Source organism: Perissodus microlepis, chromosome 4 (assembly GCF_051167445.1).
Source record: "Perissodus microlepis isolate ML-2025 ecotype Zambia chromosome 4, ASM5116744v1, whole genome shotgun sequence".
Taxonomy (NCBI): domain Eukaryota; kingdom Metazoa; phylum Chordata; class Actinopteri; order Cichliformes; family Cichlidae; genus Perissodus; species Perissodus microlepis.
The window spans coordinates 12,337,008-12,409,096 of record NC_140464.1 but is presented as its reverse complement, the minus strand read 5'-3'; the positions used below and the strand labels follow the sequence as shown (position 1 = coordinate 12,409,096).

Below are 72,089 nucleotides of genomic sequence, written 5' to 3'. Positions count from 1 at the left end.
GCAAGGAGCCATGCTTTAGCTGCCCTGCCTGCACTCCAGACATGCTTGCCGTCTCAGTTGATGGAAACCGCAAGCTTTATCGCTTTCAGTCAAATGCAAGGTACGTTATGCATTGTGTACATAAGTCAAATATGGATTTGTAGAAAAATGTATTTTAATGTTTCTTTTCAAACAACTGTCACTGTGTTCGTTCAGCACTTCAGAGCAGGGGAACTTTGAAGGTGTCTTCATTGAAAAAGATGAGGAAGTTGCTGAGTTTGTGAAATACATCCAGAGACACACAAATCATGTAAGATACACATATATATTAGTGCTGTTAGCGTTAATCTTGTTAAAATGACGTTAATGCCATAACCATATACACATACGTGTGTGTGTGTATACATATATGGATGGGTCGATATTTATTTTATTTTTCTCTTGGTGTTGTCGTAATACTATTTACTTTACTTTATCTTAATGTGTACTTAATTTTGTCACCATGTGTATTTAAAAAAAACAACATGATTTTTATTTTGTATTATCAGTGCTGTCCTGGGGAGATATGAGGTCTTGTGTGACTCAAGGCTAATTCAGCTAATTGTTATGCATTTGTTTTAAAAAGTTTGTCCCTGATAGGGCTTAATCATGCCATGTCTTTTATGTTAAAATCTTTGAGTGTATAGGTCCCGGGGAAAGGGTTGTGCGGATCTTCATCTTGGACTGCAGCAAAGGAGTCGTCCAAAAAGTCCACTGGGAAGTTGGATGAGGAGGGCATGGAAATAGCTGTTTGTCGCCACGGAGTCCTCTTAGCTGCATTGAACATGTTTCGAGGGGAGATCTTTGCTTACCCCCTTTTTCTCCAGAGGAAGTTGGCAGCTAACGTCCCAGGACATATTACGCTCCTTTGCTCCGATGTGGCCTGTAAATATTTCCCCTATTTAACCAAGGTGGCTCAGCAGTGCCCTGAGCTGAGGAACCTCTTGTCAATGCGTCCTTTTCTCTCCGTCATGCATGCAAAGGCTCACACTTGGAAATGCGAGGTATACTGCAGCTTGTAGTTTTGGATTAGTTTGAGACATTTTGTTATAAGGTTGAATGAATTCAGCAGTCATGTATTGTGACCTCCTTTCTATAGATCAAATGGGGAGGTGCGTTTCAGGATGGGGCCGGTTCAACAGTTGGAGAAGAGGTGGAACAAGTAAACAGTTTCCTGTCTAGGGCGGCCATCACAATGAAGTACATGTCTAAAGCAGGTATGTGTCCGTGTCTGAGATTCCACTCAGTCTCCTGCTCATTCATTCTTATTTGTATACTAACTGAAATGCAGGGCGAACAGACATGCTGACCCTCCTGGCTTTGGGGTGGAACAAAAGGAAAGTGGAACAACTGGGCCGCACTTTGAGCCAGAGATATCTAAAGGTGATTTTTTTTTTTTTTCAAAAACCATTTTAATGTGTGTGGTAATGGGGGAAAAAACACCAGTACTCTTTTAATGTCAATATGAATGACATTTATGAATGTATTCTTAGATAATAAGGATCCTTAGAGAACAAGTGGAGAGCCTGAATGCGACCAGAAATGCGCTGGGTGTGGATGACGACACACTGCAGCAATGGGTGGCCGATGTGCAGAAATGGGCTGAAGGTGCGTCTCAATATAATGCACTCATGTACAGAGGCGGAGCCAGACATTTGAAACACCCGGGGCTTAGCCAAAAAGGGTAGTATGCATGTGGGATTTTATTTTATTTATTTTTTTTGGGGGGGGGGGGGGTAGAAATGACTGAAAGATTAATTGGCCCTGTTTTGAGTTTTGTTCAAAAAAGAATGACTTCATATAGGGAAAAATATATATCACATGTGCAGGACACCTTAAACTAGTTTTTTAATTAAGCAGCAAGGAAGAACAAGGTCAGGGCTGTATCAAGACACAGGGACTAAACCCCAATTCAACCAGACCCAGAACTGATCCAGAATTTTGTTTTGCATAGAAATATACTGAACAACATACAAAGCATAATATATAAAATAACATTTACCTGAGTTTTTTCTTTGAAAGAACCCTCTAATGTCCATTCTTATATTTCAGTACATAACTGAAACCGATTTAGTCGGGGAGGGAAACAACTGAAAATATGAAATAAACACACGTAAGCTAAGACTCTCTAAAGAAACAGCATTGTTGTTGTTTGGCTTTTCATTTCGCCAGTTGCTGATTCACTCGAAGAGCAAGTAACGTAATATTGGTCAAGTGATCAGTTTGATATCAATCTTTCGTGATGCACCGTCATATTTACATTATTTGTACGGTACGAATGATTTGCTTTGGTACCTGGTCAAACTTAAGCTCTCCTTAGTATGGCTGGCTCCGTTTCTCCAACAGCGCACTCACAGGAAGCAGCTGCCCCGCCCTCTCGCTCAGTCGCTTAGTGCCTGAGCTCGGATCATACCAATATCAGGGGGGATTCACGCACAGTCATAAATTCCCACAGTGTGCACTATGTGCTTCGAATATTGTGTGTGTACTTTTTGTTTTATACAGTTGTCAGCCAGGCATCTAACTATGAAAAAATTACACTCCAAAAGACCCCGGGCTTCTGACAAAACAACCCGGGCTTAAGCCCAGTAAGCCACCCCCACGCTCCGCCCCTGCTCATGTATAACAATAGGACCCACCATTGCCTCATTAAAGAACTTTAGGTAGAATTAAGATCTTTCTGACAGTGTCAACAAACAATGAAAAATAAGGCTTGTAGAAGCAGAATTTATGGCAGAGTTGTTGCGTTTCATCAAATTGGATAGAACCTGAGTTGAAATGATGTCGTACTAGTTGGTTTTATAAACCTGAACACCAACATACTTGTTATCTCATGATTATCATGAGATAGCAGCACATGAAGGCTCCAGATGTCTTATAATGAATGTCATCAAGTCAGTGATTACAGAGTCCACTGTAGTTTGGTGACTGTTACTCATCCTGTATTCTGATTAATATTCCTCTCACTTAGAAAGTGATCAAACTGATGGCAGCCTTGGAGCGTTGCAGGCACGAATAGAGGAGCTTGTCGTCGTCATCAGAGTGCGAACACAAAGTCTTTACAGACAAAATGGTACGTCCCAGCTTCTTTGAAATGGACCGTTTGATACTTAGTTTGTACAGCTTGTACAGCTACTTTGTAAACAGAATAAAATCAGATCCAGGTTTGTTTAAGCTGGATGTGATTTGTTCTAGCAAACAAATTGATGAGTGTAGATTAAAATGTAACTATATACATTATGTGAAGGTATGAATTTTTTATGATTATTTACAGATAGCAACAAGAGGCGACACAGAATTCGCAAGGTCATCTTAGTTGAGAAGAAACGCTTGGCGGCTGCTGTTGACGACTACAACAAGCTCGCTGAACCAACAAAGCAAATCGTATCCAGTGATGCCCTCATGCAGACCGATATTTGGCCCTGGCAGAGCACAAGTGAACGTAAGCTCTTGATTTCTAAATATCCTTTTTAAACAAACTCCCAGTATCTGAGCAGTAGTTGAATGTTTTGTTCTTGAATCATAATATGCTACTATGTTTTCCCATCTGATGTTGTTAAACTGTAGCTGCTGCTAACCTCCGGACAAAGAGAAAGGTCTTTGAGAAGGTGATGGCTGTGAGGTGCCTGAGAGAGGAGGAGATGATCCTTTGCAGGGAGATGCGGCATCACTGGACAGTGTTGCGAATAGGGATGGGTACCGGTATCCGGTGCCATGATGGCACCGGTTCTGACATAAACGGTAGTAACCAGACCGAAAAGCAGCGCACATTTCGGTGCTTTATTTCGGTGCTTTTTTTTCCTGAGCTGTGATACACTTTAGATTCTAGCCAATCATTTTACGTTTCCGAGGATAGTAGGCGGGTCCAGGTACGTACGTTCTTTTAGAGCAGAGCTACAGATTAAAAATGCCCAAGGAGGACCGGTCAAATGTATGGCTGTACTTCACAGCAAAATATGCAAACTCAGCAGCCTGCAACAAGTGCTTTAAGCTGATACTGTGATACTGTCAAAGGAGGTAACACCTCAAATCCGATGAAACACCTGGCGACGCATAGCGTTTTTTTTAAAAGCCGAGAAATGCGCCGTATTTGATAGCTTGCTGCGAGACCTCACTCCGTGCACATCTACTGCGGGTGGGTTGCCTGTTATCGGACCCGGAGCAACATCCCCCAAAAACCCGAAGAATAGAGTCTTGGCCCCTAGCCCTGCCAGTGTAGCAGAAATGATGACGGATGATGATGGCAGCAGCAGCCGTTCTTCTCTGCGTGAGTAGCGTAATGTTGTTCGTGTGTAATTTACGTTGAGTAGGCTAACCACGTTATTACATTAATGCATGTAAGGTGAACTAGCAAACACCAGCATAGCTACATGCGGCTGTCTTCTTGTTTGATGGCAGATACTCCCTTCACCCTGGCCAAAAAGGCTAAAATGACCAAAGAAAAAGTGGAAAACAGTTAAACATGAGAGGTTTTTGGATAAAGTTTGTGTTTTTTCCATTGTTTAAGCACTGCTTCCAGCCAAGAGTGATACCATATATGCCCCATAGCTGCAGAAAAGGCTAACATTGTTATCTTTTTACAAAAAAACAGCTGAACATGAGAGGTTTTTGGACAAAGTTAGTGTTCTCCATTCTTTAAGCACCGGTTTGAGCACCGTTTAAGCACCGGCACCGTTTCAAAAGTACCGGTTTGGCACCGGTATCGGATAAAACCTAAACGATACCCATCCCTAGTTGCAAATGCGATCTGTGGTGTTAGGGACAATCTCCTCAGACTGTAAGCACTTTATTTATTTATTAATTTTTTGATGAATCGATTGAAAATAAGAGCAGATGCTAAAGTCTTACTGGATCTTTTACCTATATCTAGATTGCTAGCTAACACTGCCTTCTCCCTTTTAAAAAAATGTTTAATTACAGCATCCTAATTCCTTGTGTTTATGAGGTGAGGTTTTTTTTGTTTGTTTGTTTTTTTTACTTTTCTCATATTTATTTGTTTTGTTCTTTTTACAGCCTCCTTTGTTGGCATGTCGGAGGATGCACAGAAGGGACTCTGTAGCCTGGTTTTAAAAAAAACAAAGTGAACTGAAAGCTGAAATGCTCAAAGTAAAGGACGTGTACAAGAGAATCCTCAGCCACCAACCACTCCTGGAAATGGACTCGGAGGAGGAGGAGGACATTCCAGACGATGCCACTGAGAGTGATTTGAGCACTTCTGATGAAGACTGATTGTGTCATCATTGATGTTATGTTTGGTAAAATAAAAAGTTAATCACATCTCTGTTTAATGTGATTTTTCAACAGACATTTTACATTTTGAGAAGAAAAATGGAATTTCCTTGGTGCAGTTGTTTACCCTGAATCATTATTTCCCATCTAATTTAATGACTAGTGTACATGTTCAGATACGATAACATAATTTAATTTATGGGATGCTTTCTGGGCTGCTCAAATTATCACAAAATTTAAAAGCACCAGGCAGCACACTCACAAGTAAATTTTTTGTTCAGTGTTTTGTCGAAGAAATCAACAAGTACAATTGAGATGTTTGCTGTAGTGGTGTGTTTGTTAAGAAGCATGCCAGCACACTGGTGAACTGACAGTCCCAGAATGCACCCGAGCCAGTGACTCGCCCCAGAGCAAATGAAATTGCTTATCTAGAAAGACAACCGTCATCAAAGAAGAAGTAAAAGAGTAGGAAACAAATGGTAAGGGAAGGTACTGTGGGGTAGGAAAGAAAGGCCAGAGCTGTGCAAAATGACCTCCAGCAGGCCACAAATGTGCACGTCTGCTCAAACGGTCAGAAACGGACTCCATGAGGGTGGTATGAGGGCCCGACGTCCACAGGTGGGGTTGTGCTTACAGCCCAACACCGTGCCGGATGTTTGGCATTTGCCAGAGAACACAAAGATTGGCAACTTTGCTCCTCACATATGAAGGCAGGTTCACACTGAGCACTTGTGACAGAGTCTGGAGACGCCGTGGAGAACCTTCTGCTGCCTGCAACATCCTCCAGCATGAGTTTGGCAGTGGGTCAGTTTTGGTGTGGGGTGGCATTTCTTTGGGGAGCTGCACAGCCCTCCATGTGTTCGGCAGAGGTAGCCTGACTGCCATTAGGTACTGAGATGAGATCCTCAGACCCCTTGTGAGACCATATGCTGGTGCGGTTGGCCCCGGGTTCCTCCTAATGCAAGACAATCCTAGACCTCATGTGGCTGGAGTGTGTCAGCAGTTCCTGCAAGACGAAGGCATTGATGCTGTGGACTGGCCCGCCCATTCCCCAGACCTGAATCCAATTGAGGACATCTGGGACATCATGTCTCGCTCCATCCACCAACTGCACCACAAAATGTCCAGGAGTGGGCAGATGCTTTAGTCCTGGAGTCTGGGAGGAGATCCATCAGGAGAGCATCTGCCACTTCATCAGGAGCATACCCAGGTGTTGTAGGGAGGTCATACAGGCATATGGAGGCCACACAGACTAGTGAGCCTCATTTTGACATGTTTTGAGGACATTACATAAAACCAGATTAATGATTCTGTATTGCATTGATCAAGGAACCAACCCAATAGGAGCTAAAGGAATCCTCTTGACATTACTTCACTCAGTAAGTTTATACTATGTTTAATGTGCATTTTCTTCATCAGTTTAGAACATAACATGTTAGCGCTCCCTGGTCCTTTTTGGAGACAGATCCTGAGACAGCAGGCAGCTATGGAGAACTCGTGTCAGCTGTGGTAATTAAGGAATACTTTGATTTAATATTGATTTCATGACAACTATCCTCAGGCACATATTCCTGGATATATATAATGACATAAGTAAACTCCCATTTTAGAATCATTGCCTTCTTTGATCTGACTTATTGCCTCAGACTTTGGCCCTGTGTCCCCAAAAGTATAGAAAATCCATGACACTGAGTAAGAGGCCTTTATCATGTTATAAGTGAGAGAGTTTGGTGTAACAGTGGTTGAACATGCCAAATCAATCCACAACATACTGCTATTCCCCAGCTGTAACCTGCATATGCATCAAACCAAAATCCAGTATCATAGCCACATGATAGACATAAAGATGAGGTTAAAAGGGTTGTATCATTTTGCCAGATAGCTTCATCCCAAAAAAGATAAATATTCTTCAAAAACAAAAGTTTGTGAATATTTGCTGTATTGCCAGGCCTAAACAAACCTGTTAAACTTATCAAATTATTGTCATAGATACGAACCTATTGATTGAAACAGAATAATCCATTGAAGCCTCCATCATCATCCAAGATCACTGTTACTGTTCAGATTATTTTATCTCTGTTTTCCTCTAGAATGTTTTGAAAATCAGCATTTGATCAACAGACTTAACTTTATTTTGATCCTATTGTTTACGTGTGTAATTGCATTTTTATTGAAATTATGACAGGAAAACCCTTAATCAAATTGTATCTTTGATATCTAATACAGGGAGTGCAGAATTATTAGGCAAGTTGTATTTTTGAGGAATAATTTTATTATTGAACAACAACCATGTTCTCAATGAACCCAAAAAACTCATTAATATCAAAGCTGAATGTTTTTGGAAGTAGTTTTTAGTTTGTTTTTAGTTTTAGCTATTTTAGGGGGGTATCTGTGTGTGCAGGTGACTATTACTGTGCATAATTATTAGGCAACTTAACAAAAAACAAATATATACCCATTTCAATTATTTATTTTTACCAGTGAAACCAATATAACATCTCCACATTCACAAACCAATATAGCCACCTTTCTTTGCAAGGACACTCAAAAGCCTGCCATCCATGGATTCTGTCAGTGTTTTGATCTGTTCACCATCAACATTGCGTGCAGCAGCAACCACAGCCTCCCAGACACTGTTCAGAGAGGTGTACTGTTTTCCCTCCTTGTAAATCTCACATTTGATGATGGACCACAGGTTCTCAATGGGGTTCAGATCAGGTGAACAAGGTGGCCTGTCATTAGTTTTTCTTCTTTTATACCCTTTCTTGCCAGCCACGCTGTGGAGTACTTGGACGCGTGTGATGGAGCATTGTCCTGCATGAAAATCATGTTTTTCTTGAAGGATGCAGACTTCTTCCTGTACCACTGCTTGAAGAAGGTGTCTTCCAGAAACTGGCAGTAGGACTGGGAGTTGAGCTTGACTCCATCCTCAACCCGAAAAGGCCCCACAAGCTCATCTTTGATGATACCAGCCCAAACCAGTACTCCACCTCCACCTTGCTGGCGTCTGAGTCGGACTGGAGCTCTCTGCCCTTTACCAATCCAGCCACGAGCCCATCCATCTGGCCCATCAAGACTCACTCTCATTTCATCAGTCCATAAAACCTTAGAAAAATCAGTCTTGAGATATTTCTTGGCCCAGTCTTGACGTTTCAGCTTGTGTGTCTGGTTCAGTGGTGGTCGTCTTTCAGCCTTTCTTACCTTGGCCATGTCTCTGAGTATTGCACACCTTGTGCTCTTGGGCACTCCAGTGATGTTGCAGCTCTGAAATATGGCCAAACTGGTGGCAAGTGGCATCTTGGCAGCTGCACGCTTGACTTTTCTTAGTTCATGGGCAGTTATTTTGCGCCTTGGTTTTTCCACACGCTTCTTGCGACCCTGTTGACTATTTTGAATGAAACGCTTGATTGTTCGATGATCACCTTCAGAAGCTGTGCAATTTTGAGACTGCTGCATCCCTCTGCAAGATATCTCACTATTTTTGACCTTTCTGAGCCTGTCAAGTCCTTCTTTTGACCCATTTTGCCAAAGGAAAGGACGTTGCCTAATAATTATGCACACCTGATATAGGGTGTTGATGTCATTAGACCACACCCCTTCTCATTACAGAGACGCACATCACCTAATATGCCTAATTGGTAGTAGGCTTTCGAGCCTATACAGCTTGGAGTAAGACAACATGCATGAAGAGGATGATGTGGACAAAATACTCATTTGCCTAATAATTCTGCACTCCCTGTAATAATATTAACAATAATGTTACATATGTAATATGTACACAATAATAATGTGCAAACAAACAAGAAAAATAGCAAAAAATGTCAATTTTTTTCTAATATCCTGTATATAAAAACCACATATTACCACAACTCCTAATATGCAATTGTCACTGCATCTAAACATGACATATTACAAAAAGGTAGAAACATATAATATACAATATGTTCTGAAGCTGGTACTGGTGCAGTTAACTTTGCTTTAGGCTCCCATACACAGTAGGTGTTACCTACTATACATGCAGTGCAGTATTACTTTAACTTGTAATGTGTTATAATAAGCAAGTCACTTCTATATTTATGAGGATTTAGACAATAATGTTGGCTGATATGTAAAACTATGAGATGTCGAGTGCAGGGAAGATATTATTGATCGATCAGATTCATGAATGTGTTAGGTACTTAAGCCACAATTAGAGAGTGAAACAGACTGACACTGGTTGAAATGTATAGTAAATATTTTATTTTGAACTTTTATGCTGAACTACAAACTGTGAACAGTGCAATCTCTGCAACCTGTGGTGCCTGGTTTACTGTGTGTAAAACTGCGCAGGTTCCCATGTGTCATCCCACACTTTGCCACTGTCAGGAGAAAAACATAACAAACAACAACGACAACCACACACAAAATAGGACAATTTAGGTTGTGACATATGACAATTTTTTAGGATGAAATATCTTCTATATTCATGTCATGCTTTATACACCTTCATTGTAATATAAATTAATCAAATCAAGTCAGAGAGTAATAATATATGTAGTAGATGTCAAGCAGGACCACAGCAGCAGCCACGATCCATCGGAACCTGCTGGATGAGAGAGCACAGAAACTCCAGGGAAGAATTTTAGTTAGTAACATGCATGAACTGCATTACTGAGACATGTATGTTTACAGATGGTGGTGAGGGAGAGGGGGAGAGTTTTTAGTAAAACGAGACGTGACTGCATCTTCAACCAATACTGAGCCTGCATAACCCTGAAAGAGACAGAGAGGGGGGGGGGGGCACTAACCCCCAGCAGTCTGGTCCTATTACAGCATAACTAAGGGCTGACCTGAACCAGCCCTAACTATAAGCTCTATAAATAAGTAAAGTCTTATGCCTACTCTTAAAAGTGTTGACCATGTCCACCTCCAAAACTCATAATGGACTTTGGAGGTGGACAGCTATCAAGCTCCTCACAGAAGAGAAGTTCGATAGCTAAAAGCTCCCAATTTACTTTAGTCCAAATACATGAGTTCAAATTGAGGTGATAACTATTTATCAACAATATGAATGTCTGTTCCCGTCCAACAAAGTTGTTACTACATACCATGTTGAGCAGGGCTTCCACTTGACTTTAACTTCTTATTTTTCCTGAGAAACATGATATAAACAAACAATTAATTCAGAAAGACATGCAAGTTGCATACAAAAAGGAGCTTATAAACATTTGTGTACTATTGAATGGCTCAATATATTATACAATTAGTTTACAAAAACATAAGAACCACTACAATGCTTGTACTGCCAGCATCGAGTGCATGTCAGCAAAGCAACACTGCTTACATTGTGGCTCACAAGCAAAACTAACTGAAGCAGATGTTACTGAATGGGAAGGAGCACCTCCACATCAATCACTCCTTCTGAGCATGATGTCAGGAGGACTTTAAAGAACGTAAACATCAGGAAGGCAGCACGACCAGGTCGTATCAGGTGGTATGTTCTTATTTAATGTCCTATTTGGAGTGAAATCCTGACTCAGTGGCTGAATTAGTGTAGATTCATCAAATACAAAAGCTTATGGATAGTCAGTCAGGCACAGTTCAAATCCGGGAAGTCCAAAGACGCAAACAAATCTGCACAACAGCAGGCTAAATTACTTACATTTACAACTCTCCTGTCTACTATCTCTTCATATTTGAAAATCTTCTGTGTACGGTGTTTTCGGCATTCTGAAAAATAACAAATGAAATATTTACATGAGGTCTGTAAAACTGGAAAAAATGCAAAAATTAAGAAAAAGAAATCTTAACAAACTTAACGAACCTGTCATGTGTTTCGTACATTTACAATACCATAACGTCTAACCTTTCCTTGTCCTTTTTTTGTTTGGGACATCCGAGGTGTACACCGTAGAAATTGAGGGAGATGCAGGATGTGGAGATGGAGAGGAGGATGCAGGAGAAAGCAGAGATGAAGAGGAGGATGCAAGAGGAAGCAGAGACGGAGAGGAGGATGTAGGAGGAAGCAGCGACAGAGAGGAAGATGCAGGAGGAAGCACAGACGAAGAGGAGGATGCAGGAGGAAGCAGAGATGAAGTGGAGGATGCAGGAGGAAGCAGAGATGGAGAGGAGGATGCAAGAGGAAGCAGAGATGGAGAGGAGGATGCAGGAGGAAGCAGAGATGGAGAGGAGGATGCAGGAGGAAGCAGAGATGAAGAGGAGGATGCAGGAGGCTGACAGAGGGAAGATGTTGGTACAGGCTCTAAATGAAGAATAAATTCCTCGTTTAGAGCCTCTGGGTCTGGGACTGGTCCAGCATCGACACTGTCAGCAGAGGATGGTCCAGCTGCTGGTGTAGAACTTTTAGCAGGAGGTGGAGCTTGTAATTCTGAAAAATTTTAAATATTAAACATTCATTAAAATGGGTTGAAAAAATGTACAGTACACAAGGCTGGACTGGGACAAAAAATCGGCCCGGGCATTTTGACTAGAGACCGGCCCACCAGGATAAAGATTGAAAACGGTCTAAATTCTTTCATCTTTAATTAAATCATCAGCATTGCTGCTTTATCGGGTGTAACAATTAAGTTTAGCATCCATGAAAACAGAATTTATTAAATTTAACGGAGTTACAAGTTAACAGGAAGTTAGCTTGCTAGTTTACACCTAAACATTTCATACCATGTTCTGACAGAGATTTTTGAAACTAATTAAAACGTACAGCTCTGCTACCACTTCCAACATAAATGAAGACGGAAAACTAAACAGCAGTGGCGTTTACAGGGTTACTGAAGTTGGACTACCTGGTATATAATGTTGTGCTACATGATTGTTAGCGACACAGCTATGTTAGCATAACATTAGCACAGTGAAGCTGGAGGATAAACGCCAACTTTTTTTCCACTCGATAAATGTTAACGTGAGGGATTCTGGTGGTCAGGGACAAAGGCAATCGCATAGCAGGATGCTATACACGGGCTAAACTTCAGTCAGGAGAACAACTGAGATTATTCATCCACAATACAAGGTTAGTTATTAATATACTGCAACAACATGGGAATAGAACAGCTGCGAGAGAATTCAACATTAATGAATCAATGTTACGGAAGTGGAGGAAGCGCAATTTTTGGCTTTCCCCATATTTCAAAAGTGCTTCATCTCTTTGCTATGACTGTCACCCGGCAGATGATAATGGTTGTAGTCGCTGCGATGCTTTGTACCTCAGGCTCATCAGAGACAATCGTATCCAGACAATCGTAATTTCAGTGACTGAATTATTGCCGGTCATTCGTACATTTACTTTATTATATAAAATATATAAATTAAATCTCTTTGAAACTTATAGAATCTAATCTTTTGGTTTCGTTTTTTTCATAGCCTTTTATCAAACTGTTGTCTGCTACAGAGTTAAAAGTATTGTACTAGTAGTAATATAGCATCCACCATCTCCTGCTTGCATATTTCTGAAAACATCTTAGTGGTGTGGCAGCCATGGGTTGAGCCAGCCCTGCAAACCCTGTGGATGGACGATGCAGTGGACAGTGGGAGGAAGCATCCTAAAGCTCTCTTTGCAGACCAGCCTGTGCGATTCTCCAATCGCCGACCAGAAAAGACAAACGGCGGGTCTCAGTTGCAGCACCTCATCCATCCATGTCTGATCTTGCATCGGCAGATTCAGCAACACAGCCAGAGACTCCCTGTAATCTATTACAGTTGTTAAAAAAACAGTCCAGGAACAGGTCACTCAGGTTAATCCTGTATAAACAACTGCGCCTGTGCTACTGTGCATGTATGAAGTGGACCGACTTGTGATCAGGCACACATGAGGCCGACCGGCTGAGAATACTGAAATCAAAGGAAATCAAACTCTTCTGTCTGGTGAAATGTTATACTTACCAAATCATGCTCCCTGGCCTTATATCCTTTGCAGGTGGAACTGGACCCAGTTGTGAAAACCAATGATTTCCGTTCCTGATTTTGTCTCGCCAACAAAGAGTCCAGGCTGGTGATGATATAGTTAAGAACAGAAACACACACTTCTTACCAAAGAAATGAATATTATTTTACAGTGTTGCTGAATCACATGGATGAATTTAACACCTGGACACAGTTATAGCGTGATGACTGGCAGGAGGAGATCTCACCCTGTGTTTCTCTGCCTGTGGTAGAGGTGGAACCAGATCAAGTGGAGCTGATTCTTGAACAGCCTCAAGTCAGAGCTGGATTGACCTTCTGTCACCAGGTACTGATGAGCCCGCTGTGGAGAAACATCACTGATGATGTTCATGAATCCCCAGCTGACTCTGGTAACCTTAATACAGCACAGAAAAAATGTCACAATATTCATTTATGTTGTGATTGTTGTGATAATAACAGAAACAGATGCATCTATGTCATTATCTTTGAGCTTTTACACTTAACATAATTATAAAAACATGAGTATAAAAGGTGTTAAAACTCTGATGCCATCTTGGAATACTGCACTTTGTTCATGTCATTACAACATTTCTCTCTTTCTAATCATACATCTAGATGTTATGTCAACACACATTTAATCTACATTATAAGAGTGCCTTTGTGATAAATGTGTCTTTCATTCTTGAATTAACTGGTTAAATATTTAATCTAACTAAACCCTAAAGATGGAGTCAGAAGACAACAGTCACCTGAAGGGGCTGAAAATTGTAAAGACCCTACAGAACAATCAGTAAATGTGAGTAAATCTGTGATTCTGCGAGTAACACACTGGGTTCAATTTGGAGGTTGAACTCTCACTCACCAGGATTGACAGCTGTCTGTGCCACAGTTACACTCATGCAGTGCTAATTTAAAAACTCTCAAATATTTTGGACAATTTATATTTTTCTATCACAAAAAATACACGTCTTCATTGAAGTAAACACACAGAGCAATTAATATATATTTTTAAATATATTTTTTCTTTATTTTAATTAGCAAATTACAAATGAAAAAAACAACCCACCTAACGAGCCCTGGTCAGCCCCTCACTTGAATTTTTGATTTTCAGTTTAAGGCAATTAAATTCAATCCAAAAATTCAACCCCAACAATCAAGTGATTCCCTATGAGCAACGGTGGACAGGAAAAACTCCCTTTTAACAGGAAGAAACCTGTGACAGAACCAGGCTCAGTGTGGGGCAGTCTTCTGTCATGACTGGTTGGGAGGTGAGGGCAAAATAAAACTGAACATAAATGAGAGCACAGTATAGTTATTATGTTATAATAAACCAACCCAGGTGGACAGGTAAACTGCACCGAAGATAGTGCCCGTTATGGCAAGACCTAGACCTAGGTTACTTGCGAAGTTGGCAAAAGCACTCTGTGGTACTTTCTCACGCCTCCTTTCACGCCTCACATTTTCAGTCTCTTCCTTTAGTACACTCAACTCCCATTCAATGTTGTCCATCCTAGCATTAATCATTCTATTTTGCTCTATGAGAAGCTCTAAACGCTGAGCTATTCTCTCCATTGACTCACTTTGGAACTGCTGCAGGGACAAGTGTCAAAAGAAAAAAAAAAATGTTCCCTGAATTATTTAAATGTAAAGGTATTACCTTTGTCAAAGACTCCTGCTTTGCAAAAACAACTCGCTGTTACTGAAGACGCACCAAGGTAAACTGTGTTAAAGCACCTCTATTTAAGGACTCATGTGGCAGAGATGATGACGTCGACTGTGACGTGCGGTCGACCGTCACGTCACAGTCTCCCCTTTGAGAAGATCAAAGGATCAAAGAATAGCTCCGTGTCATTCCGCGCATGCTCAGATCATGCGTATTGAAATGAACGGGATATTTGTTTATTCATTTTAAATACCTTGCTATATAACAAAGGCGACTGCACACTCAAAGGACGAGGAGAGTTCAAAATAGGGCTGTTCGATATAACGACACATATGGATGACGGTATGAAAAAGTCTATCGCTTCATATTACGGCAATATTTTTTCATGTTTTTTATGGCTGTATCCCAATTCAGGGTCTGCAGCCTTAAAGTACGCAGCCTCAATGGTCCTCAAGGGCCGCGTACTCAAAGACCGCTAAGGCCGGAAGTGCGAGGCTTGTGAAATGGGACGGTCTAGCCTCCGTCGCGCTGCCCAGGTTGCCTAGCAACCAGATTCTGCACTCGCCGACCAGAAAAGACAAACGGCGGGTCTCAGTTGCAGCACCTCATCCATCCATGTCTGATCTTGCATCGGCAGATTCAGCAACACAGCCAGAGACTCCCTGTAATCTATTACAGTTGTTAAAAAAACAGTCCAGGAACAGGTCACTCAGGTTAATCCTGTATAAACAACTGCGCCTGTGCTACTGTGCATGTACGAAGTGGACCGACTTGTGATCAGGCACACATGAGGCCGACCGGCTGAGAGTACTGAAATCAAAGGAAATCAAACTCTTCTGTCTGGTGAAATGTTATACTTACCAAATCATGCTCCCTGGCCTTATATCCTTTGCAGGTGGAACTGGACCCAGTTGTGAAAACCAATGATTTCCGTTCCTGATTTTGTCTCGCCAACAAAGAGTCCAGGCTGGTGATGATATATTTAAGAACAGAAACACACACTTCTTTTTTTTTTATTTTATTTATGTTTTATTAGTTTTCTTATTTATACAACATATACAACAAATTCAATTTAATCACCGTGAGGGGGAAAGCAAAACCAAACCGAACAACAACAGAAGAGACAAACGGACCAAAACAAGACCAAACAAAACACAAGAACAAACAAACCAAGAAATACAACGACATTATACAAAATCGGGCCTCCCATTTTGTACATATTTCAACCATTTCAACCAATATTCTTCAAATGAGTCCGCCTGGCACTTTAGCCTAAAAGTTATTCTTTCCATAACAAAAATATTATATATCACATCAATCCATTCATCTATGGTAGGAATATCCTCTTTAATCCAAAGGCGAGTTATGGCCTTTTTGCAAGCTACCGACAGCACACTGAACAAATACTTATCTGGTTTGCATAGATTAAGACTCTCTAGGTTGCCTAGGTACAATAATGCAAAATGAAATTGTATTTTCTTTTGGAAGATTGTTTCCATGACCTTATGTATTTCCTTCCAAAATGGAACCACACGGGGACATTCCCAAAAAATGTGAAAATGATTTGCTGTTGCATGTCCACAATGCCTCCAGCATGTTGTATTCTGAGAATAATTGGATTTTTGGGCTGGGGTAATAAAATAACGAAATACATTCTTCCAGCTGAATTCCCTCCACGAGGGGGAGCTTGTTACTGACCACTGCTGCCTACAAATCCCATCCCATTCCTCTCCTGTTAAGAATAGATTGCTCTCTGTTTCCCATCTTCCTTTAACATATCTTGTATCATGACCCCGTAGATTGATCAGTGAACAATATAATTTGGAAATAATTTTTTGATAGGGTCCATCTCTATATGCATTCTCGAATATATTTATAATCTCTTCATTCCCAGTCGATAACTGAGAATGTTTTAGCTTTTTTTAGAAACACACACTTCTTACCAAAGAAATGAATATTATTTTACAGTGTTGCTGAATCACATGGATGAATTTAACACCTGGACACAGTTATAGCGTGATGACTGGCAGGAGGAGATCTCACCCTGTGTTTCTCTGCCTGTGGTAGAGGTGGAACCAGATCAAGTGGAGCTGATTCTTGAACAGCCTCAAGTCAGAGCTGGATTGACCTCCTGTCACCAGGTACTGATGAGCCCGCTGTGGAGAAACATCACTGATGATGTTCATGAATCCCCAGCTGACTCTGGTAACCTTAATACAGCACAGAAAAAATGTCACAATATTCATTTATGTTGTGATTATTGTGATAATAACAGAAACAGATGCATCTATGTCATTATCTTTGAGCTTTTACACTTAACATAATTATAAAAACATGAGTATAAAAGGTGTTAAAACTCTGATGCCATCTTGGAATACTGCACTTTGTTCATGTCATTACAACATTTCTCTCTTTCTAATCATACATCTAGATGTTATGTCAACACACATTTAATCTACATTATAAGAGTGCCTCTGTGATAAATGTGTCTTTCATTCTTGAATTAACTGGTTAAATATTTAATCTAACTAAACCCTAAAGATGGAGTCAGAAGACAACAGTCACCTGAAGGGGCTGAAAATTGTAAAGACCCTACAGAACAATCAGTAAATGTGAGTAAATCTGTGATTCTGCGAGTAACACACTGGGTTCAGTTTGGAGGTTGAACTCTCACTCACCAGGATTGACAGCTGTCTGTGCCACAGTTAAACTCATGCAGTGCTAATTTAAAAACTCTCAAATATTTTGGACAATTTATATTTTTCTATCACAAAAAATACACGTCTTCATTGAAGTAAACACACAGAGCAATTAATATATATTTTTAAATATAATTTTTCTTTATTTTAATTAGCAAATTACAAATGAAAAAAACAACCCACCTAACGAGCCCTGGTCAGCCCCTCACTTGAATTTTTGATTTTCAGTTTAAGGCAATTAAATTCAATCCAAAAATTCAACCCCAACAATCAAGTGATTCCCTATGAGCAACGGTGGAAAGGAAAAACTCCCTTTTAACAGGAAGAAACCTGTGACAGAACCAGGCTCAGTGTGGGGCAGTCTTCTGTCATGACTGGTTGGGAGGTGAGGGCAAAATAAAGCTGAACATAGATGAGACCACAGTATAGTTATTATGTTATAATAAACCAACCCAGGTGGACAGGTAAACTGCACCGAAAATAGTGCCCGTTATGGCAAGACCTAGACCTAGACCTAGGTTACTTGCGAAGTTGGCAAAAGCACTCTGTGGTACTTTCTCACGCCTCCTTTCACGCCTCACATTCTCAGTCTCTTCCTTTAGTACACTCAACTCCCATTCAATGTTGTCCATCCTAGCATTAATCATTCTATTTTGCTCTATGAGAAGCTCTAAACGCTGAGCTATTCTCTCCATTGACTCACTTTGGAACTGCTGCAGGGACAAGTGTCAAAAGAAAAAAAAATGTTCCCTGAATTATTTAAATGTAAAGGTATTACCTTTGTCAAAGACTCCTGCTTTGCAAAAACAACTCGCTGTTACTGAAGACGCACCAAGGTAAACTGTGTTAAAGCACCTCTATTTAAGGACTCATGTGGCAGAGATGATGACGTCGACTGTGACGTGCGGTCGACCGTCACGTCACAGTCTCCCCTTTGAGAAGATCAAAGGATCAAAGAATAGCTCCGTGTCATTCCGCGCATGCTCAGATCATGCGTATTGAAATGAACGGGATATTTGTTTATTCATTTTAAATACCTTGCTATATAACAAAGGCGACTGCGCACTCAAAGGACGAGGAGAGTTCAAAATAGGGCTGTTCGATATAACGACACATATGGATGACGGTATGAAAAAGTCTATCGCTTCATATTACGGCAATATTTTTTCATGTTTTTTATGGCTGTATCCCAATTCAGGGTCTGCAGCCTTAAAGTACGCAGCCTCAATGGTCCTCAAGGGCCGCGTACTCAAAGACCGCTAAGGCCGGAAGTGCGAGGCTTGTGAAATGGGACGGTCTAGCCTCCGTCGCGCTGCCCAGGTTGCCTAGCAACCATGATAGCTGGAAACGTGTGGTTGACAGAAATTAAGGAGAACATATTTTGTTCGTTTGTTTGTTTCTACATGAGCTTTGTGTGATTTAATAAGTATCTGAGGCTGAGACCACAGGACTGTAAAACATGATTGTTGCATGCTTGCATATTTCTGAAAACATCTTAGTTCCTGATTTTGTCTCGCCAACAAAGAGTCCAGGCTGGTGATGATATATTTAAGAACAGAAACACACACTTCTTACCAAAGAAATGAATATTATTTTACAGTGTTGCTGAATCACATGGATGAATTTAACACCTGGACACAGTTATAGCGTGATGACTGGCAGGAGGAGATCTCACCCTGTGTTTCTCTGCCTGTGGTAGAGGTGGAACCAGATCAAGTGGAGCTGATTCTTGAACAGCCTCAAGTCAGAGCTGGATTGACCTTCTGTCACCAGGTACTGATGAGCCCGCTGTGGAGAAACATCACTGATGATGTTCATGAATCCCCAGCTGACTCTGGTAACCTTAATACAGCACAGAAAAAATGTCACAATATTCATTTATGTTGTGATTATTGTGATAATAACAGAAACAGATGCATCTATGTCATTATCTTTGAGCTTTTACACTTAACATAATTATAAAAACATGAGTATAAAAGGTGTTAAAACTCTGATGCCATCAAATATTAATGCCAGATTCATCTCTCTGTTGTGATGTCAAATATCAATGCCAGATTCTCTTCTTAAATATATCATCACCAGCCTGGACTCTTTGTTGGCGAGACAAAATCAGGAACGGAAATCATTGGTTTTCACAACTGGGTCCAGTTCCACCTGCAAAGGATATAAGGCCAGGGAGCATGATTTGGTAAGTATAACATTTCACCAGACAGAAGAGTTTGATTTCCTTTGATTTCAGTATTCTCAGCCGGTCGGCCTCACGTGTGCCTGATCACAAGTCGGTCCACTTCATACATGCACAGTAGCGCAGGCGCAGTTGTTTATACAGGATTAACCTGAGTGACCTGTTCCTGGACTGTTTTTTTAACAACTGTAATAGATTACAGGGAGTCTCTGGCTGTGTTGCTGAATCTGCCGATGCAAGATCAGACATGGATGGATGAGGTGCTGCAACTGAGACCCGCCGTTTGTCTTTTCTGGTCGGCGAGTGGAGAATCGCACAGGCTTGTCTGCAAAGAGAGCTTTAGGATGCTTCCTCCCACTGTCCACTGCATCGTCCATCCACAGGGTTTGCAGGGCTGGCTCAACCCATGGCTGCTACACCACTAAGATGTTTTCAGAAATATGCAAGCAGGAGATGGTGGATGCTATATTACTACTAGTACAATACTTTTAACTCTGTAGCAGACAACAGTTTGATAAAATGCTATGAAAAAAAAGAAACCAAAAGATTAGATTTTCTATAAGTTTCAAAGAGATTTAATTTATATATTTTATATAATAAAGTAAATGTACGAATGACCGGCAATAATTCAGTCACTGAAATTACGATTGTCTGGATACAATTGTCTCTGATGAGCCTGAGGCACAAAGCATGCTGGCGATGATGATAAAGTTTTCAAACACTGTTTGAATAATCAAAGAGACATTTATAAAGCACAGTCTACAACAGACATACTTACTGTGTGAAAGGGAGCAGAGAAACACGCTATATTGTTGCAATTCTCTTTTGCATAAGCCACACCAGAAACGCTCTGTGCAGATAGCAAAGTCACTGCAAAACTTGTAAGCCCTAGTTCGGCTCCCTAAAAAGATGCTCGAGTTTTTCTTGCGTCCAACAAAATTCTAATATGTTTTATTTTTAATGTTACTAGGGGCTGTGTTGAACAAAGTGATTTAGCACAATTTCAATTCAAAAAAAGTATTAGTCTCTTAAATGACTGGCATCTGACATAGCTAGACCGTCACCGGGGACTCTGTGAGTGGTAAGAGGTTTAAAAACAAACCATCTATACTGTCAACAAACAACTCTTCATCTGCATTTTTTCAGAATAAATTGTTTTCAATCTTGTGCACCTAAGTACACCAATTTAGCGATGAAACTCGAAAAGTGGGATAAATACACACAAATATACACACACAAAAATTATTCTGACTCCTTCTTGACCCGTGGTGTGCGTAAAACAAGGCCGTTTCTCTTAATCTCACTGTAATTTTCTTTTAGGGTTTCTGTTCTTCTGTCTATTGAGCATTTCTGCTAATGAGAAAACCCGCTTCCTTGTTGTAAAAGCATTTCTGCTAATGAGAAAACCTGCTTCCTTGTTGTAAAAGCATTTCTGCTAATGAGAAAACCTGCTTCCTTGTTGTAAAAGCAGCACCTAAGTACACCAATTTAGCGATGAAACTCGAAAAGTGGGATAAAGAATGTGGATGTTTAGGTTTTATGACTGTGGAAGAGGGGCTGAAGGTATAAGAATGTGAGAAATGCTGAGACACGTCGAGATCAGGCGGACACCCTCCCGCGCTCATCTCCCCTACGGATGGTTTATGCTCAAAAGTGTTGCATGGAATAATGAGAATTGTATGGAATAAAATGATGAGAATTTAACAGTATCCATGTAAAATTGTTCAAAGTGACCATTATGTTCATAGATGTTAAAAATACCTGAAAATAAAATGAGTTCAGTGACAGTTAGTGTTTGTTGTAATCAATTTATTAATAACAAAAAAAACTTTCAAACTAATGCAACACATATAACAATGTCACAAAATATTCAAATAAATACATTTCTTAATGCATAACTGATATTGGAACTGATTTTTCAAGAAGTGAAAACAGTCTGTCCATCCTCTCCCTGATCGAATCGATCGATTTGGGACCCTGTGAATCTGAATCGAATCGATTCTAGAAATCCGTGACAATAAGTAAGTAAGTAAAATTTTATTTATATAGCACCTTTCAAGATAAAAATCACAAAGTGCTTCACAGAAGCTAACCAAAAGCAAGTTTAAAAAGATGAGTTTTTAGCTGTTTTTTTAAAAGCGACCACGGAGTCCACAGATCTCAGGCTCAAAGGGAGAGAGTTCCACAATCTGGGGGCCACAGTTACAAAAGCTTTGTTGCCTTTTGTTTTCAGCCTCGTGTGTTGGACAACCAGCAAGCCCTGGTCACATGACCTCAGGGACCTGCTGGGAATGTATGGATGTAAAAGTTCACTTATATATGTTGGTGCTTGTACATGCAGAGCCCTGAAAGTCAAGGTCAAAACCTTAAAGTGGATTCTGAATTTACCGGGGAGCCAGTGCGGCTGAATCAGCAGGGGTGTGACATGGGAGTACTTGGAGGACTTGGTCAGAAGCTTTGCAGCAGCGTTCTTAACAACTCGCAGATGCTCCAAAGAGGCTTTACATCAGGGGTAGGCAACCTTTCTGATGGCGAGTGCCAGGCACGTGCAGAGGGGGGGGCTAGAGGGGCTTGAGCACCCGCCCCTTTCCTGATGGGTGCCCAAAGTGCCCTTTTGTTGAGGCAACTTTTTAAAAAAAATTTTTTTTTTTTTTTTTTTTTTTATGTGTGTGTGCGTGCGGAGTCCTGTCTGTGCCCCTCAACAATAATATTTAACTATTAATCACAGTTTTGCTAAATAAAAGGATCTGGCTTGCATCAGTCACATGATCACATTTAACCAATGATCGCCCTTGACGGCACGCGCTGGTTACGAGCCGGGAACGAGCTCACAAACAGCACGCGCATTTTTTGCGGTCCGGAGCTGTAGGAGAAACACAAGTTAACTCAGAGACACAGACTGATGCGACAAAACCAGTAAGTAGGTGTACAGCGTACACTGTAGTGTATAGCACACAGGAGTATTAGCTTATTATGTACACGTTGGTAAGCTGTCTTGTTGCAACTGACGAACTGAAACAAACGAGCGTGCTGTGTGTGCAACAGCGTGACAAACATTACCTGTCCTTTTATTAACTGCACAAGTAGTGCTGGTCATTGCTGCTGGCTACCTGGCTGTCATGGGTCTGTAGCTCTGTCCACCGTTTTTGGGAACATATTTAGTTTTAAAGTAAGTTACAGGGCTTTTCCTGCCTTTCTGGAGGGATTATATTTCACTAAAAAACGATCTAATATGCATGTCCACATAATTATGCATTATTATAATTATAATATATTAAAAAACACACGCTGTATTTTAAAGAACATACATTAAGAAGCAGATTATATTAGATTTATATTTTAAATAAGACAATTTGGATTTTACAGCAGTAAAATTATTGTATCTCTACAGTTTAAAAATGTAATAAGCTTTCTCCCTGCACAGAGTGGATAGTGAAACAAATGGAATCATCATAAATACATTATTTCATATTTATTACTTCCCCCTCCTCATTGCTTTATTATTGTAGCTCTAGTAATAAATAATAATGTAAGGATTCTGGATCAGCACCGTGATGCCCATAGTATACACAGTATTCTGAAGAAGGTCTAAAATGTCACTGTGTGTGCGTGCATGTGTGTGTTTTATTTAGATGGATTTTTAAAAAAAATATTACTCATGATATAACATTGTCCAGACATGGCTGGTAAGGACATGAGGAGGAAACTGTAGGAGCTGTGTGAGGCTACTAAAGGCAGTGCTATAACATTTTTCTGTCATCATTTTATTATAGATTAAGTGCAAGAGTTGTTAGGTGTGGATAATTAGATTATAGTTTATTGCAATAGCAAGATGTGACAGCAAGTGGAGAGTGATTGCATTTTGTTATTATCTCATGACACTTGTTTAATCAGCTACCATCTCTCCTATGGACTTTTTAATGTCTACAGTCTCTGATCAACACAGCCCTGCCCTCCAGCACTATCCACAGCAACCCCTCAGCAGCAACATTGTACCCATCAGGTAAAACATCGGCTACGTTTGCTTTGCCTTGTTGCCCATATTAGATTCTTGATGAATGTGTGTTGTTGTTATTCAGCCTGGTTCAATGTGCCCCTTTTTAACTTTGAGCACCCGCCCCTTTAAACCTCTCTGCACGGCCCTGGCGAGTGCCATTTAAAATTTCCTCAGAAGCCAGTGTGCCATATGATTGTATTAGCAATAAATTTAATAACGCTCTATATTAACAGTTACACACTATATAGAACAACTTCCATCCATCCATCCAACTTTATAGAATTATATGTGTTCGCAGATGTTGGCAGCTATCAGCGAATAGTTATCAGCTATTTTGAAACCAAAAAAAAAAAAAAAAGACACTTTTTATCCATAACAAGAACTCCACAACAGCAAATACAGAAAATACAAATGCTATTTATGGTCTCCTCACAACAATGATAAGAAAAATAAACTGGGCCAATATGGCATGTTTGTTAATACAGAGATACACATGTTAATGTGATCTCTGGTCTCCCACTCAGAGACACAGGTCTCCCAGTGTCCAGCATTCAGATGGCTACCCCGGGACACTCATGTGATAGAAAATCTGCTCACACAGATATGTAGAGCCAAATACTGTCAATAAGGCCTCTGCTATGTTATGAAGACAGTTAAACTTGTCAGGTAGTGATGTCCAGCAGGTGACAATGCCAGCTCCATGAACACGCACAGCTATGGATTCCAGCTACTTTGATGTTATATGTATGATTTCTATACATTTTACATCAGATAAAAACTTTGGTTGTAAGCTTCAGATAATTATTTAATAACAGCCAGACATTTTTAATGAGAATAAGAAAGTATTTCTTTGTGCCCCCCTTTCCCTGTTAATGCCCCACCTGGCCCCCTGGACAATTTGCTAGACCCGCCCCTGCACAGTTACCAGCTGTCAGCTACTTAGAAAATGATCCTGGTGTCATTTGTCTCTCAGAAACAGTTCATAACTTCCCTTCAACTCATTCATGTCACCTAAAAGGTAAACCTGTTTCTCTATCACCTGTTCAGCTCTGATGATTCAGTAAGGACATCTCCTGGTTTCATCTTCATGTTTCCCTCTCACCAGATATACAATCCATCATAACCAGCAGCTTTTACAGCTGTGGCTCCAGCAAACATCAGCTGATACTAGAAAGTAATATTAAATAAATTCTAACAACAGCTGATCAAGCTTAAACGTGCTGCTGTTGTTTAGTGCGACATCCACTGGTTTCTTCTTTCTGGCGCAAAGTGGGCGATAAACAAACGAGAGAAAAGCCGATCAGCTGATCAATGATCGTTTCATGATTGAAGTAGCAACAGGAGAGGGAGGGGAGAGAATGAGAGGAGAAGAGGCAGCTGTGCAGCGTAACGACAGAATAACTCCAGCTTTGTGTCTTTTTTTCATTCTAGCTGAAGTAAACTGTGTTCCTTTTCACCTTAATCCGACCGTGGCTCAGGGGGTTGGGAAGCGCATCTGTAACCGGAAGGTCGCCGGTTCGATCCCCGTACTCTGTCCTGGTCGTTGTGTCCTTGGGCAAGACACTTTACCCTACCGCCGATGGCGCGATATGGCAGCCTCGCTTCTGTCAGTCTGCCTCCCTCACAGAGAGAATTATGACCTTGTTTTCTGCTTAGCCATCACCTTAGGATTTACATCCCTGATAAGCAGAAGGAACCTCACTATCTGTTTAACGTCTCCCATTACAATGGCCTCACTGTGTTAACTTTCCACATGCATGTAAAGTACTGACAGGAGTGCTCTTACTATAGTAAAGTGAGAAAGAGATATTACTATAACTAATGTGACATGATTAATAGGGGTGCAACGATACTCGTATCGATATTGAACCGTTCGATACAGTGCTTTCGGTTCGGTACGCATATGTATCGAACAATACAAAATTTTTAATTTATTTTATCAACTTTTCTTCTGACGATGCTGTCTGTGTTGAGCGCTCAGTGGATCTGCGCTCGACAGTGAAGCCTAGGCGGAGTAGTCGAACGCAGATTCACTGAGCGCAGGGCAAGCTAGCGAGACAGAAGTTAAGCTCCTTGCAACATGGCAAATTGAACCTCCCCCACCCTCATTCACATCTGGCGTTTGGAACTATTTTGGTTTTCATGTGAAGTATGACCCTGAAGGTAAGCGCGTCATGGACAAAAGTAAAACAGTATGTCGAATGTGCCACGCAATGCTCAATTACATTGATGGGAACTGGTGCGTTAGCGCAGTTAGCTTGTTAACGTGTTAGCCGTCCAGTCCCACGCACGGGCGATCCGCGGTAGCTCGTTAACGTCATTTCAACGAGATTAACACTGACAGCACTAGTCGGAACACAACGAATACAGGGAGTGCAGAATTATTAGGCAAGTTGTATTTTTGAGGAATAATTTTATTATTGAACAACAACCATGTTCTCAATGAACCCAAAAAACTCATTAATATCAAAGCTGAATGTTTTTGGAAGTAGTTTTTAGTTTTAGCTATTTTAGGGGGATATCTGTGTGTGCAGGTGACTATTACTGTGCATAATTATTAGGCAACTTAACAAAAAACAAATATATACCCATTTCAATTATTTATTTTTACCAGTGAAACCGATATAACATCTCCACATTCACAAATATACATTTCTGACATTCAAAAACAAAACAAAAACAAATCAGCGACCAATATAGCCACCTTTCTTTGCAAGGACACTCAAAAGCCTGCCATCCATGGATTCTGTCAGTGTTTTGATCTGTTCACCATCAACATTGCGTGCAGCAGCAACCACAGCCTCCCAGACACTGTTCAGAGAGGTGTACTGTTTTCCCTCCTTGTAAATCTCACATTTGATGATGGACCACAGGTTCTCAATGGGGTTCAGATCAGGTGAACAAGGAGGCTGTGAAGAGAAAAGTTATTAGAAAGGCAAATGAAGTCACACTCAGATATCTAATTTTTTACATGCGCATGGGCGGTCACGGTCCGATCTGCTCTGCTTTCAAAGTGCGCACAACAGATGTGACAGAAAAACCGCCCAGGGCTCTCAGAGCATTCTTTATTTATACCAAGCAAGCATACAAGGAAGTAGGAGTGGTATGTTCAGTATACAAAAACATTTCCATAATAGAAGAAAAACTGTTCGCTTATCTGCTGAAACAGGAGGCAGCTTGGTATGTATAGAAACTTAAACATTTCCTTAAAAGAAGAGTGAGAGAGGGGGGACACCGTTATCTCAGGAGGTAGTATCGCATGTCCCCGCATTCCTCTACACATCTGGTTCCACTTTCCTTTCCTGTGGTGGTTCCAACTCACAAGCTCTCCTATCTTAAATAAAGCTACAACTAAACAGTAATCACAAAACTAAAAAATCTCTTATCATTCCCTCCTGTTTGTAGCGATTTTAAGCAAATACATCAATGTGTTTCAGACACAGACCCTACATTGTGAGTGCTTTCGGTCTGGTCGTCATAAAATGTGTATCATTCAAACATAATCATTCATCACATTAGTTTCATACTCATCGTCTTCTCCTTCTTCCTCGTCTGGCACAGTAACATATGCAACAAGAGATTGAGATATCATTCTTGATACCATTCCTCTTACACAGGGGATAATGCATGTAGTAAAGATACAAAACATGATAAGTATTAGGCCAATAAACATTAAAACCTTAAACATCAGTGTTCTCCATGAGCCGCTCATAAACCAATCCCACCAATTACTTTGTGAATTTGCCCAATCGGTTACCTGTGCCTGTTGAACGTTTCTAAGTAATTGTAGAGCATTTGTCATATTATCAGAATGCACATTGTCTGGAATATATGTACAACAAGTTATATTAAACAAAACACACAGTCCGCGCTTTTCTGCCAAGATCATGTCCAGGGCCACTCGGTGTTGCATAACAGTTATTCTTATGGCATCAATTTCCTGATTTTGCTCTTTGTTGATGCTGGTCGATGCATTTAAAAACAGCCCAAAACTATAGTCCAATAGTCAGGAGGTCGCTGTGGTTTAGGACAATTCCTAAATATTGATAACCTAGACTGGCAAAGCTTGCTGCACATGTCACTTGAATCATGTTCATAAGTCTGCCATATAATCTAGCATGCTGTGTTGTAGCAGGCATGTGTGAGCATATATAACAATCTTTGCCTTCTTTGCGATTATATATTTTCTATACCAGGCGTTGTTCATCCAGGGATGGATGTGGTCCTGTGTCACTTCAGTCAGGTGTGAGTTGTCATATGTCCATGCTCTTCTATGCAAGTTGGCTTCTTGATCCTTTAAGTGCATCAGAGTCCATGCTGTAAGCAGCAGGGCCAAGGTGGTAAACAGAATAATCTTCATGATGACCAGACACACCGATTTGCTCTGGTGAGTAGACTACAGGCGAGAAGTAGAAGGCGGGATATACCCAATCAGCCCTCCCTTCACCTGTAGATCACCAAAGAGTCGGGGTGGTGGTGTCTTTAGGTTGTGCTGTCACTCACTTCCACTTTTTGCAATGGCTCTGGTGGATCCAAGAGGGCCTCTCAGCGATTTTGCAAGCTGTTGGCGTCGTTAGGAGTACTTGGTATGGACCTTCACCTGGTTTTAATCTGCAAGAGACTTGAGAAGCGTCGCACGGCAGTTCAAAACAATATCCCTATTTTCTACTAGTTTTGCCATTCATTCTACTAAAGTTGTCTTTCTAACAGATTTATCTATTAGTTCACTTGCATCAATTCATGCATCTTTTCACTGAGGTCTGATTCAAACTATCTTACTTCTGATTCTTTCCAAAAATAATTTCACATGTAACAATTTATATATGTGTGTTTTCTATTTTTGTTTACCTCTTTGTTGTGATCTGGTGGACATCTCTAAACAACATCATGAGTTCAGGCTTCAATTTCAACCCAATTATACTCCTCTGGGCTTCACCTTCCCACTGGCCCCTGTACCCTTCTCTAAGTGTCCTTTGCGTTTGCTGGAGATTTAAGACAACAATCTGTTTCTTCTCTGTTTCTTTCTTTTAGATTAAGTCCCAGCCAGGCAAAATATCACATTCAGTGCCTTTAAACAGTTATGTCACACTGTTCTTACCAGCCTGCTGTTAATTCTTCAATTCCACGATATTCTGTTGGTCTTCATCAGGAGATTGACTGTCCTTTGAGCTTCTTCTCAGGATCGGGACAAGTGGGAGGTCAAGCTGTAAAATTTTAAGCCAAACTTTGGCTTGTTTTCTCCCAATTATGTTAATCTATGGTTTTGCTGCTATGCTCGAAATTCTAGGTTGAGAAAAGTCCACCTTTATTTATTTGTGACCTATATTGACACACTAAACCATACCATTCATATCATTTTCATTTCTTTTCTTAAAGCCTCCATTTGCTTCATCTGGCTAGAGTCTGTCTCTTCTGTTTTTCTCTCTGGGTGCTCACTCCTTATATGGGCATGCAAAGGTCCTGTCACACACACACACACTTCCTGTTACTCTCTTTTGTGTTTCTTCAGGCTAATCAAACTCATTTTGTATTTACAATCTACAAACCCTCTGTAATTCTACTAACTTTTAATCTAAAATGTAACGTCATTCACACAATAATTTCATAATCCTCTCACACACACTGCCTTTTAAATAAACTAAACTCTTTGCATTTTTATCTATTTCAGGCATTTTCTGAGTCTCTGTTTTATGGTGCCGTTAGTTCTCTCTACTAACCCTGCACTCCATAGATGATAAGCACAATGATTTCTTATACTGAATCCTAGTGCTTCAGAGACCTTACTGATCACATCATTGACAAAATGTGTCCCATTGTCTGATCTTATCAGAGAAGGGATATCATATGTTGGAATAAAATGATTTACATAAGCATTTTGCAATGAAGATTGCCTCTGCTTTTTACTGGATATATCTCTGGTCAGTTTGAAAACACATCTATGATCACTAAGGCATATTTTAATCCTTGACATTCATTCAATAAAATCCATGTGGATGGTGTGGAGAACTGGCCTCTCTTAGGTCTTAAGTTTCCTTATGAGTTGTGTTTTTGACAGAATAGGCATGTTCTTACAAATTTTTCGCTGAGGTTTCAAAATTTATAGTGTAAAAGTGTGTATTGTTTATCTATACTATATTTCCCTCCTGTTGACACATGTATTACTTCATGTGTCACTACAGCTGCTGTCCTGTGTAACGACTCTGGTAATATTGGTTTTCCATCACAGACCATTAAGTCATCTTTCAGTTGTGCTCCACATTTCAGCCACTTGTTCTGTTCAGTGGTTGTTGCAGCTTTTTGTTCGGTTTTTAGTACATCAAGTGGTATTTGTGTACAATGTTCGGATGTTAGAAGCGTTATCGTTTGTTGTGCAGCCTGCTTTGCTGTTTGATCTGCAAAATTATTTTCCTTTTGTGACAATAAAATTGCCTTTTTGATGTGCTGCACATTTACAAAGTGCCAATTGTTTTGGCAAGCTGATCACTTCCAATAAGATTTTTAATAAGCTGCCGTGTTGCACGGGGTTATCCGTAGAGGTGACCATACCTCTGTTATGCCAAATTTTTGCAAAGTGGTGCACTGCTGAAAAAACAAACTGGCTGTCAGTGTACATATTTATATTTTGGCCTACGTGCAATTCATATGCACATATGACTACATACGTGCAGCTGACTCCTTTACTGCCTCTGCTGCGGCTGCATAGGCTTGCATATGCAGGCAGGCCTGACGCTACAGAGTCTAATTTACACGAGTCTAAATTTCACCAGGAATGTTAACAAGCGTTGTTTTTCTCCAAATGCCTGTGTTATCACAGCTTTCATATAACCTGCTCCTCTATCTACACGTAAGTAGAAAGACTTATCATAGTCAGGCAGTGCTAAAACTGTATCTGTCTGTAATGCCTATTTTTAAATAACTAAATGCTTCTTCTTTCTTCTCTATAGATGCAACATTACATTTTCACTTAATGCATTTTTAGATAATTTCTAGTTTTTCAAAGAATCCACCCATCTCACACATCTTACACATTTCAAACTTTGAAGTTAGGGTTTTTTGTGTATATATATATATATATATATATATATATATATATATTTTTTTTTTTTTTTTTTAAACTTTGAATTGCTCACAGTTCTAAAACTAGGCATTTGTAAATCATATGCCTAATCACTATGTGTCACTGTGATCCACAAGTATGGTCACAAATTTGTTTCCAAATTAACAAAATAAAATAATCAAACAAAACAGGAAACATACATGAGTCAGGACACAAAAAGAAAAATGCTGCTACTGAAACAGAGCAGAAGTGTGAGGGAAAAACTGAGCTCACAGACAGCTGCGTGTGTTGGCTTTTATGCGGCTTCTGCTCTAAAAACAAATAAATAAAAATAAAAGAAAATGTGTAACATGCTCATCAACTTACTTACATCACTTATTTAATTCAGCTTCTCAATCCTGTAGCTTTAGCTGTTGTCTACAGGGTTTGGCTTATTAATTGTTATTATAGGTGTGCTCTATATCTCAGTAATGTTTCATCCAGGATAAATGACAGACTTTCAAGCAGGTTAAGTGCCTCTATGCACTTAATTAGTCTAGATAGTTTCTTTATTTTCTTCATCTCATATGTCATTATACTGAGTTTGAGCAAACCTTAAGCTTGATGCAGATTACTTCATAACAATCATCCACCTCGCATCATAACTGACTAGGTTGCTTCTTATTATTAATATTATGTCATTATTAATATTATCATCTTTTTCTTTCTATATAATAACAATAGTATATTACAATATTTTATTAGTGTATACCATTATACTACTACTGAGTCAATTTAATAGTTAGGATCATCTTACTCAGCAAACAGATAATTTAGAATTCATCCAATCTGTACAAATTTGCTTTTCTCTGAACAGGTTTGTGCCTACACAGTAAAATTCGGAGTGTTAAAATAACACTTAAAGAGTTAAATTTAACACTGGTCCCGAGTCTATTTGGTCCCATTCGGAATTGGTGTTAAATCAACTCTTTCAATAGTGTTAAAATTTTAGAGTAAAATTAACTCTAAATAGAGTAAAAATTTAACACTGAGTAACACCGCAGTGTTAAATGAACCTAACACTACTAGTAGTGTCATATTATTTACTCTATCATAGTGATAAATTAACTCTATTTGAGTAAAATTCCACTGATTTTTAACACTGAATTGAGTTATTTGAAGTTAACACTGGGGGTTCAAATAACTCTGATGAGAGTTGATGTTACTCTATACTGTGTTATTCATACACTTTTTCTTGTGAAAAATTAGCTCTCATAGAGTAAAATTTTTAATTAATTTTACACCAAGTAGTGTTACTAAAACTCTTCCTCTTCCAGCATGAAAACCTGGTTTCTAATAATGCTTTAAAATATAAAACAAGTAAGCAAAAACCACAACTCGATAATACGTTTAACGGCTTTATTTTGATGTCAGGCTCAAAATGTTAAAACATCTCATGTAGTGTACATAAAACACTACACACACAAAAACAGTCATAAAACACTTTAAAACAATGAATTTAGTTCGGCATAAAATGACAATATGGAACCACATACAGGGAGGAATCAGAAGTGCCATACTTCATTTGAAGATCAAATGGTTTGAAGTAACACAGCTCTTTTATGTTCAACACCTTCAGCACCATATTGGGGTGCATTCTGACCTTAAATGCATGATAATGGTCATCAAAACACAGGGTTTCCATCAGTTTTCCACAGAGCAATACAATGTCATCTTTCACAACAATACTTTTGATCTTATAAAACACTGGAATCTCAGACACTACCTCTGAACAGATGATAAAGTCAGGGCGGTACTCTGTACCATGATGTTTTATCCACTTAGCTGAAAAAACACTGGTAGACAATGCAGCTCCAAATTTTAAAGCAATTTCTGGACCTTCTTTCAGCTCTCCAAGTGTCACCATCTTTCCTGGTCCTAAAGCTAATCTTTCGAGGCTAAAAGACTCCCGATACATGGCCATACAACTTTGGTGTTTCTTGGCCAATGTCATTGTAATGTTTTTAAAGCTTTTTAATTGCTTCTTAAAGAAGTTATGTTTGGCTTCGTAACGCATGCACCACATGTGCAGAATTGGGCCAATATTTCGTATACTGCGAGGGTAATGTATCATGAAGTGATGCTTTGGTAGGAGACTGAGTGTAGGAAATAACTGCTTAAAGAGCTGATGATGATCAATAATTAAATGTTTGAGGTAGATTGTCATACCTTCTGACAGCACTGGTGAAAACACAATATTGACAATTTGTAGAAGCAGAAGTAGAAGATACCAGTAGCTATCACCCACCTGTACTAAATCGCCAAACATCAAAGGTACATTACGCAATAAGCACCAAGATTGAATTGCATTTAGTCCTAAATCATTACTGCCATCAAACAACTTTACCCTTGGTGGGCGATTTCGCTGCTGATTGAAGCCATAGTCAAAGGCATGTATTCTACCAGCAAGTTGTTCAGCACTTAGGAAGTTCTCCTGAATGTACTGCAGCACAAGTTTCACCTCTAACTGAGCAACTCCCTCCAAAATGTCATGCATGATATCTACAGAAAAATTGTTGGCTGTGTTGAAATATTTAAGTGAATTCAAGAGACAAGTGCGTTTCACACCACATACATGAGGTAGCGTAGGATCTCTTTGTACACTTTCACAGTGCTGCTTATGCATATCAAGAGTTCTTAGTGCAACACCAGAATCATCTTCACAGAACACACTTTGAAAACAATCCTTCTCAAGCAGACAAAAACGACAACAATATCAAGCTGCAAATGACTCCACGAACCCAAACAGACTATGCAAGCCAAGATTGTCCCCAGTGACCTGGATTACAGTGCCATGAACCAAGTGTTTAAACATGGGAAGTTTCAGTCCCTCTGTCTCAAGAACTTTCAGATCATTGACAAGTGGCTCAAGGATTGAATTAAAGCCATAACGCTTTAAGTCTTGTGCATGAAAAAGAGCACACAAATGAATATTGACCAACAACAAATTAAAGATTGGAGGAAAATTCCTTAGTGTAAAGTATATTGCACCTAATTTATGTACACCCTTTTTAGAGCCCAGGGGATTTGCAGTTTCAAAGTCATCATAAAACAGTTGAATTTGTAAGGCATCTTTTTCTGCAGAAAATAGGGGACATCTTTTAACATAGGCAGCATCGATTAAGTCTGCATACACACCTTCTCTGGACATATTCCTCGCCTTGAACATGTCGACAACATGGTGGTTTTGAAAGATAGTTTTCAGTGTTTCCAAAATAGGAACATATGCAAACCTATCAGTTACAATGACTTGATCAAAAGTCCCTGTGATCTTGTTTCTTCTACTGTCAAATCTTGTGCCAAGCACCATTTCAACAGGTTCAACAGTTGCCCATTTTTGTTTAAAGTGCCTATTTCGTTTAGCTTCTGAATTTAACAGTGTGAATGGGTTTTCAAAGTTTTTGAATGACTGCTCTAATTTCTTTTTACTTGTAGTGTCCTGTGAAGGTAAGCTCTGTAAAGCTGCATCTTTAGCCTGAGTATGAATCTCAAAAAACACTTCCTCCATTGAGGAGACAAAACTATTCACAGTAGATTGGCTTAATCCAGCTGCCCTGAGCTGTGCAACAGTAGAGGCACACATTTCCAAAGTGCTCTTATTTGAACTTTTCAACATTTCAGATGTTGTGGGTGTTTCTTCTACATTAGTTGACACCACCTCCCCTGTAGTGCTAACTTCTTTAACTGCCACATCAGGCTGTAAATTAACATCAGTGTCAGCCTGTTGGTCGAAATAGTTAAGGTGTTTGGTATTTAAATGTTTTCTAAAACCTGAAAAAGTGCCAAACACACAGCCACAGTCACGCTGGTCACATTTAAGGCGAAGATTTCTTCCAGGTAAGTAACCATGGACTAACCGTAAATGCCTAACAAGCATGTTTGAACCAGTAAACTCAGCCTGACAGACAAAACGCTTCATGATGGAGAATTAACCTTCAAGCCCTAACGAAGCAACCTTGTCCTTATTTCAGCAACTCTGGGACTTTCTTTGACTTTGCCAACATCTATATTGTACACAGTGGTTTGGATGAACGTGTACATGTTGTGAAGCATGGTGTTGTAAGATGTGCCAAACACAAAATGTGCTTTAAACAGTTCATCAAAAGCACCAAGTGAAGAGGTAGACTTGCATGGTATGGCATTCTTGTCAAGAATAATGAAGAACTGGTGGATGTCATTCTTTTTCACCCCAACAGCCAGGAGGTAGGGTTGAGTGCTGGTAGTGATGGCATCAAGGTGCTCTTGGATATTTGTTCCAGTCTGAAAAGACGAATACAGACAGGCAATAAGAATCAAGTGTTTCTTAAACTGGTAATTCATACCATAAAAATAGAAAAGAAACAAACCTTCTTGAAGACCACAAGATGCCTTTCTGCTTGAGAAGCTGACACCTTTCCTGGTCTCTTCCGACCCTGACCAGATGGTGGAATCAGATGCAATAGCAATAGAATCGCTGGGAGGTCACTGTCCCAGCCTGAAAAAAATATTTGTTTTTAATAAAGTTGAATCATCCTCATCAATAACATGTCTGTGAAGGTTCTCAGTCATCCAGGTCATCGTAGTCAAAGGAGCTTGCAAAGAAAAGCGTCTGGACTTCTTTAAGTTACTTGAAGACGTTTCACCTCTCATCCGAGAAGCTTCTTCAGTTCTAAGGTCAAATGGTGGAGAGTCCCAGATATAAACCTAGTGGGAGTATCCCCCCACAGAGGGACAAAAGGACCCCCTGATGATCCTCTAATCGCCTGAGCCAAGGTGTGAAACTGGGTGTGGGTCCCAATCAGCCAGAGTTTCGGGTGTGTTCATTGTGAAACCTGGCCCCACCTTATCATGCGAATTCCTGAGGTCAGATGGCCCAGGATGTGAGTGGGCGTTAAGGCGTCTGGGAAGGGATCTCAAAACTGGATTATAGATGGCAGAGAGTTGGTGTCGTAAACCCCCGCCTCTGTTCAAAGATGGTCGCTCACAGTGGACATAGATGGCTTCTTTCACTCCTCTTTCAAACCATCTGTCCTCTCTGTCCAAAATGTGAACATTGGCATCCTCGAAAGAGTGTCCTTTATCCTTAAGATGCAGGTTTGCTTGTGAGAATGGATTCCACCAACTGGAAAACACAATAAAAACATTCTACATGTTGATATAACCACTACAGTTCAGAACACTTAAACTACAAACAAAAAAGACACTATTAGAAGAATGTGGAAATCTGTTAACTCTTACTTGCTTAGCTTCTGCATCCAGCTTCTGACGTTTCCTCAAAGGGCTGTTTGAAAGGATGACCGTATCCTGTGAATCTGATGAATGTGGCGATGATAACTGGAACCGCTCAGGAGACACTTCTGCAACAGATGTTTCCAGACCTTAAAAATAGGAGCAAAACAAATCAGTTTACATGGTCCCTCCATAGACTCATTTTATACACTCTTTGATTAAACAATGTAATAATGACACTAAAAAAAAAGACATCCAATGAAACACAAATCACTCAAACAAACCTGTTTCATATTTGATGGTTAGTACCCCGGTTGAGGGATCTGTTACTATATCCTCAAAAACATCCTCATCCAACTCAGTCCCTGAACTATCAAAAACTTTCACTCCTTCTGTTATGGCTGGCGCACCAAACACACCAAACAAATGCTGGAAACAAGCACACAAGTTTGTGTAAACAAAAAGACATGACATTTAATGTTTTGTAGCTTAAAATGAAGATCATTTCAAGATACTTTTTCAAAAAGTCAGATAAACAAAGGCTAAATTATTAAGCGCCACTAACATGCTTGATAAGTGGTAGATTAAAAGGAGTGACACTCACATTATGCAGTTTTTCCCCCCACTAAATATACATTCATAACTAAGATGCTTCCAAAACACAGATCATTTTCAATTAATCATAAAATGCAATTTGAAGAGACTAAATAACAAAAAGAATTTAAAGCCCCTTGTACACCTTTTTAATACAATGTTGGTTTCTTACCGGCAATCAAAAACTCCTTAAGGCTTGGCTCAGATACTCTAACAAATTTCTGCACACCTCCGAGTTTTGCTTTAAGCAGCATGCTTCCTGTAGACAGTAATTTCTTATAGTCAGTGCTCTTCATTGAACTACAGTAAACAGAAAATGTGAATATTAAAACAGTCCCATAAATAGCCTTGCAATGTGATTTCTTACACTGTATGTTACTTTTATGTCAGTGTAACAAGGTGTCAAGATATAATCCTCAATACAAAACTAAAATAATAACTACTACTTTTTACCATTTGTCTGACCTAACTTAGCACTAGGGAGTCAGTATTTTGTCCATCTTTAGTTTAACATACTGAACAGTCTGGTAACCAAAATGGAAAAAGCAGCAGGGTAACTTTTGTCAATACCATCAACTCACAATAAATACAAACGCTGTCATCTTAAATTCAAACTACTAAAAAAAAGCATTAAAAACTGAATCCTGGACATTTTGGATATTTTATCAAGCTTGTAAGCAAGGTTGTAATCCTGTAACTGTAAAATCGCTGAAGACAGCAGAGTTAAAATAAGACAATAACCTTACTGAAAACGACCTCTATATCTGGTACCTAGGTATCAAAAAAAGAAAAAAAGAAAGATGTAACATTTAGTGTAAAATTTTAATTAGTTAATGCTTGGGTTAGGTAATTTAAAATTTAACGATAACTAGCGAATTGCCTGCGCACTGAGGTTAGCCAAAATGCTAGTTAGCTAGCTAATGTTAATATGTAGATCCCAACACATGGAGGGTTTAATTTAATGGAATTTCGAACATGCTAGAACACAACACAATCACCACTACACACTGAAATAAATTTTGATAACAAGCCTTACAGTCCAACACTGATATCAGTCAACTTTTTAAGCTAATTAACAACCTTACATTAGCATACAGACAGTGTCACATTTGCTTCTGGTACAAAATGAAATATATAATAAACATGGACAAAAGGAATGTAACCTTATTTTAACGTGCTACCTGTGCTTAAAATGTCGAATTGTTGGTTTAATAAGTAAATATGAACAACTTACCCTGCAACTGATGTGAAGAAAATGGCGTGGGGAAAAATCCTCTTGGTTTGAAAACGAGTCTGTGGTGGGAGGAGCTTTCTAGAGTAACATTGACACTGCCTCTTTTAACTCCACGAATCATCACCCACACTGGGGGGCGTTTTGCTCCAGCTGTTGTTATAATGACTCTATTAGAGTAAATACACTTTAACACTGCTGATTTAACACTGGGAAATTTACTGTGTACTTTTTAGACTGGTCTTCCGTTTGTCTCATCTCAGATCCAACCTTCAGTCACATTCATTCTCTCTGTTGCGTGGCGAACCAAGCAATTTATTATTATATATTTTATATTTTATTTTGTATCCATCAAAGGCTTCGGGTGATCTGCAGTTTCACCCTTTCCCAAGCTGGAGACATTTACCTTTTCACACACTTTCCTTGGCTGAACAATGACACAGCCCTAATGTACCTTATGCATCTCTCCATTTTATTTAAAAGGTTTTCGTGTGAATTATTTCCTTTTATTCATTTTATACATTCTGGGCATGGTCGTCATGCCAACTATGTGTCATTGTTAATATCAGCTTACAGGTTGTTATCCTTCCTATTATTAGTTTCAATACGTTAAAAATAAAGTCTAATGTAATTTTGTCTTTATTTATTTTATTTTTGTACTTCTTATATTTATATCTATTCGGTGGGGTCTGTTTCCAACCTTTTTAAACTACTTTAAACTATTTTGATCTCTAGTTTTCACTTAATAAGGGTTTTATTAGTCACTGCACTGTAGTGTGACCTGATGCTGATTTTACTATTAGAGTATCTTCTGAGAATTGTACTTCCTGTGGTTTTCTGTTCAAAACGGTTTTACATACTCCTGTATCACATAACATCTGCACTGGTTTGCTATTAACATATACTGTCAGCGTAAGTTTGCCTTTTACTTCAGACACTAATTGATAGACATTAAATACTTCTGCATCACTTTTATCATTTTCATTTGGCTTTTTCTCATTTAGTCATTCATTTGAATATTGCCGTTTGTCTGTTTTATGTCTGCAATCTCTGGCGAAACGCCCTTCCTTGCCACAATTCCAGCACGTATTATCTCTTTCTTCACTTCTTTCGCGTAAGTCTGTCTGTCCTACATATCTCTGGCCCTTTCCTCTAAATCCTCCTCTTCCTCTGCCTCTATTTCCTCTCCTCTGTCCCTGTCTGTTACCTCTAAATCCTCCTGAGAATGCAATAAACCCTGTTTCTGGATCTAATGTGAAAGTACCTGTGCTTGCAGTTTTTTTTTTTTCTTTATTACACGGAGAGCGTGCTCGGTCAGTCCTAAAGCTTTTATTTTGAAAATCCTTTCGGCGGATTAGTCCTAAAAAAACCTTTTATTTTACAAATCCGTACAGTGGATTAGACTCATTAAATCCGTTCGGTGGATTACCTTATGGGGACCTGATATGTTTAATATGCTGCTGAGAGTATAGCCCAGAAGAAGCGTATAGTATAGCTTTTATTTTGGAAAGAGCCATTTCTCTGTAATAAACTCTCTTTTCCAAAGATGAGTGATTTCTCGATCAGATAGATTTATTTATTTTTATTATTTTGTTGTTTCAGCAACATTAAATTTAAAAACTGTACTTTTGAGTTAATATATAGTTATAATTTTAATAAATGACAAATTAAAAAGGCATGAACATTTTTTTTGTATCGAAAAAATATCGAACCGTGACACCAAAGTATCGAACCGAACCGTGAATTTTGTATATCGTTGCACCCCTAATGATTAAATATGTGATTAATCCATGAGAAAAGAAATCTGCCACCACACTTGAAAAGCGCTATATAAATCCAATCCATTATTATTATTATTATTATTATTATTATTATTATTATTATTATTATTAATAATACAAAACGCGTAATGTTTTCTCTGAATGAGGGATGATTCCGTCTTTTTACAGGCAACTCTACCAACTAACCTTATGAATAAAATATAGTTCACTATGGTATCACTAACATCAAAGCACCACCCAGCTCTATAAAAACTCCGTCATGCTAGCTAGCACGCAGTACGAGTTATTGTAACTGACTGTAAAAAGTCAGCACAACGAAAATAAACTCCACCTAAACTTGGTTTATATCTGACCCAGATAGACTGCAGGTCATAACTTCTTACCTGAAGTTCAGTTCACCTGACACTCGGACTGGCGGCTGCCTTGGGTCTCTCCTCCTCCTGCCTCCCCTTTCCCTCATCCACCTGCTGGCCTCCACCACTTACTGAATCTGAGGAAGCTCCGCCATAGCCACCACCAAACAACTGAGTTATTTTTACACACCGACCAGCATCTGGCCAATCCACCACCTTTCATTGTTTATACCGTTACAAAGGAAAACCGAGCAAATGCCCGATGGCCAGTCCAGTATTGGTCGTGCCATCAGTTAACCCTTTGCGTGCCAACTGTGGCACGCGTGCCTAGGGTTGCCGACCCCTGCTTTACATAAGTAAACAAAGAATTACAATAATCCAGACGAGATGAAACAAATGCATGAATGACAATTTTTAATTCGGAGCGCGATACAATGGGACTCAGCGTAGCAATGTTTCTCAAGTGATAAAAACAGGAGCGAACCAGAGATTTTACATGGGCATCCAAAGTCAGAGCTGAGTCAATAGTAACACCAAGGTTCCTGATAGACAGTTTGGCAAATGTAGCAAGTGGACCCAAGTTTTCCATAACACTAGGTACAAAATTTTTAGGAGCACAAACAAGGACTTCATGTCACGGCCGAGGCCGCCTCAAAAGAGAAAGGACTCAAATGCTGGACGCCGAACAGCACGTAAGTAGTTTTAGAGACAACGTTTATTTTCTCAGTTAGTGTTCATAAACAGGAAACTGGAATGTGCGTTTAACAAGTGCAAAATGCCACAACTAAACCAAAAGGGTTTTAAGCAGCCTGGGCTAAGTAAGCAATCTGGTGTTGGTCAGTGGAAACAGCAGTTCCTGTAAATAGAGTACAGACGTTCAGGTATGGTTCAGGAGGAATATGGGCAAGCTGTTCGTTCTGAATTTTCCTTAGCACTGCGTACTTGCCGCGGGTGGTCTGTAGTGGCGTGGAGGAGTGGGTGGTCCGGGTGAGTGGTCCGAAATTCCTGGCGTTGAGGCAGGGAGGCAGGCAGGGAGTTGGGTGAACAGCCCGTGGGACTGTCAGGTGGTCCAGCGTCCGGATTGGAGCTCTTCGGCGGAGATTTGTGTCTGGCAACTTGGTGCGTGGCTGTGAGAGAAACACACAATGAGACAAGGTAGTTTACAAAGCGTGTGCAACATCACAGTGGTGGCCTACACTAACTAGGGTTAGCTGAGAATCTGGCGAAGAGAGGTTGAGTGCGCTGGCCTTATGAGTCCCCGGCTTAATTACCAACAGGTGTGAGCAATCAGCAGAACACTGAGGCCCCTGCATAGCAGTGATACGAAATGTCCTTAAAAGTGCTCAATAAGTGTTGAAGAGGAAGTAAATACAGCAAGAACAATAAAGGCCCCAAAACTGAACCTTGTGGCACACCATAGGCAAGAAAAGTAGAAGAGGAACTGTACTTAGAGGTAGCCACAGAAAAGGATCGTTCATGCAAATAGGATTCAAACTAGTCCAAAGCAGCCCCTGATATACCCACCCAGTGTCTCAGCCTATCTAGCAGAATATGATGGTCCACAGTATCAAAGGCAGAGGTCAGGTCCAACATCAACAGAACGGAGCATTCTCCTGCATCACATCTCATCAAAATGTCGTTGGAGACTCTAAGAAATGTAGTTTCAGTACAGTGAACTCTACGAAAGCCAGATTGGAATTTATCCAGAATGCTGTATTCATCTAGAACAGCTATAAGCTGCTTAGCTACAACCTTTTCTAAAATCTTAGCAATGAACGGTAATTTTGAAATCGGTCTGTAGCTACTGAGAAGAGAAGCATCAAGCTTAGGTTTTTTTTAACAGTGGGTGAATAACAGCATTCTTACAATAAACAGGGACCTGACCAGAAACCAGTGAGGTATTGATGATTGTGAGCACACAGGGACCAATAGACTGAAAGACATTTTTAAACAAAGATCCAGGTAAAATATCCGCCAGTAGCAGCAAGCTCCAGCGCTTGGTGCTTTTTAGACACTGATCTGAAAGATAAATGTTTGTGTTAGAAGCAGCTTTGCGGGATTTGTTTTTAATTTGGTGAAACATAGTGCAAAACTCTTAATTCAGTATTTTTACAGGTTTTAACTGTGTGGTCTTTCTGGAAAATGTAGGCCAACTTGTGAAATGAGAGCATGCACCGTGCTCTTCAGAACTGTCAGCTTTGCTCGTTTCATGGGTCCTCTGTTGATAAAACTGATTGTTTTTTTTAATGGATCTCAATGTTTAGAGACAATAGCGAAGGTACTGACCTGTGTGTCTCTTTATACTGTAAATGTTAAATTCTAAGGCTACACATTCTTTATCTCGCACTAAGTCTGCTTGGCATATGCTATGTATAAAGGCTCTGGACCTTTCCAAAAAGGCGTAGAGGCGACTTTAGCGTGATTAATTTATTACAATGTCAGTTTCTGGGAAGTTTTCAGTTTTCCCTCCTGTGTCTATGGCTGGTGCAAGTTTTTTGTTTATTTGTGAAACTGAGCGTGGTTGTGGACAATTCCGACTGCGCTGTTTGATTTGAGTTTCGTGTTGGATCACTTTCTTTAATTGTTAATTCTTTGCGAGCAGTGAAGAGTCAGACTAGGACTTGCAAGTTTTGCCGTGCCCCAGTGGCCAGTGCGAAGTTGTGCTGCAGATCCCAGCATGAAAGCTGAGGGACCAGCCAGCCGGCAGAAAGGCCAGTTGATGCCTCGACGTGCGTTCAAACCAGCTTTGCCCACACAGAGCGTTTCTGACAGGCTGGCGTTGCTTATGCATAAGAGAGAAGGAACAATACAGCGTGCTTCTCTGCTCCAAGACATCCACGGTCCTGTCTGTCAGCGCTAATTATTCAAACCCTGTTTTAAAGGCGACTCATTTGTTGTCCAAAAACATTTCCTCTAAATTTGCAAAGTTACTGATTTAAAAATATATATTTTCGATTTTTAGCTGGATGTCACACATATGATAGACTCTTGAGCATATTTATATAGCAAAATTCACAATGGTATAACCATGTTAAATATAAGATGCCCAAGTGTGCACCAATGCACTCTAATGCAAGCCTTTAAACTGTAAGCTGATAAGTGCATGAAGTATACCTTTACCTCTATAGCTGAAAAGAGTCTAAATCCATAATTTGTGGATCTGCTGATTTGTTTTTAATGTGGCACTTTTTTTTTCACGAACTGCAGATGATGAAATCCTCTTTATTTGAGAAAGTGTCCCTAAGCTATTGTTGTTCATACTTACTGAGTTCCCTAGCTACTTCTTTACTATGTCAGTAAACTTTTTGAACAAGAAAGGTAAGGTAGATTTAAAGATACATCTTAATTGAAGCAGAGGCAAATAATTGGAATGAATTTTATGTGGCTGTTCATATTAATTCCAACAAAGAGTGAAAATCTAAAAAGCTGCTGCAATCCTTCCTATTTATGATCTGTGTGTGTGTGTGTGTGTGTGTGTACAGGAGAAAGGTGATGGCAGGAGCTTCTTCTTTTTTAATGCATTTTGAATCAACTTTTTTTGTTTTACAAGAAGTGTATTTCATACATTGGAATAAATGTATTCTTTTCTATACTTTATAAGTATGAAACTCTAAAGATTTTAAGTTCATGCACATTGTGTGTGATGGACCGAGCAGTGAAGGAAACTTAGGCACAGGTTAAAGTCCAAAAAAATGTTTTTTTATTTAACCCAAAAAACATAATTGGTTAAATCATGCAAAAAGAATCAAAATCTTGGGCCCATAAAAGAGGTCAAAATAACAGAACTCTACTCAAAGTTGACAACACTACTGATAACTCAAGCAAACTGACCTAACTTAACGAGACAGAGGGGAAACTTAAATAGTGGCTGATCAGCCCACAAAAACAGGAGAAGGGGTAAAACACACAAAACCTAACTAAACCGAACATAATGAACTCCAATTCCCCCCCATGGTCCCGAGTTATGGCATGAACCAATTTGCAGTCTTCCTTTAAAGCTCGCTCCGCCCCTTTTCCAGCTCTTGGCTCCTTAATCAAGGGACTGGAACAGCTGCAACTAAGGTAACTCAGAAAACAAAAGATTAATCATACATAACAGTGTAAACTAAAATGTGCGCGCTTATTTTAGAATGCAGTGTTATGTGGATATGTGAATTAACTCTAAACCAAAACCAGTTATTTATTGTCCTGTAAATTAATTCCTATATTTAAAGAAAGACAAATGTGAATGCAATGTTACTTATAAGCCTCTACACTAACATGGTGGGTATTACCACTGCGTGGCCGTAAGTGCAGCCATCACATTGTGAAACAAGAATCTAAATCTTTGTGAAACAATGATTTCTATAAAAGCATGTTGTTTATGGGGATAATGTGACAAATCTTTTGTGGGCCCTAATAATGATCAATGGTGATTGAAGAGGAAGCTTGAACCCTGGCTCTGGAGATTTTCATGACAAGTGACAGTGCAGACATCTGCTAATGAGAGAACATGTTTTATCATCATAACGACTGAGAATTTAAGCGTCGTTAAAGTGTCACTTCAGCAATGCTGCTGCGAGAAAGAAGTATTGACTCGTGTTTTTTAATAGAAGACTTAAAACACTAAACTCTAATTTCAGGGGTTTATTTTAAGTTTACAGAATATAACATCTGGTATGACAATGAGTTTTACTTCTCACTGTCCGTGTTATGTGTATCGATTTATTATGTATGCTACTTTGCTCTGTGGACTAAAATGTTTCATTGTATTTATGAAATAAACCAGAATTTCAAATATCCGAATCTTTTACTGTTTTTCTGCTTTTGTTCACTCCAAGTTTGACAAAACCCACAGCTCACTAACAATGTGGAGCAATCTCAGTGTATTTAGCTGCTTTTTCCCTAAACACAATTAGTTGACTGAGAGAAATGCCTGTAGTCATCCACTTTGGTCATTGTGAATGTTGAAGGACTTAATCCTGCACTTAATCCAACACTACTGTGTTCTATTTAAATCCAGATTCCTTTTATAGTTTGCAGTGAAATTTGTTAAACCGTTGCTTAATGGGACAGAAGTACAAGTCACTAACACACTGTAGACAAGTTTATTGCTGGACAACACAGCTAGCAGTCTCACACACTCTTTAGATTTTTGAAGTTTTGTGTGTAATGGTTTAGCCTCTCACACCTTACCCTTTTCTCCCCAGCATCACAACAGTATGACTCCCAAAGTACGACTCAGTAAACAAACAAGGACTCTGAAGTCAGAACAGAAAGATACAGTTGGAAGATGAATGATTGCGTTTTTATTATGCTCAGCCTGAAGCGTGTTTCCCCACTTTCACAATGCTAAGGTGTCAAATCCACAACCCCCAACAGATGGTTTGTCACACGCTGGGTTCAAACACTCAAAAAGCAACACAACAGCAGGTTCAAGAAGGGCAAGTCACCCTTTATTTGCACAGCCTCACACACTAAAGATTTTTAAAGTTGTGGTGTACAATGGTATAGCCACAGACGTGACTTCTACTTTTGATAAAGACCACTCCACCTGCATATTTCTTAAGAAATGAAGCGTCTTTATTAAGCTCTTATTTATAAATGTCTACACAATAAGAGACATCGTGTGCTCTGTGACATTATGGTCTTCTACTTCTGCTTCCATTGGTTTGCATTTTAAACTCCCAACCTTTCCGGTTGTTATGAATGGCTTATATTTCTAACATTTTGTGATGTAAAAGTGAACCATGCGGCTATTTTATTTTCTGTATGATGGGATGACTTAAGACACGAGTTATTTAAACAGTTCTAAATGACAGCGTGATGGCCATAGTACTTTATGCGGGTCAAATATGTTAAGGATAATGTTTCTCAATGTAACATTGCAAAGAACTTTTGGATAGGATACATTTTGTAAATAGTTACCTCAGAACCTGTACTGTCAGATCTATGTATGTAAGGTTAAACTTTCCACAGTACATCCACTTAAGTAAGTAACCAAACACACAAAGTCACCCTTACCAATAATCGACTGTTCCTTGAAAAAAGTAGCACAAACAGACAACTGACTCATCAATGATAAGTAGAGCTACCCGAGGCCGAGACTCAAGCAGAAGAAAATTAAAAGTTGTTTTGTTTTTTTTATGGCTCGAAAGATTGAAGAAAAATATGTTTAATAATTCAACAAGAGCCGCACCTTCAACACATGTACATTCAAATTTTGGAACAGGCTCAACATTGCTGTTGTTCAATAGTTTTTATCCACTCTCAAAAGTCATTTTATGGCTTTAATATTTCCAGCTGATAAGGAGACTTATGGCATTTCAAATGTGCGTCCAAATGCTTTAAACATCCGCTTTGTCTGTAACGACAGTATCAAACTGCAGAGCATTGTTTTTACTAAAATTCAGCATTTTGCAGCATTGATTTTTTAACATATATTTCTAGTTAGAGAAATTTAAGAGGCTTATGCCTCAAAACTGTAAATACAAAAAAGTTGCACAAAATAGTTTCCCACCACAGGAAATTTATTTTGAATATCTTCATAGTTTTATTTTTGAAATACACCAATTTTTATATACTGCAGGAAAAACGAAAATAAGTATTATAATGCAAATTTGCAAAAAAAACAGCATATGCATCAAAATAAACTATTTCCAGCAGTGCAATTTGATTTCTAAGCATCCCAGAAACAATACAGTAAGTCATAAAGTCAAACATAACTTTTAAAAACACAAGTATAGGCTGATGAAGCCCTGAAGGTAAAAAACTACATTTCCGTGAAAATGACATCACGTCCGGTTTTGGGCCGGTAATGGCGGACGTGCGATAGTTTGCGCTGATGATCTATTCCAACATAGGAAGTGTTACGAACAGGTGATCGGATCGGTAAAGCCTGTTTCTGGAATAATATGTTTTTGTTGCTACAAGTGGTTTTCATGCAATTTTTGCAAAGCTATATGTGGAAGGAAACCATGACCTAGGGCAAGCTGATGGCATAAGATGAAAGTACAACTCCTCCGGTTTCATATGCAAAAAAAATTATTGCATTAGCTTACGCGGTTGCAGTTCTACCGGGATTTAAAAATAGCTACGCAAATCGGAGCGTGCCCACTCCGACCGGCTTTAAAGGGTTAATAAACTCAGCCGTCTGCTCCTTGCTGTCCAAAATAAAAGAGGACACTGGAGTAAACTCTTGAGCATCTCACACTTCTGTATAATCCATTTTCTGTTTAACGTTTATTCAGCTGTATGAAAACTATAACTTTAATCTTAGCCACACTGATTTACTCAGGAACAAATACAACACTGAAAAAAGCCAAACAATAACATGTTTAAGGTATCTAAGTGACTTTTATATCATGTTTAACCTGAGTAGTGAAAGACAGCGGGGGGTTTGAAAACGATTTGCAGGGAGTTCGCTGTTCTCACCGGCTCTAGTGAGCCTTGAACCCCAGCTAGCTATCGAGTTGGAGGGTAACAGACGTCTCCGAAAATGTCGGAGCGCTTTTGAAAATATGTGATGTCTTGATAAACCGAGCAGATATTTACATTCTCGCCTGAAAATGTGTTAAGTCTATTTTCTGACTCAGAAAGAATAATAAGAGTAATATTAAAACTAAGTAGCTGCTGCCATTGCTGGAAACTGAAATTGGCTGGGCCATGCTATGAATTCTAGGATAGGCTGGGCCGCGCTAGGATACACCAAACCCATCCTTCAAATCTGGAGAAACGAAGGATGCATTTGTTGGCCGCATTTGTAGGAGTCTACGAATTTGGACAGCCTTCATTGCGCTGCTGTAACGTAATCGGCCTACAAACGCGGCCTCCGAAAGATGCAGCCCCTAAATTTGGAAATTGGGCTTTGAAACTTGATGTCACGGGAGGTGGGCCACGCCCCCTTCCGCCATGACAGTAGGCCAGACACAGGATACAGCTTCAGCTATGGTTTATACGTGTTGTGTTGTCGGTTGCAACGTTAGATCACACGATCGTGAAGGCAAGAAGCTGGATAATGGGCTCTCTTTTCATCGTTTTCCATCCTGGAGGCAACGTGAGGGATCCCATGTATCCGATTTTACTAAACAAAGATGTCAGGCTTGGATTGCAGCGGTGAGACGAGCGGATATCGAGTGCTCTGCAATCCCCAGCTTTTTGTTGGTTTGCTCGCCGCATTTTCTTTCCGGTGAGTTCTAAATTAATTCATATCCCTATTAAAAGGCTTTTAGTGTTATTTGCAATGCGCTGAGGTCAAAGATAATGAGATAAAACATGCTAATGTGTGATGCTGCAGAACCACGTCATGTCCACTGAGTAGCTTATGATTTGGCATTATTGCAGGCAAACCAGCATATGAAATGGATGTAACAATTCCAGACTGGGCACCAACACTGCACATGGGCCTCTAAAAACATACTAAATTTCTATCATTGTACACTAATCCGCACATAACTTCGATATGAATCACACACCTGTCATTGGAATATTGGTGTACATTTACCTTATGTGTATGCACTAATTTTATCTTACAGGCTTTCGTTATGCAGCTGCAGAGTCTGAAGGTGTGCCCCGTGCAGAAGTGATCGATGAAGATCTGACAGGAGACCAACAACAAAATCACAATGTCATGGAGGCAGTGGACAGCAAGTTGTGTTGGACAAGTGGAGGTTGAGGAACCAGCTGCAAATGTGGACAGTGGTGATCGGACAGACAGCGTCACAGAAGCTAAAGGGCAGACGAAGTATTGTGTGAGCAATAAACAGGGCAGAGCAGAAATAAACACGACACTGCTTGATAAGATTGTTAAGGTTTGCTGTGTTTTGGTGAATATGTGCCCCAGTGTGGTTGTCAAACCAGGGCCAAATGAAACTTGCTCTTGTTGAGTATTCATAAAGCTGTTGTGTTGCATGTGTAGTTCATTGTAAATAATTGTACTTTGTGTGAAGTAGTTTCAATAAAACAGAAAAGAATAGCATATTTGTTTGTTTGTTTTTTATTCTTGATCTGTTCACATGTACTTAGCAAGTACATAAAAATGAAATGCAAACTATTTACATGGCAACACACAGCTGGCATCAATCTTGAACCACAAAATGAAACATTACAGGCTATTTAGAGCAGCACGTTGTTTGGAGAAGTATTTCCCAACAAGTTCAGGAAGGCACACTTTAAGAAAGAAATCTTGTGCTTGCTTTAAACGTGGTTCCCAGAAATCCACATCAGGGAGGATGCGTATCACAGCAAGGTCTCTCTGTGTCCACACAACGAGGTCACAGTGGTTGGCGCCGGTAACAAAGATTTGTGTTTGTAACTGACAGTAGTATGGGTTGGGCCTGCACAATAAATAATAAAATTTATTGTCATTGCGATATCAGCCTGTGTGATGGGCCCATCGCAAAAGACGGCGTAAACTGCGATAATTGGGTACCTTAAAATGTTTACACACGTGCTTTAAAGAATTTACCAATCAAAGAAACCCCTTTACACATTTGAGCAGTTGAATAGAGCCCTTCACGGCATTAACCAATCAAATGGATTAGAGGCCCGCCTCCTACGTAGGTGGGGAGCGAACAACGCTGCAGCAACGAGTCAGAGTTGTAATGGCTGAGAGCGAGGTGCATGACGAGAACGCTACTAACTATGAACTCGTGGCTAAAAAAAAAAAAGGTACCTGGCTTATTTGGAGGTACTTTGGATTTGATAAAGACGACGTTCTCCAAACACAGGTGCTCTGCAAAACTTGCCAAACACTCGTGGCAACCACCAGAGGAAACACGACTAATCTCCACCATCATCTTCAATACAACCACAGATAACTGTTTGAAGAGTTCCAGAAAGACAAGGCTAGCCAAACAAAGGTTGCTAATGTTAAGACAAAGAGCACCGCAGTCCAACAGCCGTGTCTGCATCCGAGTTTTTCAAGTGGAACTCCTTATGAGAAAACGTCGTAGCGGTACAAAGAAATAACAGAGGACATCACACATTTTTTGGCTAAAGACATGATGCCTATAAATACAGTTAGCAGAGAGGGCTTCACCAGTCTGATACATAAAGTGGACCGGAGATACAGCATCCCCTCACAAAACTACTTTTCCCATGTCGCCATTCCACAAATGTACGAAACATGCCGCAAGACCGTCATGTTTGAACTGAGCCACGCTGAAAACTACGCAAGCACTACAGTAAAGTTTCCTCTCCAGTTTTGACTTACATCATAACTACTAGGTGAGTGGTAAAATGATGAACAACTGCATTGAGATAATTTGCAGTATAATTTAAGTTATGTTTACTTAAAACTAATTATAGAGACCGGGAAGGATGTCTTTCAGAATTCAAACCTCAGAAAAATTTTTTATGGGGGCAATGTTTCAATGTTAAAGTGCACTTTGTTGTTACACTGCTAATACAGCAGCTTTCTTTAAATAAAACTGTTGCAGTAAAACGGAAATTATGTATTCGTTTGGGGTTTTTTTTGCTATTTATTTTATCGCAAGTCATATCGTTATCGCAATATTGATCACAGTTATCGCACATCGCAGGTTTTCCTAATATCGTGCAGCCCTAGTATGGCTGCGCCCGCTTCAACTGAAGACCATTAGCAGCTACACCCAACCAAGTTTAAAAGGACACTTTATCTCCAGACACCCCTTACCACAACAGTCACATATTGTGAGTCCGTCTGGAGATGCTCCAACTTCCGGAAAATGGGTGTTCACACAGAAACCACATAAACGAACCTGCAGATTGCGGTGATGCAATGCCATTATCTCGTTGTAGGCCTTTCTTGCGTCCTCTTCATGCTCGACACCCCACCTTGTTTGCACAGTAGAAAAGGTCCTTTCTGGGTAACACACACGATTCACAACACTATGGGCCGGAGTGTCCAAACTTGTAGCCAAACAGCATGCATAGCCGAAGCTGTGATTCTCCCTGCACGGCAGCGAAACCATGCAGGGGTCATGTGCTGCGATCTAGTCTGTGCTTCAATTTCTTCCGCCTGCGCCTCTGTAACAGTTGCTGCCGTAAGAAACTTTAGAAAGTGCACCTGAAGATCTTTATTGCGATCGCCTCCTTTTGCCTCTCAATGCAGAGGGTGTGTTTATGATTTCATCAAGACCAAGTTTTTGGGCAGCTGCTGAGGAGAAGTCAATGTTATGTGCAACATCGGGCTGTATCTTGGTCATATTTCCGGGCAATACCCAATATGCAGGCTCGTCTGTTACAGTTCTGGTGCCTCTGATACGCACTGTAGCCTCGACTTTAAACAAAAGAGCAGCGACATGGGTGCAGGTCTCTGCAACTCCGGCCATGCATGTGCAGTGAGCAGCCTCAACCCTCCCATTGGTGCTCACAATGACCCATGGCTGTAATGCAGTTTCATTCAGTCGTTGTGAGTGCAGTACCTGAAACACACAAAAGCCACTTTTAATAAAAGGTCTGTAATTAACCAAGGCTAATATAGATTAGCAAAAAACTGTAACAAGGAAGTTGTTTAGAGGGTTATCAAGTTCAAACCGACTTACCTTTGTCTTAACGACAACATACTCGCAGCGTGGAGGCTTAAAGATGGACAAATCTTGCACCCAGCCGTTTGTGAATTGGATGTGGGCCTCCAGGGATTTATAATTCTTAAACTGGTTCGCTGTGTATGCGCTGACTCCACAGACAAGGTATGCGAAGATATCAGGATAGGACAACGGCGGCATATGGGTCCACATTACCGATGCACGCAATTTTTTCAAAGTACCGTCTCTTGGCGTCTGGGCGCAATCGGTCGCGATACAGCCCTTTGTCTTTTGCGCTGATTTTGAGCATGGTTCTGGCAGTCCCAAATCCAACACTCCAACACTGTGCGCTTCTTTTGCTTTTTGGCCTACTGACATGGCGCCGCGATCCCACAATGCACTGCGGCGTGACGTCAACTCCAAAGCCCTATCCGGTCGTTAAGTCTGACATCACTAGCCGTGTCCTCGCCTAAACTCCGCTGCAGGTCCATATATCAAACGATCACTACAGGGAGTGCAGAATTATTAGGCAAATGAGTATTTTGTCCACATCATCCTCTTCATGCATGTTGTCTTACTCCAAGCTGTATAGGCTCGAAAGCCTACTACCAATTAAGCATATTAGGTGATGTGCATCTCTGTAATGAGAAGGGGTGTGGTCTAATGACATCAACACCGTATATCAGGTATGCATAATTATTAGGCAACGTCCTTTCCTTTGGCAAAATGGGTCAAAAGAAGGACTTGACAGGCTCAGAAAAGTCAAAAATAGTGAGATATCTTGCAGAGGGATGCAGCAGTCTCAAAATTGCAAAGCTTCTGAAGCGTGATCATCGACCAATCAAGCGTTTCATTCAAAATAGTCAACAGGGTCGCAAGAAGCGTGTGGAAAAACCAAGGCGCAAAATAACTGCCCATGAACTGAGAAAAGTCAAGCTGCCAACATGCCACTTGCCACCAGTTTGGCCATATTTCAGAGCTGCAACATCACTGGAGTGCCCAAGAGCACAAGGTGTGCAATACTCAGAGACATGGCCAAGGTAAGAAATGCTGAAAGACGACCACCACTGAACAAGACACACAAGCTGAAACGTCAAGACTGGGCCAAGAAATATCTCAAGACTGATTTTTCTAAGGTTTTATGGACTGATGAAATGAGAGTGAGTCTTGATGGGCCAGATGGATGGGCCCGTGGCTGGATTGGTAAAGGGCAGAGAGCTCCAGTCCGACTCAGACGCCAGCAAGGTGGAGGTGGAGTACTGGTTTGGCCTGGTATCATCAAAGATGAGCTTGTGGGGCCTTTTCGGGTTGAGGATGGAGTCAAGCTCAACTCCCAGTCCTACTGCCAGTTTCTGGAAGACACCTTCTTCAAGCAGTGGTACAGGAAGAAGTCTGCATCCTTCAAGAAAAACATGATTTTCATGCAGGACAATGCTCCATCACACGCGTCCAAGTACTCCACAGCGTGGCTGGCAAGAAAGGGTATAAAAGAAGAAAAACTAATGACATGGCCTCCTTGTTCACCTGATCTGAACCCCATTGAGAACCTGTGGTCCATCATCAAATGTGAGATTTACAAGGAGGGAAAACAGTACACCTCTCTGAACAGTGTCTGGGAGGCTGTGGTTGCTGCTGCACGCAATGTTGATGATGAACAGATCAAAACACTGACAGAATCCATGGATGGCAGGCTTTTGAGTGTCCTTGCAAAGAAAGGTGGCTATATTGGTCGCTGATTTGTTTTTGAATGTCAGAAATGTATATTTGTGAATGTAAAATTTGTGAATTTTTACCAGTGAAACCAATATAACATTGGTTTCACTGGTAAAAATAAATAATTGAAATGGGTATATATTTGTTTTTTGTTAAGTTGCCTAATAATTATGCACGTAATAGTCACCTGCACACACAGATATCCCCCTAAAATAGCTAAAACTAAAAACAAACGAAAAACTACTTCCAAAAACATTCAGCTTTGATATTAATGGGTTTTTTGGGTTCATTGAGAACATGGTTGTTGTTCAATAATAAAATTATTCCTCAAAAATACAACTTGCCTAATAATTCTGCACTCCCAGTAGTCAATTTCGGGTCACTTTTGCCGGTCCAAGCCCGGGTAAAGGAGCAGGGTTGGAATTGTGACATTAAAAAAAACAATAATTGCTAAAAGAAATTTAATTTGTAGTGCTAAATAAACTCTAAATGCATTTAGGACGTTTTTTACTCACTTTATGTCTCTTCCACGATGTTATTTCTCTCTCCAACAACATAGGTTGCAATTAGATTAGCATGACCAATCATGCAAATTAGGCGATGACGTCATTTAGCGGCTTCTAGCGACTTTTAGGACAACCAATAGCGATTTTCCTTACTGAGGAGTTGGCAACACTGCAGGGGAGCTGGAGAGGTACCTTTCATGTCCATTCACTGGAGGTGTGGATCTATTGCATGGTGTTCCTCACATCAAGAAGCTCTTGATCAAAATCAATACAGCTCTTCCTGCATCTGGAGCTTGTGAATGACTTCTCAGTCATGCAGGATTCCTGTTCACTGCTAAACAGTTACAGCTTCACAGAAAGAACCTTGAGAGCAAACTGCTGCTGAAGCTTAACCATCACCTCACCGAGTGAAGAAAGGGCACATTTTTGCTAAATATGCAGAAAAAAATGCACACTTATACAATTTATGGTAAACTGAGCTGCCTTGTATGTACATATGTTGAAGATGCCTCGTTCTGTTTTCTCTGAAGCCGCTGTGCCATTTGGAGCAAAAATGAATCTAAAGTTTACAGCATATCTTGTCACTGGAAATTGTTTGCACTGTTTATATATTTATATTATTTACTGTAGGTATTGGTGAAAAAAGCCTGTTTGAAAAATGTTGTGAAAATCTGAAATCTTGAAATTAGAATTGTTGTGCCTTATTTTGTGGATCTTTTTACATATATTCCTTTTGAAAATACTAAAATTTGTATATTTATTTATTTTGTTTGCCTGATAGCATTTATTTATAAAATAAATCGGACATTTCAAACAGTTACTCGCTACTTGAGTAGTCTTTTCACCAAGTGCTTTTTTACTCTTACTCGAGTAACTTTTTTGATGACTACTTTTCACTTTTACTTGAGTAATAATATTTTAAAGTAATGCTACTCTTACTTGAGTACAATTTTTGGATACTCGACCCACCTCTGGTCATAGCCCCTCTAGGAGTTCGGAGTTAAGAGGTCAAGAGTTAATGTTTCCATTTTAACACCTCCAGATTTGACATAGAAACACTAATTTTTAACACTCGGTTTTAACTACTATCATTTTACACCTCAGAGTTACATTAAAAGGATGTGACTCTACTTAGAGTAAAATTAACTCTACTTTTGCAAGAAGACTACTAACACCAATACATTTAACACTTTTGAATTTGCTGTGTACTAATTTTGTTAACCAGTAACTTTCCTTGCATAGTTTTTGCAAACAACCTGACAAAAACAACATGATAATCGAATAAAAACGATTGCGCAAAAACTATGATGAAATATCTTGATGCTTTTATCATTGAACAATGAAAATGAAAATATTCTTGAGAGAATAGATCCAGTCAGAGCTAATTAAGTTTTGGAGAAAGGCAGGACAAGTTTGAAAGTGATCCAATTAAGTGCAAACAAAACTTTATATTTTAGTCAACTGATTCAACTTTAGTTTTAGTCTGCTATAATAATATGGTAATAATTTGACTAAAACTAGAGTAAGTATGAAATAATTTAGATGCCTAAATTATGACTAAAGCTATATGTTTTAGTCAAAAGACTGTGATTAAACTAGATATTATTTCAACATGTTTCATTTATTTCTTCTTTTTTGAGAGGGGGGTGGGGGGGTGGAGGTAAGACCACACTCAAAAAAGTCAACTAAGGCAGTTGTTTGATTAATTCAATAGACATGTATCTATTTAGCATGAACATATTGAGTTTAGGTTTTTAAATCATTATCAGTTGTTGGTTTAACATAAAATAACAAAGTTTAATGAACTAGATTTGCATTCTTCAGTTCAATTAAACGTAATTATTTTAAATCAACAACTCTAAAACCGATGCCTAGTGCGCATGCTCAAACTTCCCAGAAGTGAAGAGGCGGGAACGTGGAGAAAGTTATATGTGTTCAGTGAACTGCCGTTTCCCTCTGCGGAATCTTCCACAATACAGGTAAGTAATAAATAACCGTAAATATCTTAGTCAAACGAAGTTGTTCCGTCCGTTAATTGTTTAACAATGTTTTTAATTCCAAATGTGTAAGTTGCCATTAGACAGCGGGAGTGGAGCAAATACAGTGAAAATCGGGTATTATATTTATATTATTATTAGCATTTCCATTTCATTGTTTTTCATTTTTTTTTGTTACCCGTTTTTGCAGTTAGTCTTATAGTGTTTTTAGCGGTTATTGATATGTTTAATTCAATATTTAACACGTTTGTAATTCACTTTCAAAGTAAATGAAGTTAGCTAAAGCTAGTATGGTTGTCTCATTGAACTTTTACCTAGCTCTGTTAGCATTCACTTTGGTTTTAAATGACAGTTATTGCAAGACATGGTCTTTCTTCACTTTTTTTAAATTATCATTTGCATTTCTTCTTTCTTTCTCTCTCCTTTTTTTAAAGCATTCGGCCTCTCGCAGTAATGTAAGTTAAACTGTAGCGTGCGCGAGTTGCTAAATATTAGCTGTGTCCAAATTCAGGGGCTGCATCCTTCGAATTGACTTGAACGCTAGTGCATGGGAAAAAGAGCATGAACACGAGGTCAGAGGAAAAGGCAATGGCGGATAGTTATGAAAATTGCCTGTCGGACCTTTACCACAACTACCAGCATCTTTATTACATAGTGTGAAACACTGCTATTACATTTGGCAACAGATTGGATATTTATCTGTGAATTTTATATTGCAAGAGGTATTTATATGTATTGGTATTTTTTTTATACATTTGCAACAAAGTAAAAAAAAATCCACTGTGGAATTTTTATAAAATAATTTTGTCTGTTTTCTTTATCATAGTAACACCACAAAGAAAGCTGACCCCTTTTTCTGATTGTTTGTGCCTCCTCTTTAATACATGGTAAGTTTTTACCATCATATATTTTTTATGATAGTTTTATGATTTAATCAAAGTGAAAAAAGGTGCCAATAAAACCATCCTTAAAACTGCTTCGCTTTTTTTCTTTCAGTGACTTGTATGTGGCAGTGCAAGCGTTGTTCCATCAGGGAGAGTAGTAGGTACAAATTATTGAAACACTATACAGGGCTCGACGTCCCGGGGCTAGCGATTTTTCCAGTCGGGCTACCAAAATCTATCTCTGCCCTGCCCGTCGGCCTATCGTAGGAAGGAAAAATATATGTCTATGCTTTTGCATTCTTTCGGAAATGTAGCTAGGTAATTATGTCATTGGCATCGGTGAGCCACTGTCAATATGTGACATATTGAAATCACGTTTGAATTTGCGCTTGTTTTTTGCTTTCACTTTGCAATCGCGCGAACTGTGTATAGAGAGCGACAGCACTGATTGGTGAGTGACGATAATTTGCGCACCAATTCCTCTGACATCATCTTATCAATCGTTAGCTTACTATGCAAACATGACAAGTGAAATCTCCCGCAGCAAGCTTAAACATGATCGCGCAGAGAATCGCTGAGCGTTATGTGAGTGCGTGTGTAAAAGCAGCAGGATATATATTTTAGTTCTGCTGAGCCAAATAAGACAGGTCAGGGTGAAGAAGTGACAGCCAAAGAAAAGCTTACCACAAAACAGAAAAGTTATGACAAATCAGACTATAAGGCAAAAAGAAAGTGCAGCTTTATGGTTTCATGGACAAAAGAATTTCTGTGGCTGCAATATGACGAGCTAAATAATAACCAGTGGTGCACATAAGTGGTCCACAGGTGCGCATTCGCTGTCAAAATAAAAAACGCGCACAAGATAAGAAGTTGCAACGCGTGTTTGCGTACATAAGATTTTCTGGAGCTTTTCACCAGGGTGCAGAGGAGGGGTGGGCACGCTACACGGATTCCAAAAGACCATCAGGGTGTACACCTCACCCCTGGCGTCGTTGCCCACCTCTCAATTTTAAATACACGTAGACATTGAGGGCTAGCAGGAGGGACTATGCGCTTACCTGCTGCTCTCTGGCAGGTAGCTCCATGCCCTCCTGGGTTTTAAATGCACCTTAGAACACACATGCATCAACACTACAATGAGCGGGTGGAGGGAGGTTTGGAGTCTTCTCTCACCCCCGTTCTCTGCCGCCTGCTGGAGCGGGGGGGCTAGAAGGAGGAGTTGGCCGTCCGACTGCGGTCTGGAGTGTGGGGCCTCCCTGCTGCTGCGGAGTCGGAGCGGTCTGCCTCTCCCCACCGCAGGGAAAAGGGTAACACCACCTGGGTCTGGGTGCAGTTCCCCCCTCCAGGGGCAAGGGTACCTAGACCCGGTTCGTAGAGTACGCTTGGGGAGTGTGATCGTGTGTACAGCGTCTCTTTATGTTTGTCTCCACGTTGGTTGAGTGTGGAGTAAGTGCATATGAGAGCATGAGGGTGGGAATGGATGTTTGTATCTGTGTGTGCCTGTATGTCTGTGTCTATATGTCAGGTTGGGTATCAGACGCCACCTCTCTGGGGACATCTCAGGCCCTCAAAGGTTTGGAGGCCTATCTCCCCCCACCACCACTTCCCCTGCCAGTGGCGGACTCCCTCAGACATCGGTGCGTTGGTGGTTCTTTGTGTCTGGGGATGGGCGTCCAGGTACACACCGGCTCACTCCTTGGCGGCCGCTTATCGGGGCCTGGAGCCTGGGGCTCGCTCGGGCCACTTCGGAGGTGGGGTGCCCCCGGCCTCTCGGCCTGGGGCTCGGTCACTCAGGCACAGCTGGCTGCCGGCGGAGCTCACGGGCGCGTCACTGCAACCCCCCCTGGCTTCTGCTCCGCGGCTGCTGAGTGAGCCCTCATCTGGGTCTCTCCTCAGCTCTTTCTGGGACAGTGGCGCGGCTGCCCCTCTGTTGGTCTTCCTTGGTCTCTTGTGTTCTGGGGGCCTCTGGATGTCTGGAGTTTTGATCTCCTCCATACCTGCTTCATGCCCGGGAGGACGGGGCAGTGGCTCCCCACACCCTCTAGCAGATCATTACATGAAGGAACCTTTTAAAAAAAACAAGCGCGTCCATGCTCACAGGTGTACACACGGGTGATCACACCCACAAACTACACCCTTTTTGGCTCCTACCTCAAAGCACACTGTGTTCTGTTGATCTTATGTGCTGCACAATAATGTTTAATATTTAGTATTTACTGTCATATTCCCATATATCATTGTGATGTTGTTTATTCTATTACTCTTGTTCTCTTCTGCTTGTTTTCTTTTTTCTTTCTCAACAGGTGATCCAGGTGATCGATAGATGCATTTTTTTTTTCTGCCCATTCTGTTGGTTTTTGTTTTTTGCCCTTGTCCCTCTTCTCAGCTGTTTCTCTTTCCCTCTTTCTTTCTCCCCTTCTTTCCCCCAGTCAAGTCTGTCCCGTATTCAGCAAGTGAAAATAAAATAAACAATAAAAGGTGAATCAAATGGACCATTACGGCAAGGCTGGGATGGTCAATTTGGTAAAGTAAATCCGTTGGGCATCTTTCTTTGCCTTTAGACAATAATTCTGATGGCAAAAGAGCCAAACGGGACAGGCAAAAAAAAAAAAAAAAGATTTTCTGGAGGAGGACAGACATTTGTTTAGAACTCTTAAAGATGTCGAAGAAGCAAGCTCCTTTAAGCAATTACTTTGGTTTTCCTCCACCTCCAAAGAAATGTCAGAACTTCTTATCTGGTGCGCGTCTTTTATTTTGACAGCAAATGTGCACATGCGGACCACTTATGTGCACCCGTGTAAATAACATAATGTGTTGTTGGTTTTCCCTCGATTTCTGAGTCGACAAGCGCCTTTGTTACTGGGACCAGTAATTTTAAGAAAGGCCCCCATTAGAAATGCATTATTGCTCAGTCTGCAATATCTTTCCCAGAACAAACACCAATTGCAAATAACATACTAAAAATAAATCTGAAAAATCTGTTTAGAACAGCGTACTATGTTGCAAAGAGTGAACTACCACTGGCACAATTTAGCAGTCTTTGCAAACGTCAAAAAGCAAATGGCCTAGATCTTGGTTCCACTTGCCTCTTACTTGTGACTTCAGTGGAAATTTCAAATTCAGGATCTGACACAGACTGATTCATGTTCTACACAGACAGCACTGATGTCTGCATGGTCTTCTAAAAGCAGCTTTAGTCAGCTTAGATGTGAAGTGAGTGAAATATACAGTTGAGTTTTTAATCAATGTATTTGTTCTCTATTGCAGATTGACAAGGAGTTTCTGCGAATCACCACAAAGCCTCTGCTATCTACTTTCTTTGCCGAGCTTGACCAATACGTGCCACGCTTAATGGAAATCTTTCTGAGCAAAGGAGGGACTCCTGGAAAGAAAATAAGAGGTCTCATGCTTGCCATCTCCAAGGTTTGTATTAGGATTGAGTAGACTAACCTAAAGAATAATTATGCAAGTTAACTGATTACCCTAGCTTTAAGAAACCTTTAAGAGAACCTTTAAGTCCTCCAGAAGATACTTTTAAATCTTGATGGACAAAAGCTTCAAAGGCACAGTTTCTGAAAAACAAGCTTATGGGGTGAGAGCACTTGAAAATGACTGATAGGTCTTGAATGGTTCATTGGTGCAATGGTGATTTCCAATATATAATGTTAATATTTGAGTTGTTTATATTTTTTTCTTTCATTTAAAAAATATTTTAAGTTTTTGGATTCTCTCTGTTGGGCAATTCACCTTTTATACAGCACTGCAGATGATTTTTGTTTATCCTTATATAGATGGCTCAAAATGGATCAGAAGTACTGACAGAAGTACTGTTCTGTTAATTATTTTTCATTTAATTTTGAGTTTGTAGTATAGGTACTAATTCACACATACCATAATGCTGTCATGTGTTGAATGAAGATATCATTGGAGTGCTTTAGTGCTCCCCTCTTTTTTTCTTTTTTTTTTTCTCCTTTGTAGAACAAAGTTACCATTTTACAGAAACTGCATTGAGGGGTTTTCCCAAAGAAATGTTCATTGTTGTTTTTAGCTGCACTGTTACTATGTTGTGTTTATGTGTCAAGGGCCTGTAAAGTTTAAGACCACTGCCACCTGTTAAGTTCACTGTATTATTGTGTCCATTTTTCTTGCTAGCATGTTTTAAAACACAGCAAAACTATATTGCTAGCTGTGGAGGACTGCAACCAAAATTAAAAAATAAATACAGAAATATAAAAATTGGTCAAACTAATAATTATTACATTGAGATACACCAAACAAATATAGATTTTCATTTCAAGTAATTAATTGCATTTGAAAAAAAATTGTCATCTGTCATTTAATTTGATGTTAAGCCTTCTGTTTCTATTTTAGTTTTACTTCCTAAATTTTTTTTAATCCCTATATTTTATTTTATTTTTACCTATGGATTTTTTGTTGTTGTTGTATTGCCCCCAAATTATTTCTAATTATTTTTTTTTTCCAAATTCACACAATAGTAATTTTATTTTGTCACATGTTTTAACTTGCCAAGTGGTAGATGTATTATACTCTTTTAGTTTAATTTCTTAAAATACAGTTGCTATATTGAGCAAATTTTGCATCTGTTTTTAGTTGTGGAAGCTTTGGTTCCAACATATTACCTATGTAAATAAGTATTCTAACGTTTTACCTTTTGAAGTGGCATAATGCTTGCAGGTGTACAAAAATGGTAAGCTTTTATATTGTCCACTAAATCCAGTTAATAAAGTTAATGTTATCATAATCTGATTGTGACTTTTTTTGTAAAGTAGTGGGTTTCTAAATGTGTAACAAATGTAAACAAATCTAATTGAAATAATTCGATTGAAATGAGTGAAATCATCAACCCCCATATTGGTTTATTAAGCAAGACTTGCAGTAATTGCCTTGATTAACAAAGTAGTTGTTGAAACAACAAGATTTAATTGTTTTCCTAAACTTTTTAACTTGTGTAGAATGAATTAAAACAAATTTCACTCTACATACTTACATTGATTTCAAGTGATTTATTTAAGTATACTATGTTGATCCAACGTAATCTGATTACATTAAACCACCAAATGCTAAATGTGTTGGTTTGACATGATTGAAAATGGTTTATTGTACTTGGTTAAATTGTGTGCAAAAAGGGTGCCATGATTAAATTGTGTTCATCCAACAACAGATTTTTTTTGAGTGCATTCAATGATTACTGCCACCCTGTGCCACACGTTTATGCACGCCTCTGCTCCACCCACAGTTAAAAGTAAGAGAGTTGTATCGAAGAGAAAGAACTTGGAGCTTTCCCTCAACGGGTAAACAAAGTCTATCTTTTCATGCTCTCTGTATTAAGTTCACACTGGAAGTATGGCACTCTATAAGGACGAAAGCCAGGACGACGGACCAGAATGCCCGGTATGTTACGAGTATCTTTCTGGGACCGAACGAACTTTAAGCTGCGGACATGTTTTCTGCCACGATTGTCTCGTCAAAACGCTGGTGACCATCAACAGCGATGGAAATATCAGAAACACGATCGTTTGCCCGATCTGCCGACATCTTACATTCATCGAAAAACAAAATGAAGCGCTGAACTCACTCGAAGCCGATAATGAACCGAAAGAGCGGCAGACCCTGAAGGTGCCTCTCCCTTTGCCGGTGGGACAGCAGCAGAGCGCACGGCGCGCCTCAGGAGACAGTTTACGGAGTGAAGTTTACTGTATCACTCGCTGCTTTAGAGGCTTTTCTCAGCGAACTCGCCGACAGAAACGGATCAGCCCCTGCCAAAAGGGATCCCAGATATTCATCATAAGCGCCCAAGGGCGACCCATGACTGAAGGAGATGCGCCCGGTGTTGTAATATCTGTGGCTCGCCCCCAGCGCAGGCTTAGGATTTGCACGACAACGGGATGGTTGTTCTGCCTGCTGTCTTTGTTTGTTTTACTCGCAGTGACAGCTTCGGTTTTTCCCTGGATTGTACTGATGTAGCCCAGCGATCCGCATGCCTCGGTCAAAGAATTGAGTAATTTACTGACATTTAAAGAAAGACACGCGATTGGCTGTATTCAGTGTCCAGAATTACTGAAAATGGAGTGATGTGCTTTAGTTGGAGTGAGGATTTTTAAGATGTTATCAGTTTCCTTCCTTGATTCTTTGGAAAAGTTTATACACGTGACTTGTCCTTTACTGAGAATCGCCAAGCAAGTGTTTATCTTAGGAAGCCTCAAACAGTAAAACCTTTTGTTCTGCAATCTTGTCTGACGTGTTCAACCAGCTGGAGAACCACATATCACAGCCCATAGATGGTAAATCCAATAAAAGTGGACACAGTAACGTCATTGAACTGTTAAAAAGCTGAAGAAAACAATCACTTTGCTGTTAGAGCTGCTAACTTTAGTTGTGTTACCCTGTTTGTTGTTCAACACCCTGTTTCCAAGCAGCAGCAAATACCTTTGTGCGCAAAGCCAAGCTGCACATTCAACCCCGATCTCAGGATTGTTTAGTTTGTCTGCATTTGTCCAAAAAAGAAAGTCGAAATGGTACATTTAATATAAACTTGACCTTGGTTTATTTATTTTTGCAGACAAAATGAGATGATAGAACTTAAAAAACACACATACTTGCAAATGATATATTAAAAATATACACTAAGTTTAACATTAAACGTTTGAGCAAACTGTTAAAACACTTGTATATGGCAGTGCAGGTGGAGCCTCATGACAAATGCAAAGACTCATTTTGACAATGTGCTGTGCAGTTATCACCACCATACTGGGAAACCCGTACACTCCTAGTTTCTGTCAGTCTCTGGGTTGGTTGTCTTGCTGAGCCAGTCCTACAAGTTACAACCTGCAGAGGGTTCTTCCTTTCAGATATATTTGTCTTCATAATGGTAATATTAAAAAGTATTAGGTTATCTTTTAGATAATATACCCTGTTACTGGATTCCATATTGATAGATGGCCCCACAATGAGAATACATTTGTGATGATACAAGAGCACAAGAGAAATAGCCTCGAATTATTGACAGCAAAAAGTGAACATGTTCATACTGTGTGTGTTTTTAGACATAGAATATTTATATAAATTAAACCATTTGAGAGGAGAACTGTCTATATGTGTCTTTTTCTCTTTAATTATCAAAGATTATCAAAGTGAAACTGCAGCATCTGTTATATGATTATTGTAGAAACATCTTTGAATGTTCTGAGCTACAATATCGGCTAATGACACAAGTAAACATGCAATCAGTCTAACAACACAGGCTGATAACTATATTTATTTACATTACGTATGGCTAGGAAATTTTTTTTTATGTATTTCTCTCTCTGCTTTTACTGCAAGGGGTCGAAGGTCATTGAACCTGAAGCACTTGATACAAACTTAAGAAAGAAAATCATTAAACCTTAAGTCAGTCCAGTCAATCATCAAACGGATACAACACAGTTACTTCTCAGTGCGACTAACAAAACACACAATATAAAGCACTGCCATTCTCAGACCTTTCAGATGTAAGTTGAACATATTAGCTCGTCAGGAAAAACATTATGGGGCTTTCTTTCCTCCTCAGTAACAGATGGAGGTACAAACATTTTAATTGAAATAGGATTCTACATGCTTTGCTGGTATGAAGTGGGTATATTAGAGAGAAACAATGTACACTGTACTCAAGTATTGAAAAGCTTTGATACCTTATTTTGAGATATATACATTTTGCTGTGTGAATGTAGCTAAGCCACAGATCAGTATATAAACTAGATCCAGCTGCAATATATACTGAATATGCTGTCCATCATAAAATATATTATCTCAAGTGCTTAAGGTATTTATCTTATGTCAGATATTGAATGCAGGATTTGTATTTTTTAAGTAGAAAAGGAAAGCAGCATTTAATGAACAAAGTGTAGCAATGTTTCAATATAAGGAAAATATATCTGCCATGCTAATGGTGCTTTGTAAGTTTTTAGCTATAAATATTCATTAAGAGATGCTTACATTTAATTCAAAAGTATTTTTTTAAATCGAAATGCTGAATAATGTTTTTTGAAAATCACGAACAGGTCTCGTAAAACTATTAAGTTATTTTTGATGAAAAGTTGGATTTTTAAATATAATCCTTTGAAAGTAAATATGAAATACATTTTTTTAAAACAAATTATTAGTGTTTGTAAGGTTTATTAAGCCACCTGTCTCCTTTTTGAACCTCAACAATTCTTACCTACAATAACTATTACAGAAAAGTAGACTTCTCGTACTAATAGAGTGAACTTTACTCCGAATTCCTCTTTCCTCAAGACTTTCTTTATTTTTAAGTGGACCAGGGACCACAAATGAAATCCTACAATGCTTAGTTTTCTCAGATTTTTAGGTGTTTTGGTATGATAGAACTGACTGCTGTGTATTTATGGCACAGGATATGAATTAAACAGGCAGTCACTTCTGATGCTAATAACACTAAGGTCGAAATTAAGTATCAAAAACTGCTTTTTTTAAGACCTCTGAGGGCTGGCTTCCAATTTTTTAGACTCCTAACTTTAAAATAAACACTTTTAGGACTGGTTTGAAAAGTAATTTTATTATCTATAGCTTATATATAATTTCATGACAACTAATTACATGTTTAACTGTATTAGGTCTTGAGGCTGCTGTACCTTAAAAGTTAGATGGCATTAGATGACAAAAATTTGCAAAAACCATAATGTATGATGATACACTGATATTTACAATTTTCAACTTACACTGATTGTATGTATTTTAACAATCACTCCCAATCAGTACCATCAAATGGTCATTAATTCTTTCCAAAATGTCTTTCCAAACTTCATACCCAGCTGAAATGTGGTGTTTATTAGTCTCAAATGAGTGACCCATGACAAAGGACTGCTAAGTCCTGTGTTTCAAGGCAACTTTCAAGGCTATATAAATAAAACTGATTTGAATTAAGTTGAATTTACCCAAAACTCAATAGAATATACTGTAATTTATGCACAGATATTTGTTGCATCTACTGAGTTTGTGGATTTATTCATTAATGTCAGTGCACATATGTGTCAGTCAATGACATACATGCACATACTGGTCAAGCAAGTTTGTCCTCAGTGAAGACAGTTAACACATTGTGTTTGGGTCAGGTTTAACCTGTTTTGATATTTGACAGCAGCAGAAACTCTGTTATTCTTTCAGCCCGAAATTAGACTATTCTGGGTCAAATTTAACCAGCATCTATTTGAAAGCTTTTTAGATCCAGTCAGTGTTAAATGAAGAAAATTGGGACTTTAGATGAATCTTGAAACTTTTTTCAATGGGTTCCTGCAGAGACATCTGCTGGTCTTACAAGGGTCATGGGTGAATCTACAAACAGTGTTGCTTATATGCAACAGAGGTCATACAGAGGTTGGAGAGTGTCTTGACCCAGAGATGTGACCTGAAAAAGGGTGGCATGGTAGTAGAGTAGTTAGCACCATCACATCACGGTAAGGTGATTTTTTTTAGTTAAATAACAGCAGGGTCTTTCCTCCATTTATTCTTAAATAAGTTAGATTAAAATTATAGTAATTATTGTGTGACAATAGTTGCTTTGTCTAAAAGTGAATTGTAAAACCTTTAAAAAAAAAAAATTCCGCTGCTCCTGAAACCATTAAAGATTAATCATCCATTTATTATATACAGGGAGTGCAGAATTATTAGGCAAGTTGTATTTTTGAGGAATAATTTTATTATTGAACAACAACCATGTTCTCAATGAACCCAAAAAACTCATTAATATCAAAGCTGAATGTTTTTGGAAGTAGTTTTTAGTTTGTTTTTAGTTTTAGCTATTTTAGGGGGGTATCTGTGTGTGCAGGTGACTATTACTGTGCATAATTATTAGGCAACTTAACAAAAAACAAATATATACCCATTTCAATTATTTATTTTTACCAGTGAAACCAATATAACATCTCCACATTCACAAACCAATATAGCCACCTTTCTTTGCAAGGACACTCAAAAGCCTGCCATCCATGGTTTCTGTCAGTGTTTTGATCTGTTCACCATCAACATTGCGTGCAGCAGCAACCACAGCCTCCCAGACACTGTTCAGAGAGGTGTACTGTTTTCCCTCCTTGTAAATCTCACATTTGACGATGGACCACAGGTTCTCAATGGGGTTCAGATCAGGTGAACAAGGAGGCCATGTCATTAGTTTTTCTTCTTTTATACCCTTTCTTGCCAGCCACGCTGTGGAGTACTTGGACGCGTGTGATGGAGCATTGTCCTGCATGAAAATCATGTTTTTCTTGAAGGATGCAGACTTCTTCCTGTACCACTGCTTGAAGAAGGTGTCTTCCAGAAACTGGCAGTAGGACTGGGAGTTGAGCTTGACTCCATCCTCAACCCGAAAAGGCCCCACAAGCTCATCTTTGATGATACCAGCCCAAACCAGTACTCCACCTCCACCTTGCTGGCGTCTGAGTCGGACTGGAGCTCTCTGCCCTTTACCAATCCAGCCACGGGCCCATCCATCTGGCCCATCAAGACTCACTCTCATTTCATCAGTCCATAAAACCTTAGAGAAATCAGTCTTGAGATATTTCTTGGCCCAGTCTTGACGTTTCAGCTTGTGTGTCTTGTTCAGTGGTGGTCGTCTTTCAGCCTTTCTTACCTTGGCCATGTCTCTGAGTATTGCACACCTTGTGCTTTTGGGCACTCCAGTGATGTTGCAGCTCTGAAATATGGCCAAACTGGTGGCAAGTGGCATCTTGGCAGCTGCACGCTTGACTTTTCTCAGTTCATGGGCAGTTATTTTGCGCCTTGGTTTTTCCACACGCTTCTTGCGACCCTGTTGACTATTTTGAATGAAACGCTTGATTGGTCGATGATCACGCTTCAGAAGCTTTGCAATTTTGAGACTGCTGCATCCCTCTGCAAGATATCTCACTATTTTTGACTTTTCTGAGCCTGTCAAGTCCTTCTTTTGACTCATTTTGCCAAAGGAAAGGACGTTGCCTAATAATTATGCACACCTGATATACGGTGTTGATGTCATTAGACCACACCCTTCTCATTACAGAGATGCACATCACCTAATATGCTTAATTGGTAGTAGGCTTTCGAGCCTATACAGCTTGGAGTAAGACAACATGCATGCAGAGGATGGTGTGGACAAAATACTCATTTGCCTAATAATTCTGCACTCCCTGTATACACAGACACGGCTTTATAAACATCCTAAACAGATCTGTAGCTCAAAATTTGAGGGGATATGACGGGGGGAGTTTTTAGCCTAGGTCACAATGAACTCAAACCATGTTGTGAAGGCACAGAATATGAACACTAGTAAGAGTTAAATGCATTTACTGGCATACTTTTAACTTGGCCGCTGGCATAAAGAAATGTGTCAGAAATATGTCACTACCAGGGACATCCTGTAGAGGGCATAGCTTAACTCATTAATGAACCTGCCTAAATTGGCACTGATGTACAAAATTTAACGGATGATATCTAATGGAGATGTATAAAGATGAGCATGGTAAACAGAGTAGATAAAACAGAGCAACAGGAACAGAAGAGGAATTTTGATAGAAAAAAAAATTGCAAGGTTTCAGGTGGTTGATTGAAGTTATATAAAATTTAACTTCAATCATGTTAAACGATGTTTTCACAAAATAACTTTAAATACTGAGTCAGATTTATTCCTCAGAAAGTTATGTTATTATAGTTTATGATTTATGAAGCAAATCCTCTTTACTACAAACTTGACATTAATGTAGTCATAAAATATAGCAAATACTTGTGTGCACTTATATTGGTGATATGATTCTCCCATCTTTCTCTCCATCTTAAAACATCAAGTACTCTACCTTCAGATATTTTTCAGATATCATTGTCCTAAAGATGACAGGATCCTCCTGAAACAGAAGAGGGCAGTGTAGTATGATGTAAACTTATGATTTCACAAGCATTTGAAGCAATCATCAAGTAAAGACAGTTACATTTTTCAGTTACAAACATAATTTGTTGGCCACAGCGATTCATAAAACAATGAAAAGAAACAGTCTAAACATTTTTCCTTTTTCCAGTCATTACTGGAAAAAGTCAAACTATAGAATATTAAATATTAAACATAATAAATAATCGTCGGTTTTCCTGATAGCAGCTCGTTGTGGGGCTTCCCATTCACAGGTCCTCTGGAAGGAAACTGGATTGATGCATCTGCAGACAGAAACAATGTTATAATTACATCTACCTGATGTGTTGGACCCTATTTTTACCCAGGAGTTATGTGTGGACACCTTGACTGCGAACCTTAATAATACACTTCTTGAACTACTGGACTCTGTTGCTCCCGTAAAGAAGTTGAAATGTCAAAAAAGGAACCCTATGCCTTGGCTAAATGAGGAGCTCTTGAACTTGAGAAGAAATTGTAGAAAAGCAGAGCGTCACTGGAGATCTTCCCAACTAGAAGTATTTCTCCAGGCTTGGAAGGACTCACTGTCTTCTTTTCAATCAGCGATGTCGGCAGCGAAAGCAAATTATTTCTCAAATCTCATCATGAGTCATAAACATAACTCAAAACTCTTATTCAACACAGTGTCCCAACTTACAGAGAGTAAGTCAACTCTCTGCTGTTCTAATTTGACAGCTCATGACTTTCTTATGTTTTTCAGAGACAGGGCTGAAACACTTAGGAATCAGATTACTCCCTCCTCAAGCTTTTCATTAGACTACTCGGCTGCTTTGCCTGTTGGTGCTGATAAACTATTCTCTGACTTCGAGGTTATTTCCCTGTATGGATTAACTAAGGTTGTAAAAGCAGCTCGATGTACAACCTGTTCTTTGGATCCTCTACCAGCCTGGGCTATAAAGGAACTGTGGTCAGCATTAGGACCCTACATTCTGTTTCTTTTAAATACTTCACTGACGACCGGAGTCTTTCCTGAATGTTTTAAATCAGCTGTGGTAGTGCCAATCTTGAGAAAGCCTGGACAGGATGTTGATATGGTCGCAAACTATAGACCTATCTCACATCTGTCTTTTTTATCTAAAGTCTTTGAAAAAGTGGTTTTTAAGCAGCTCACTGGGCATTTGTCAACAAGCAATCTGTTTGAACCATTTCAGTCTGCTTTTAGACCAAATCACTCCACAGAAACAGCTTTAGTAAAAGTGGGAAATGATCTGCTGGTAAATGCAGACAACGATCGCACTTCAGTTTTATTACTGCTGGATCTAAGTGCTGCGTTTGACACTGTGGATCACTGCATTTTATTAGATAGGCTTGAACATTTTATCGGAATTACAGGAAATGTTTTATCGTGGCTGAGATCTTACCTGTCTGGGAGGTCTCAGACTGTTAGTTTTAAAAATGATCTCTCTGAGACCTGTGCAGTGAGGCATGGGGTCCCTCAGGGCTCTGTACTTGGACCATTGCTGTTTTCTATGTACCTGCTGCCTCTTGGTGTTCTTTTACGTTCTTTTAATGTAACCTTTCATTGTTACGCTGATGACCTGCAGCTTTATGTTCCTTTAACCATTGGAAATTGTGCTGAAGTCTCTAAACTAGAATCTTGTCTATCTGCAATTAAGGGCTGGTTATCGGATAATTTCTTGCTCCTAAATACTGATAAAACAGAGTTGATGGTCATTGGGCCACACAAATTTCAGCACTTGTCCCAAAATTTCATCTTGAGAATTGATGACAGTATCATAAATTGTAGGGACAAGGTAAAAAACTTGGGCGTGTGGTTTGACATGGTGCTCTCTTTCGAGTCTCATGTAAAAGAGATAACAAAGACCGCCTTTTATCATTTGAGGAACATAGCCAGAATCAGACAAGTTTTGTCAAGCGATACTGCAGAGGTTCTTGTCCATGCATTTGTGTCCTCACGTATTGATTATTGTAATGCTCTTCTTTCTGGGCTACCAAAGAAAAGTTTTAGAGGTCTACAGATGGTGCAAAATGCAGCTGCTCGCATTTTAACAAGAACTGGGAAATTTGAGCACATTAGCCCTGTTCTGAGATCTCTGCATTGGCTACCTTGTCAGGTTTGAGCAGATTTTAAGGTCCTGCTGCTCACCTACAAGGCTTTAAACGGACTGGCACCTTCATACCTCTCCGACCTTTTACATCTTTACGTTCCATCCCGTGCTCTCCGATCTCAGGACTCTGGCCTTCTAAAGGTTCCTAGAGCCAGAAAAAAGACAATTGGAGAGCGTGCTTTTTCTTTTTGTGCCCCGTTTCTGTGGAACAACCTCCCTCAAGATGTTAGGCAGGCATGCTCTGTGGAGGTTTTTAATACTAAGCTGAAGACACATTTGTTCACCTTATCTTACAAGTCTTAATTCTATGGCTTTTACTTTTTAAATTTTTACTGTTTTTAACTTGTATTGTGTCTTTTACTGTATTGCTATGTATCGCTTTTATTATTATTATTATTTTTTTATCTTTTTAGTTTTAAATAGTTGTACAGCACTTTGTTTGAAAGCGCTTTATAAATAAAGTTATTATTATTATTATTATTATTATTATTATTATTATTATTATTATTACAAAATGTCTGAGGGACGAGAACAAGCTACAAGTTAAAGTCAGCACGAGCTGACTCAGCTCATTAACTCTCTCCTTTCAACTGTGTACACCCAACAGGGAAAAGAAGAAAAAAACTACAGAGCATAGTAAATAATAAAGTCTTACCGTTATCACAAAGTGAGGCAACGTGTCAGTCCTAAGAATGGATGTTGGAGTCTGCACATCCTCATAGGTGACTCACCAGAAGCCACACCAGAAGCCACACCAGTGCAATCAAACAAATCACCACTATCAGGCAAATGCAGGTGACCCGACAATCAGGAGGTTCAGCAGGAATTCCGACAGCAGTATCGCTGCATGTCGTTGGTCTCACGTGGTCGCTGATTATGAAAACCTGAGACCCATTCCTGTAGGTTACCGTTTGTTCGCTGCTTCGGCGAGAAAGTGTCCTCAAATGATGCATCATCCAGTTTTCTACACGCAACCAACCGACTATGGAGGCCCTCGACGCCAGCACAAGATACCCCATCGGGAGAGGAAGAGCCACCCCCTGTGTGGTGTCCACATCTGCAGCCAGGGTATCGTCAGCTGGGTTCTCTTTGTTAGGATAAGTGGCTTGACAGCAGAGAGGACAAATGATAGATCCTCGACTCCGGGCGACTACCATTATTTTGCTCAGGTAGTCCTGGCAAAAGACGTGCCTGCAGCTCAGAGTGCGTTTTGCAAGCAGAACATTTTCAAAGCATACAGGACACTCCTGTGGGGCCTCGTGTCTATTTTCTGCTGCCAGTGCCATTATTCCGTCGTAAAATCAGCTGATTACTGGTACAGTAGTGTTCTCCAACTTCTGTTCACAGCATGAAACTTTCTGCCCTTTTAAAGTGTGTGGTGGAGCAGGGGCCTGTACAAAGTTGTGGCACTACCCACACATAACCCCCCCAATAATCTGATGCCTTGCACTGGTGTCCAAATAAAATTGAATAAAATCATAAAATATTTAATAGCATAATGTTTTGCATTTACAACATTTATGCTGATAAAAATATA

General features: G+C 39.6%; 4 protein-coding genes and 1 long non-coding RNA gene across 5 annotated transcripts in view; 3 read left to right on the top strand and 2 right to left on the bottom strand.

Annotated features, from left to right (window-relative positions):
* LOC146388466 (uncharacterized) overlaps nucleotides 1-3,725 on the top strand; it is a 3,779-nt gene extending 54 nt beyond the window's left edge. Inside the window, exons 1-8 of the mRNA XM_084925793.1 lie at nucleotides 1-100; nucleotides 196-289; nucleotides 666-1,022; nucleotides 1,118-1,235; nucleotides 1,310-1,401; nucleotides 1,512-1,626; nucleotides 2,990-3,091; nucleotides 3,293-3,725. The exon at nucleotides 1-100 is cut by the window's left edge and continues 54 nt beyond it. Of these exons, the coding sequence (XP_084781919.1) occupies nucleotides 1-100; nucleotides 196-289; nucleotides 666-1,022; nucleotides 1,118-1,235; nucleotides 1,310-1,401; nucleotides 1,512-1,626; nucleotides 2,990-3,091; nucleotides 3,293-3,492 (1,178 nt within the window). The 3' untranslated portion in view covers nucleotides 3,493-3,725. The remainder of the gene's footprint in view (nucleotides 101-195; nucleotides 290-665; nucleotides 1,023-1,117; nucleotides 1,236-1,309; nucleotides 1,402-1,511; nucleotides 1,627-2,989; nucleotides 3,092-3,292) is intronic.
* Nucleotides 3,726-4,757: 1,032 nt separating this feature from the next.
* Nucleotides 4,758-5,295, top strand: LOC146388465 (uncharacterized). The gene is made up of 2 exons (XR_014800043.1): nucleotides 4,758-4,795; nucleotides 5,032-5,295. It is a non-coding gene; the product is annotated as an uncharacterized LOC146388465 (long non-coding RNA).
* A 27,387-nt stretch (nucleotides 5,296-32,682) lies between these two features.
* On the bottom strand, nucleotides 32,683-35,264 carry LOC146388464 (uncharacterized; the record flags this gene model as incomplete). Its single annotated transcript, XM_084924845.1, has 2 exons — nucleotides 32,683-35,043; nucleotides 35,130-35,264. Coding segments are annotated over 2 exons (453 nt in total), but the record flags the coding sequence as incomplete, so codon positions are not given.
* Nucleotides 35,265-48,943: 13,679 nt separating this feature from the next.
* On the bottom strand, nucleotides 48,944-54,010 carry LOC146388463 (uncharacterized). The gene is made up of 4 exons (XM_084924844.1): nucleotides 51,455-54,010; nucleotides 51,000-51,334; nucleotides 50,545-50,903; nucleotides 48,944-49,304 (listed from the first exon to the last, which is right to left on the bottom strand). The coding sequence occupies exons 1-4, from the start codon at nucleotides 51,812-51,814 to the stop codon at nucleotides 49,033-49,035; spliced, it is 1,326 nt and encodes a 441-aa protein (XP_084780970.1). The 5' UTR covers nucleotides 51,815-54,010; the 3' UTR covers nucleotides 48,944-49,032.
* A 7,788-nt stretch (nucleotides 54,011-61,798) lies between these two features.
* LOC146388462 (RING finger protein 222) lies at nucleotides 61,799-64,339 on the top strand. The gene has a single exon (XM_084925791.1). It carries the CDS (start codon nucleotides 61,901-61,903, stop codon nucleotides 62,519-62,521), a length of 621 nt encoding a protein of 206 aa, XP_084781917.1. The 5' UTR covers nucleotides 61,799-61,900; the 3' UTR covers nucleotides 62,522-64,339.
* Nucleotides 64,340-72,089: the final 7,750 nt, after the last annotated feature.

Bases quoted from the DNA above. Each gene is read 5' to 3' on its own strand.
- LOC146388463 (XM_084924844.1), bottom strand. From the start codon at position 51,814: ATGTCAGTAGGCCAAAAAGCAAAAGAAGCGCACAGTGTTGGAGTGTTG. The intron at 50,904-50,999 runs GCGATCGCAATA...AAGCACAGACTA, and splicing joins GCATTGAGAGGCAAAAGGAG to GATCGCAGCACATGACCCCT. The intron at 49,305-50,544 runs GTTGGGTGTAGC...ATCACACAGGCT, and splicing joins AAAGTGTCCTTTTAAACTTG to GATATCGCAATGACAATAAA.
- LOC146388462 (XM_084925791.1), top strand. From the start codon at position 61,901: ATGGCACTCTATAAGGACGAAAGCCAGGACGACGGACCAGAATGCCCG.